The following is a 71,294-nucleotide window of genomic DNA, read 5'->3' as shown; positions in this document are numbered from 1 at the left end:
GTGACAGAGAAGTCTGCACTTCACTCTGGTAAGATAACTATCAGAACAGGAAGATTATAGTGCCCTGTGAGCACATGGGCTAGGTACCCACCAATCTCCAACAAAAGGCTTTCTGACTGTGTAACCTGGAATCAGAGATGTGGAAAATGAATCTGGTAGGAGAGTCTGGGGAGCAGACAAGAGTGGGTGACAGCCTGGATAGAGTCCCAGAGACATCTGGTTTGGAGAGTAGAAAAGAAGTTGGGAGGCAGTGAGGCTGGAGAGATGAGCAGGAACCAGAATGCACCATGGAGGCCCTTGTGAGCCTGTTCTAAGATTGGATTTACACTGAAAATAATAGGGGGGCTGGAGTTGTGGTCCAGTGGTGGAGCACTTACCCAGCATGTGTGAGGCACTGGGTTCAATCCTCAGCACCACATAAAAATACATAAATAAAACAAAGGTATTGTGTTCATCAATAACTAAAAATATATTTAAAAAAAAGAAAATAATAGGAAGTCTTGGAAATATTTCAAGTAGGGAAGTGATGTGATCTAGTCCCCATTCCACATGACCAGTCAGTCTGCAGAGTGGCAACAGATTGGACTGGATGGAGGCAGAAGACCAGGCAGGAAGATCCTGTTAATATCTAAGACATAAAGGTAGGCCTTGGGCATACCGAGGCTCAGTGGTAGAGCATTTTCCTAGCAGTCATGAGGCCTGGGATTTGATTCTCATGGGGGTGGGGGAGGGGGATAATACAGAAACTATAAAGGTAGAAGCCTAAAATAATTGTATAATGAGGAACATAGACAAGGCCCATCTAGTGATGAGAAGTAGGAAATGAGGGATAATTTGACATCAAGGGGAAAAAAAAAACCATAGGCAGTTATTAAACAGTGAATTTAAGCATAAATCAAGGTATAGCAAAATATTGATAATACAAAGTGAGAATGTGGTATTAACATTTAGTCCTTCACCTACGATCTTTGTCTTGCTCTGTTCAGATTCCTTTTTCCTTCATCAGCCTGATTCTCTGCAGCCTGCTTAACCTCTTCCTTGACCTACATCAAAAGAGCTACCATTTCCAGAGTATAATCAATGTCCTTCAGTCCTCAATATAGTATGTTATGGACTGAATTGTAAACCCCAAGTTCATTTGTTGAAGCACCAACCTCAAATATGACTATTTGAAGATGGGGCCTATAGGGAAGTGAGAAAGGGTAAATGAGGTCGTATAGGTGCGGTCTTCATCTTACAGACCATGAGGGGAAGAGACAGCAGAGACCTCTTTCTCCATTGAGGGCACAGTAAGAAGGCAGCCATCTGCAAGCCAGGAATTAAGGCCTCACCAGAAACTAACCTTGATGGCACGTGGATGTTGGACTTTCAGATTCCAAACCTTGAAAAAATAAATTTCTATTGTTTCAGCTTCCCATCTGGGTATTTTGTTACTGTAGCTGGAGCAAATTAATATGCAGCCTTAAGAGATAGGCTTTGTCATCCCCATTCACAGATGAAGAAACTGAGGTGCAGAGAGCTTGACTTATGATCACACAGGTAAAAAGCAGCACGTGGGGAGACTTCTTTAGATCAAACCTTTTGTTTCAGCATTGAATTTTCTGGGCTTACCTGGAAGTACCATGTCTTTACCAACTCTTTCTTTGTGGGGGATAGGACTCAGGGCCTCGGGCACACTAGGCAGATGCTCTACCATTAAGCTACACCCACAGCCCGACTATCAAGTGTTTCTAAACCTCTGACTTTGATCTTCCTCCAGCCTATTGAGCAGACCCACAAAATGGTAGAACTTCAGGGCCTACTCTGAAAAATCACTCCAGAGGAGGCATGTAGACTCAGGGATAGAGAGACTCCTCTAGCTTCCAGCAATAGTGAGAGGGATCGTTAGGTCAACACTAAACCATTCAGCAAGAGAAGAGCTACTTGGTGGATATGTAGCATTTTACATGAGTCCCCTTCCCCTCACAAGGACAGTCTGCACCACAGTCTGTTACCGCAGCATTGCTAGCCTTTTCTGCTTTAGTAGTTTCTAGTCACTTTTGTATATGTAACCTGAGCTTCGAATAGACCTCTTTTAAGTATAGTTAGACATAGGACCTACAGAAGCAATTTCTGAAGTTTTAGTTTGAACCAGATGAAATTGCTGCGTTGTTTTGTTTTGCTGGGGAGGGCAGGTGTTTAGTTTCTTGGTTTTTTTGTTTGTTTGTTTTTGCAGTGGTAGGAATCGAACTTATAGACATTTTATCACTGAGCTACATCCCCAGCCCTTTTTTTTAATTTGTTTTTAATTTTAAGACAGGGTTTTGCTAAGCAACTCAGGCTGCCCTCAAACTTGCAATCCTTCTGCCTCAATCTCCCAAATCACTGAAACTACAAATTGTTGTTTTTATAGTAAAAAATGATCAACATCAGCAATTTCTTGTGGATCAACCTCATGGATGCCATTGACCTCAGTCCTCCCACCTCCCTTTCATTCAGAACTTCTGGACCTTCAGGACCATCAGGTTTCCTTCTGATCACCCAGGTCCCCAACTTCATACTCCCTCCCACTGGCAGTGTACCTTCTCTGGACAGAGACAGAAGCCTTGGCAAGAAGTCAACAAAGGAACGAGACAAAATGACCAGAGAGGTAGAATCAGAACTCAGAACACAATACCCCCAAAATATGGCATGTTGGGGGTATGTTTAAAGCTGAAGGACATTGAGAGAATCATAGAAGAAAGGTCATTCACCCTGCTTTCTTGCCTACAGCATGATCATAAAGAATTCTCTGACCTACCTTGCCTGAAAATAGGTCATGGGATCCTCATTCCAGAGAAATCCTGCCCTATACCCAGAGGCCAATAAGACTCTTAACAAATGGGCTTTCCAAGTTCCCCCCCACTTCATTACCTTTAGGTCACCCCCATTCTTTGTATGATCACACTTCTGTAAGACTGTCCATTCTTCATCTCACCTAAGCATTAAAAAAAAAAAAAAAAAGTTTTCTCTGAGCCTTTGGGTCTTCATTTCTGAATAACTTCTTTTTTTTTATTTTTATTTTTTTTTAAATATTTATTTAGTTAGTTAGTTATTGGCAGACACAACATCTTTGTTTGTATGTGGTGCTGAGGATCGAACCCGGGCCGCACGCATGACAGGCGAGCGCGCTACCACTTGAGCCACATCCCCAGCCCCCTGAATAACTTCTTGCACATAAAACTCAAATAAATGTGTTGTGCCTTTCTCTTGTTAATTTATCTTGTTACAGGGGTGTCAGCCATTACTGTGGACTGGGTGGGGGAAGATGTTACATTCTCCCCCACATGAGCCTCAGAAAGCAGGAAAGTGGAGAATCTCAAGAGGATCTGACTAGGCAGACCCCTTCCCCTAAGAATAACATGGCCTCAGAATTCCCAGGGTGCTTTCCAGTCTCGCCATGCTAGCCCTGACCTGGTAAAAGGCCCTTGCCTAGCCTGGGTGCTTATTCAGCAATAAAATGAAGTGAAAGCAGTCATATTACAACCAACTCCAACTATGTGGCTGGCAGATTCTATTTAGCAGTTGTGGGCAGGATTTTATAAGAAAGACCTTGCAGTTCAACACAGGAGCAAGGGAAGTTCAAGGTCAATAAAAGGCCTCCCATTCCCTGTTACAGAGATGACCCGAAACACACTCAGGCTGAGGATCATGTGGCTGATCCCAACAATGGCTGGACTGGACCCACAAATTTAAACAAACTGAGGTTTAAGGACAAAGAAGGGACAGGGCTCAGTGGTACACACCTGTAATCCCAGCAGTTTAGGAGGCTTAAACAAGAGGATTTCAAGTTCAAAGCCAGCCTCAGCAAAAGCAAAGTGCTAAGCAACTCAGTGAGACCCATTGTCTAAATAAAATACAAAATAGGGCTGGGATGTGGCTTAGTGGTTGAGTACCCCTGATTTCAATCTCTGGTGTCCCCTTCCCCCCCCCAAAAAAAAAAAGAAAGAAAAGGAGGGAGCTGTGACTCCAGTCAGGTTTTCCCAGGTAGCTGCTTATTGAATTGGAGCAGACAGCAGGTGCAGGGAGAGAGGGGAACACAGTAGGTGCAGAGCTTTCAACATCGATACTGTCAGCATTTGAGGTGGGACTTTTGCTGAATGGATTGATAAGTACCATTCTTGGCCTAGGAAAACTAAATGCCAGTAGCATCCCTAGATATTGGGACAGCCCACAAGCAGGGCTTAGGAAGTAAATGTAATTTATGGTGCTAATGACCCCCCAGTGTAAAAGGGGGTTCCCATAGAGTCCTCCCCTAAGTCATCTTTAGCCAGACTCTATCTTGGTAGCACTGGCAGATCTAAAGCTGACAACTAGGGAAGGAGTTGGCTAAACTTAAGGAAGTTTGAAAAGGGGAATGCAAGGAATTGCAGAGGGCAGGGGTCACCAGTCCAATTCCACTAAAGTGGGGCAGTCCAGGAGTGAAACTGGTGATGAGTAGACATAAGTGAGCACATGCTCAAACCCAGTCATTGAGGTAGAGGCATCAGCATGCTGTTCACAAAGAAGGGAAAAGAAGAAGATGTCCATCTGCACCCCCAGCAACCCCTAGCAAGGACCTGCAAAAACTTAAGCAAGTGCTTTGCCAGGGGAAAGGCTTAACCTCAGGACTATCAGGAAACAGGAGGTTCACATCAAAGCATCAGTCAAGCAGGCTGGGATTGGAGAAGACATGTTCCAGACCTCTGGGCATGAGAATTCAGGTGTTCCAAGGGCACTTCATCACTTCAGGTGCAAGTGTTTGGTTGGAATGAGTGTTTAGAATATGCCTCTTCACTCCTGTACTCCAGAAGTCAGCACGGACCAAATGAGAGGAGGCTGCCATAAAAGGAAACCAGCCAGAAAGCAGGGAGGCAGATATTAAGGGAAGTGACACTTGTTTACAGTGTTAGCATGGAGACACACCCCATGGGGTGGGGAAATCACCCTGGGAACCCACAATTTGTCCCACCCATGGGAGGTGGTTAACCCTCATTAATACAACCTGCAAAAGACATGAGGAAATGGGGTTTTGGTGGCAACAGTCCTTATCAGCACTTTATTTTCATCTTTATGGCATCCCCAGAGCCTAGGGGAGCTGAACAATTAAGTAAACAAATAAGTGCCTAACAACCCACTTTGGCCAAGAAAGGTGTTTAAAATGATCATAGTGCTCTCCCTTTAATAAAATAAAATCATGCCATACGTTGCCCCGGGAATGGACCAGATTGTCAAAATGATGACAGGAATATATCTCTGACAGATGGAGGGCCCAAATGATAAACCAAGTGGTCTCTGAAACAGTGACCAAGAGGAAATCATGAGCCAAATATCTACAAAGTCATCAGAACAGGGATGAATGAGTGCTCTGAAGCCTGGAAGTCCCAAGGTTAGATCACCAAGGAGAATTCCTGCAAGGCAGGAGCTGTGAAGAGCTAACCAGTATACCAAACTTAAGACCACATCACTGCTCCCCTAAGAAGAAGGCCCACCCAGACACAGAAATGCTTGGGCCCATCATCTCACATGGTGGAATTGAGGGTTATAAGGAATCAGGACACTGAAGGCATGTCCCCATGCTGCCCTGGGGATGCAATCAGGATCCAACCCCAAAGAATGAGGCAGCAGCAGCGCCAGGACACATTCTGGATGTCAGCCAGTGAGGCCCAGTGACTTTCATCTGAGCCCTGGTAACATGTGAGCCTCCCGGGTGTATATTAGGTGTGGGCAGCAGTATGCCAGAACCAGCTGGTGTGCATGCAAACAGCACACCATAACCCAGAGAGAAACTTTTTCATGTCACAGTGGGGGTCCTTGCCAACCACTGTCTTGGCATGTGGAAAACTGCAGCTACTGCTTCCATCAAGGAACTCAAGCCCCCCTCCTTGAAGTGCAGGTTGGCCCCTCTCAGGACACAATCTGGACTTCCTCCCCTATACCACCTGCAGGAGGCAGCAGGAGTGGACTACTTCCAGAGAAGCAAACCCGCAGCACCAGCCCACCTAAGCCAGGAGACACACATTCTACCTAAAGCAGGAGGAGCCGCTCGACAAGAGCCATGAGGAGGTAAAAGGGCAGCGTCAATTCAGCCTCACTTCAGTGCCCGTACAGGAGGGGCCAGATGTGGCCGTTGCTCCATGCTGTTCTTTTTCCATCATTCCGCAGCAGTGACTGTGGAATCTGGGAAGCCGGGGCTCTGTGTCCCGTCTGAGGCAACGGTGGACTCTGAACAGTCTTAGGCATCCCATAACCTCAAAGTCACCTTCCCTCTGGAAGGGTTTGGGGAAATCTTGTAATCCAGTCCCACCCAGGAAAGAACGGTGGGAGGTGTCAAAAGGAACAAAGCTGGGCCCTAAACTGATAAGGACAGATTTTAACCAGCGAGACACCATTGCAACAGGGAAGAGTCCAGCACGAACTGAACCCACCTTTGACCTGCACGGAGGTGTCTGGAGGCTGTGAAGAGAGAATGAGGGAGAGGGAGGGACTGAGCAGGGGTTCACTAGAGTCCTGCCTAGGGTCATCCTAGGGAGGTGGCCTTGAGCTCTTAGAGTCTATGTTAGTGCTCATTCAAGTCCTCATAGACCAAGGCTGAGGCCTAGTGGGGAAGGGGCTCAGGGGGCCTGGCTAGAGGTCAGTCAAGGAGAATCTTTGTGGGAAGAGAAGCATCCAGACTGTCAGGGGGAGGTCGTAGTGTTGTTTTGCAGTGAGGGGTGACTATGAACTCTGTGGAAAGGGAGCTTGACCCCACACCATGGAACAGGCCTATAGCAGGGAGAGGGAGGGACTGAGCAGGGGTTCACTAGAGTCCTGCCCAGGGTCAGGCACATGGTTGGGCACATGGTTGTTCTGAATAAGGCCACTTCCATAGCATCTACAGAAGCTGCAGCATTCTGGTCAATGGAATGTGAGCAGATGTGATATGTGTACCTTCTAGGTCACAGTCATAAAGTACTCCCTCCTTTATCTGAGAGTTTGTGTTCCAAGAACCCCGGTGAATGCCTGAAATCTCAGATGCCTGATTCTGTCTATATATGCCATATTATATATGTCTAGGCATGTATTTTCTAGACACACATAAAAGTTTATAAATGCAGACAGGGACACTAGCCCAGGGATGGTAGACTAAAAAGACAGGAGCCTGGCCTGCTGATGTCCTTGTGGAGCACAGCCTCATACGGACTTGAACTTGTACAAAGAAACCAAGTCTCCTGTTTTAAGCCCACATTAATTTGGTCTCTTTTGCCTCCCGCCAAATATATGTCCAGCTAATACGTGACCCAAGCCTGGGCAGCCAGGCAGAGTAGGTAATTCCAGAGAATCCAGAGAACGTAGAATGGGTGGCAGAGAAAGTCCAAGGACAAAGCACATTTCAATCCAATGGTGAAATTGCTGCAAGAGGAGCAGAATGCAACCCCTCAGCCACCGCCATCAAACATCGCCCTGAGGACCAGGTGTCAGGGAGAGAGAGAAGGCTCACCCTGGTGTCCCGGTGCCATGCTACTCCTGGTGATAGTCCTGCTGTGACAGTGTCCTGAGATGAGTAATGTCTTCCACAGGTAGCTCAGAAGCCCTAAGAGCATGAACTGGGAGCCCCACTCAGTGGGGGTTGGCTAGGAACACTCAATGAACTGCCCAGGACTGGAAGAAATGATGCCTACGGGCACTTGGAGGAAACCCTCAGACAACCACAAAGGTAGGCTAGGAAGCCATCACTTCGTTCACAGAGGCTTTTACTGTGAACACCCACACGTCCCCGGGGTCTGGAGAGTGGAAGGGTGGCTTACACAAGACTGGGAGTGGCTTGGCCACATCAGTGCTGACTGAGCAGCATATTCTCTACACAAAATGGAAGGTTCTCGGTTCCTAGCCTTTATCAGCCTAAACAAATTACAAAAGCAGCAGACATTTGCTGCTGGGTACCCTCGTGTGGAAGATTTCTCACTCTAGGCAGGCCAAGAATGATGAATTTCAGGTATGCTTCTAGAAGGACCAGATGTACCAGAGAGACAGGTCTAATCACAGTGATTACAAGCTTGATCTCAAGAGTGGATTCTCACAAGTGGATTCTCTCTTTTTTTTTAATTTATTTATTTTTATTTTTTTTAGTTACACATGACAGTACAATGATCTTGACATATTATACATTTGAATCAAATGGGGTATAATTTCTTATTTTTCTGAGTGTACAGGTTGCAGAATCACATTGGTTATACAGTCGTGTATATACATTCAGCAATACTAGTGTCTATTTTATTCTGCTGCCCTTCCTATCCCCCCTTCCTCTCTCCTCCCCTCCCATCACTTCTCTCTACCCAATCTAATGTGACACACTTGAGAAGAGACAAGAAGAAGGAAGAAAGGTAGGGAAGAAAGAAGGGAAGAAGGAAGTTCAACTCAACCTCACATGCAGGAGCTTGTCCTGGGTGCTGCACAACAGAAGGCACCATCCACACAGATGGGCCATATTGATGGCATTTCCTGGAATCATACATTGTAGAGGTCCAGACCTCAAGTGCATCCAGGAGGTCATTATCACAGCCCAGAACCCAGAGATGGTCAGCAGAGATGGTCTGGCTGATTCAACACTGGTGGGACTGGAAAAGAGACCAAAAGAGGCTGTAAGATTAGAAGAAGAAGAAGAAAAAAAGAAGGGTTCAAGGGACCAGAGACTTTTAGGAGGTCCAAGAACAAGGTCATGAAGGTGTGGGGGAGCAGGAAGAACTTGACTATCTTTCTCCAAACTTATATTTGGACTTAATTTTCATGCACACAAAATCCCTGCTGTGTGACCTTGGGTAAATTACCTTATCTCCTCAACCTTGTTTACTTTTCTATAAAATACCCACCTCACCAGGTGGTTGTAAGGATTAAACAAGATAACCTAGTAGCCTGTGCCAGGTCCTGCTTTGGTGGGTACTCAGCAAATACTACTGGCTTCCTCCCTCCCCTCTCACCTGGCCTCCAGATTTCCTGTGCTTATCTGCAAGGCTGTTCAAAACAAACACAGAGCTGCAGCCTCAGGAGCTGGGGGAGAAGAGCAGGTCAGGAAGAGAAAACAAGACATGGTATATGGAAGGCAGAGGAAAGGAGTCAAGTCTGCCCAGGGATTCCCTCAGGATTTCACTCTGCTCCCCCTGCAGGCCCTATCCCAGACCTTGCTTTCCTGTGACCTTTACGACTACACAAGCCAGTCTGCTGTGTGGCAGCTCCATGGCCCAACACCCACTTTCTCCTTGGAAACTGACTTCCATCACCACAACCCCACTGCTGCATTCTCAAAGATCCCACGGAACTCTCCACCCATCTAATGGCCTCTCTGAGTTTAGGGCTCCATGCCAGGCTTGGCTCACAGGATTCAATAAATCTTTGTGAAATTAGAAGGTCTCTCTTCTCCGGTGGTCACCACCTTTATGAGACTCAGCCTCAGTAACAGTTGGATAGACCATGCTGGTAGTTATACAACCCTGTGGATGAAGAAAAAACAAACAAACAAACATAGAACTGTATACTGTATGTATGGGTTAGTTGCACAACGCGTGAACTATTCTCAATAAAGCTGTTTAAAAACAAATTAAAGCCAAGCGCGGCGGCACACACCTGTAATCCCAAGGGCTCGGGAAGCTAAGACAGGAGGATTATGAGTTCAAAGCCAGCCTCAGCAAAAGCAAGGCACTAAAGCAACTCAGTGAGACCCTGTCTCTAAATAAAATACAAAATAGGGCTGGGGATATGGCTCAGTGGTCAAGTGCCCCTGAGTTAAATCCCCTCATGAGGGGCCTCCTCATGTGATATTATCTGAAATATATATCAACTACAAGGTGTTCTTGCCAAATATGTTTAACTTCAAATAGAGGCTTTAGACCTCTCTTCCCAGTTGGAGAAAGTATGGGGGATGAACAAACATAATGCTAAGAAGCACTGCAAGGAAACTGTCGGACAAATAAAATGTGGAATATCCAATGTCATTTTTAAAAGGATGAGGCAACTGTTCTAGATTAAGAGACATAACAAGAGGCATGCAGCTGTGGGGAGCCATTCTCACACGTGACTGGGCAGCTCCCGGTTTGGGTCTGAGGCGCTCTGGCTAAACTGTGTCGGAGCTTTCCCTACCCTCTCCTGGTACGAGAGCCTGTCCGTGTGGGGGTGTGACTGACCACTGACCCCGGGGGCCAATCACTGACTCTGACCTTGGAGTGAGGCCCCCCTCAACCTTCATTGGATGGAATTCTCCCCTGAATTTCTTGTTCCCTAATAAAAGGCTACTCCCTGGCATGCTCCCTCTCTCTCTCTCTCCTGCTAGCCCTGAGTAATCCTTGCTGCCCTACCAGGTGGTTCGAGGTGAGAGCCAGAGGGGGAGCCGTCTCGGACCTGGTCATAGAAAAAGGTAACTGAGTCTGTGTGTTTATTTCGATCTCACTAGTTAACTTTTATGCCAAGAACCTCTTTAATGAAACCAGTGCGCTGGTCGCATGGTGGAATGCCGCTCAGTGGCAGAGTGCTTGCCTAGCATTCCTGAGGCCCTGGGTTCATCCCTAGGACCAAAAAGAAAAGAAAGACACATACACACACACACACACACACACACACACACACTCACACCATATAAATTATGTGACCCTTGAACTAACCTTGGTTTAAGAAAAATAACTGTAAAAACACTTAGGGGCACAATTGAGTTCATCTGAATATTAGCTGACTACTAAAGGGTTATTGCAATTTTCTTAGGTATGATAAAGGCATTATACTTACATAGTAAGATGTCCTTTCTGTCAGGAGATACTCGCTTATCTGTTTGGGGTCAAAGGCCATGATGTCCATACTTTCAAGTATTTCAGAAATGCATGTATGGCCACATGCATAGACACAGATAAAGCAACTATGACAAAATGTTAAAATAATCACTGAATTTAGGCTATGGCTATATAGGGGTATTAATTATACTATCAACTTTTCTTCGTGTTTGAAATTTTATAATAGAGCAATGAGAAGAATGAGCTCCTTTGTTTCTCCCATTCCATGTTCATTACCACCTCCTAAAAAGTTTGTGGACCATATAACCAGGTTCCCCTGTATCTCTATTACACTGCCCTCTTCTCTGTATCAGATACCCACAGCACCCCATATGTAAGACAGGGACTACCCTGCTTGTGGTCTATTTAATGTCTGTTGTTTCTACAAATTGGTGAACTCCAAAAGGACAAGCACCATGTCCTTCATCTGAGGTCTCCAGAGTGTAGAGTCTGGCAAAGCTTAAGTAATCAGTAAGTCTCAAATAAATGAAAAATTGTATAAGTGAATGAATGGATGCATTTTTAAAAAAGCAGGTGAAGGACTAAACAGATCCTGCATTTGGGCATCCTCTGCTCCAGTCCACCTTACTCTGCACTACCAGATAAGCCTTCTGAGGCAGGTCTGAGAGTGTCCCCTCCCTGCCAGTCATACACCAATGGCTTCTCACAACCAGAATATTCCAACAGCCTGACTTCCTTGCTGTGACTCCATAGATCCATTTGACTACTCTCATTCCTTGGAAAATTCCATGCCTTTTCTTTGCCTAACATGTCTTTTTTTCCTTGAGCATAACAGTATTTTGCTGAGTTGGAGATGCAGCTCAGTGGTAAAGTTGCTTGCCTACCATGCACTAGGCTTGGATTTCAATCCCCAGCCCAGGGGCAAGTGGCAGGGAGCAATCTGGAAATCTTAGAGACAATATCTGATCTGTCACTTCAAAGGTCAGAAACAAGCTGGGCACAGTGGCACATGCCCGTAACTCCAGTGACTTGGGAAACTGAGGCAGGAGGATTACAAGTTAGAGGCCAGCCTGGGCAACTTAGTGAGACCCTGTCATGCACAAGGCCCTGGATGCACAACCAAAAAAAAAAAAAAAAAAAAAAAAAGACAGAAAGAAAGAAAATAAAAAGAAAAAAAGGGCCAAAAGGAGTAATTCAGCAGTAGAACACCTTTGGATTCAATCCCAGGTATCAGAAAAAAAAAAGTTGAGATCCAGTTGGAGTTGGTAACACTCCTTAGAATATTCGTTGAACATTATGCCATTACCTCACAGTACAGTTCTGATTCTTGTAGCTTTAGAATCAGTCTTGATGTCCAATAGATTAATTTCCCCAGCTTTATTCTTCTTTTCCAAGCCCACTTTGGATATTCAAGGTCCTTTGAGTTGCCATATAATTTTATAATCAACTTTTCTCATCCTGTGAAAAAGCTGGTGAAGGGTTGGGTGGGGCTCAGTAGGAGAGCACTGGCCTAGCTGCCCGAAGCCCTGAATTCCATCCCTCCTATTCCAGAAAAAAAATAAATTAAAAAAGCCTTGAGGAGGCTGCACGTGGTGGTGCACTAATTCCAGCACACAGGAGGCTGAGGCAGGAGGATCACAAGTTCAAAGCCAGCCTCAGCAATTTAGTGAGGCCCTAAGCAATTTAGTGAGACCCTGTCTAAAAAGAAAGAAAGAAAAGGGCTGGAGATGTGGCTCAGTGGTTAAGTGCCCCTGGGTTCAATCCCTGGTACCAAAAAAAAAAAAAAAAAGTCTCATGGGATTTTAATTGGGAGATATTTTGCAAATGTTTTTATACTTTTCTTTATTCTCATATGAATTCTCTAGCACGTCACAGTTGGATTCCCCTTACCACATTGTTCTTTCTCACATCTTGCTCCATTTCACCTAACGTTATTTCTTTTTCATCCTCTACATCCAACTTCTTCCTTTAAAAAACAAAAAAAATAGACACACACGTAATCAATAATCCTGGCTGCAGCAGAGATTCCCTGTTCCGGGGTCATGGAACAGGAATACCCCAGACTAAGAGTTAGGAGCTTCTTTTATTTTTTTTAATCTTTTTTTTTCAATATCTTTATTTTGTTTATTTTTATGTGGTGCTGAAGATTGAACCCAGGTCCTCGCATGTGCAAGGCAAGTGCTCTGCCACGGGGCCCCAGCCCCAGCCCCAGGAGCTTCTTTACCAAGCATACTACCTGGTACCTGCCCCGCCCCCTTTCTCTCTCTCCCTCCCCCCTGGGCTCCACCATTTACAAACTATGTGACTTCAAGCAAGTAATTTGCTTCATCAGAACTTCAGTTCATTTATCATTAAGTAAAAAGAGTAGATTAAGTCAGCATTGTGGTTGTGTAACATGGTGATATTGCTCAGCTTCATTAGTGCCAACACTCTTTCAAGAACCTAATGAAATTTATGACTTCTCCTTCCAGAGGAAACCACATCCACACTAGCCTTTTGCAAATTATTTTCAAGTGTTTACAAACCTCCTAGAACCTATCCAAGGGCTTTGGCTTAACAATACTCAAACTGGACGCCACTACCACCACTTTTTAAATAGTGCTTTTGCAAGGCCACTGTGGCACATGCCTGTAATCCCTATGACTCAGGAGGCTGAGGCAGGAGGATTGCAAGTTCAAGACCAGCCTGGGTGACTTAGTGAGATCCTGTAAAACAAACAAACAAACAAACAAACAAAAAACGCTGGGGATGTAGCTCAATGGTAGAGAACCCCTAGGTTTAATCTCCCGTACCAGGGGTGGGAAAAAGGTCCACAGCAGACTTACCCAATTCAGACTCAATTTGATATACATTGTGAGAACCCTGGGTGGGGTCTCTAACACACCACTGAAAGAACTGTAGCTTGATGAAAAGCAGCTTATCCCATATCAATAACGTAATGAGAGAGCCTACAGAATGGGAAAAAAATCTTTACCACACGTCCCTCAGATAGAGCACTAATCTCGAGGATATATAGAGAACTCAAAAAAACGTAATACTGAAAAAAACCAAATAACCCAATGAATAAATGGGCTAAGGAATTGAAGTGACACTTCACAGAAGAAGGAATACAATCAATCAACAAACATATGAAAAAATGTTCATCATCTCTAGCAATTAGAGAAATTCCCAGAAGGCAAGATGCTCTTAGACCATCCAGGGTAGATGACAAGAGCAAGCTTAAAGGATCTTCTACTGGAGATGTTACAATTTGTATAATAAAAAGGAAATAATCATTAAATTGTATTGGAACAAGTCTAAGAAAAATAACCATATAGTGGTGGTCCAGAAGAGATACAATATGAAATGTACTAGAAGAAAATTTCAACTTATAAAAAGGGTGATTGGTTAGTCTACATTAATGTGATCATGATATTCTCTTTATTTTTACCTTAGTATGAATTATATTGCATTGATGTTGTTTTTATATCAAGAAATCACAGGCTGGGGATGTAGCTCAGTGGTAAAGTGCTTACCTAGCATATGGGTTCCATCCCCAGAATCATACACATACACACAAACACATACACAGAAAGAAAGAAAATTTTTTTAAACATTTATTTGGGCTGCAGTTGTGGCTCAGTGCACATGTGAGACACTGGGTTTGATCCTCAGCACCACATAAAAATAAACAAATAAAATAAAGGTATTGTGTCCATTTACAACTAAAAAATTATTTTTAAAAATTAATTTGCTTTAAAATATCAAAATGTATAGTTATAAATAGTTATAAGGGTGATTGTCCCATTGGCCATGGGGGAGATATCCACATATGGTCTTAGATATCTCATATGAATGAGAATTGAAAAAAGAGAGGAAGTAAAATATTAGAAGGGTGTAGAATCCAATCAAGCAGCAAAATAGTTAATTAAAATATAGATGGGGGGGGGCTGGGGTTGTGGCTCAGTAGTAGAGTGCTCACCTAGCATGCATAAGGCACTGGGCTCAATCCTCAGCACCACATAAAAACATAATAATGTGTTCCCCTGAAACTAAAGATACATAAATAAATAAATATTTTTAAAATAGATAGATAGATACAGGGCTCCTTACCTTATTGATTCAAATTTGAAGCACAAACATAAAAGCAAGCTCTGTTATAAGATGAATAAATGTTGCAGGTTTCAGGGGAAAAGGTCTTGGCCTGTGAAGATCCATTATATTAGAAGAATTACAGGTTGTATATCATTTTGTTTCAGCTGCATAATAAAATCCACTCAAAACTTAGTGGCTTAAGTTTTCTCTTATTATTTCTCCCCATTCCATGTGTCACTGGAGCAGCTTTTCTGCTCTGGTCTGATTCAGCTGGAGCTGAATGGCCAATGTCTGGTTGTTGGAAGGTTGGTGGTCTAGGGAACCTAACCTGGGATGGCCTGTCTCTGCTCTACATGATCTCTCATCCTCCTTTGGTTAGCCCAGCCTTCCTTGCATGGAAGCCTAAGAATTCCAAAACTTGGCAAGACGGAACAGCCCCAGTTTGCTATTGTTCCACTGGTCAAAATGATACCAACAATCAAGCCCAGAGTCAGTGTGAAAAAGAATGATCAAATTGGTGACCATTATTTCAATAACCAATTACAGTGTGTAAACAGTTTGATTGATTATATTTTCAAGTGTTATTTATAGGCTTAGAATTATCTTGCCTGTTAAATTTTTAAGACTATCAGTTGGCATTTGAAATGCAGAGAAGCAGACACATAAAATTTGTGCTGTGGTTTGAAATGTCTAAGGAAATTTAATCAATCGAGCTTTAAGTGGTGTTAAATGTTTAAAGAGGATCTAATCTGTTACATCTGTGAGTTCAGAGCACACGAGTCAAAGAACTAGTAAAAGTGATTGTTCTTATTTTATTATTTATTAGATTAATAAATGAACTGGAGAACTTTGTAAGTTAAATTTAAAGGTAAAGAAAAACTAGGATTTAAATTTTGCAACTCAACACCAGTTATTGTAAGAAAAATTTCCAAACAGAAATAAATCCTCTCGGGCTTTAGTAAATCTCAGGTGACACATTTATTCAATAGTTTACTCAAAGCATATTTACTGATCATTTGCTGAGATAGGTGCTATTCTAGATACTGAGAATAGGTGGAAAGTGACTCCCAGTCCTTCCTTCATTGAGATTATACACACAGAGTACACCCAGAAGAAGTCAAATAAATGACATGATTTCAAATAATGAAAAGATGAACATCAATCACAGACTATTTCCTAATCCCATCTTCCTCACTGCCTAGAATCAGTGACCATTTCCTTCTTTCCATAGCCAAAGACACCACAAAGTTCTCCAATTTCTACCTGATTCTCACTCCTGGTATCACTCTATAGCTTCTTTCATAGTCAATAAATACAGTTTTTTTTAAATTTTAGTCTCTACATCTCCTCAGGATGAGGCTCTGTTAGGGAAAAGAAAAAAGTCCAGAGAACATGCAATAAACAAAGCAGCCTGCTATTGTTATACACTTGACAAGTGTTCATGGAGCAGCTTGCACATCCTCAGCTACGCATGTACTGAAGATTGAGAGGAGCACAGAGCTGAGGAAGCCAGAACCATCACTATCAGAGAGGATCCATCTTGTAGGCAAGGCAAGACCTAATTTATCCAACTAGAAACCCATTTTAGAGGTTTTAATGGACTTCATCTTACACTAATGATGCCTTCTACTGGATAAAAGACAGTAACCACATCACAAAGCAGCACAGTAATAACCTAGAAACAGTGCAGAGCCTACAGTGATCAGAACAGTGGTTCAAAATCAGGTTGTGCATTAGAGTCACATGGTAAATTCTTAAAAATACTTAGACTGGGGTTGGGGTTGTGGTTCAGTGGTTGAGCACTTGCCTTGCATGTGTGAGGCACTGAGTTCCATCCTCAGCACCACATACATACATAAATAAATAAATAAATAAATAAATAAATAAATAAATAAAATACTTAGATCATCTGAGTCAAGGGTGGGGATGGACAGTTGTATTTTGTAAATCACTCCAGGTGACTCTAACATGCAGCCAGGCTCAAGAGCCCCAATGGCAATTTCACACTAGAGTACACCTTCCCCAGAGCCCCAGGAGGCTCTTCTGGGGGCATGCCTATATGGATGATTTAGGGCAGGGGTCAGCAAGCTAGGGCCTCTGGTCTACTCCCTCACCACCTAGCAAGCTAAGATGGTTTTTACACTTTTAAATACTTAGGGGAAGCAATGAAAAGGGGACAGGTGAAAATTGTAGATAAATTCAAATTTAAGTGTCCAGATAAATTTATTAGAACATGGCCACTCTCCTTTGTTTATGGATGCTATAAGAGCAGAGTTAAGAAGTAATTGGGACATTTTAGTCTAGCAAAGCCTAGAATATTTACTATCTGATCCCTTCCAGAAAAAGTGTGCTGATCCTGTCTTGGAGGGAATGGGGTTCCAGAGTTTCAGCATCCCTGAGTCCTCTCAGGAATTTACCTGCATGGGAAGTTATCAGCCATCAAGTTGGCAGATGTATATGAAGACTCCTTCCTTTCCCACCCTTGTTTTCATTCTCATCCTTCTCCCAGTTTCAGAAGAAAAGTAGGCCCCTCACCAGCCTGGGGTGTGGAAAGTACCCTAGACATGACACAAAGGAACAATCCCAAATAGTAGGTATGTAGTTGGATAAATGGAATTTTTTTTTTTTTGGCAAGTCAGGTGTGTTTCAAATATTGCCTTTCCAAAACAGCCTCAATCAAATTGTCGCTGCCAAATTATTGTAAGTATTTAGTGAGGGCTATAGATATATATAGTTCAGAGGCACAGCACTCACCTAATATGCAGGAGGCCCTGGGTTCAATTCCAAGCACCACAAAACAACAACAACAAAAAAATTGGTGACTGATGGGTTCCTACTTTTTAGCATGCAACTCAGGAGGGGTTAAAATAATTGAGTAACATGGTTGTGACAAAACTAACGTCATGTTATTGATGTAAGCAAGTTTTTTAAGGTTCACATCTAAATTTACTTATTTATTTATTTTTGGTTGTAGATGAACACAATACCTTTATTTTATTTATTTTTTTATGTGGTGCTGAGGATTAAACCCAGTGCCATAAGTATTAGGCAAGCCTCTACCACTAAGCTACAACCCTAGGCCTTCTAAAATATTTAAATATAAATTTAACTGAATTTTGTCTCATTTGATGAATAAGCAATATTCGTCCAGACACACATGAAAAAATTAGGAAGAAAAAAATCCATTCACTTCATTAAGAGATGAATTTCAGGGCTGGGGTTGTGCTCAGTGGTAGAAAGCTCACCTAGCCTATGTGAGGCACTGGGTTTGATTCTCAGCACCACATAGAAATGAAATAAATTAAATAAATAAAGGTCCATCTATAACTAAAAAGAAATTCTTAAAAAGAGGCAAATTTTAAATAACAGTTTATTTTTATGTTTAATAATTACTTATCAAGTCAGGCATAGTGAAACATAGGTGCCTATAGTTCTATTTACTTGGAAGGCTGAGACAGGACTATCACTTGAGCCAGGAGTTCAAATCCAGCCTGAGCAACATAGAGACCCCCATCTCAAAATAATAATAATATATCAATGTATATATTGTATCTATATTATTTGGCTTAATTATGTACTAATAATTATAATTATGAAATGAGGGTCTCAACACCTCACGGGCTACTGGCCAGAGACCCTCTTGATTCCTACCACTTGGGCCCCTCCCAGGTAGTTCATAGCCTGGCTTCCCTGGGAGAAAGAGGCTGAGCAATACAGAAGTCATGGTCTTTCTGTAACCTTATTTTGTAAGTGATAGTTCATGTTTTTGCCTTATTCTATTATATTCTATTATTCAAACCAAAGCATTAGGTCCTGCCTATCCTCAAAGGGACTGGTATGTAAAAAGGGGTGAATAAGGGGAAGTGGGACCAACAGGAGCCATCTTAGAAGTTACCTACCACAAATGTCAACTTTTACATAACACTTCTCTATATCTGTTTAAATTTAGGGTGAATAAAAACTTAGGGCCTGCCAGAAGTGAGGAAAGGGTGAGGAGTGCTTTGGATAGGGAGAAAAGCCACCATCCCAGATCTGGAAGCTTTATCCAAACAAATGGAAAATACAGAGAAAAATTAAGTGACCAGGCAGAAAGTAAGGATCCAGGCCAGGAGGGAGTGGCAGGAATCCAGCGAAGGAACCCCTGACTCATCTGAGATATCCTAGAGGGACCGAGAGAAGATGCAAAGGGCACACTTTGTATAGAGTGGATATTGAAAAACGGACACTATTCCAGATGGGCCGTGATTTAGGATGGTTCGACTTATGGTTTATGATTTTTCGACTTTATGGTGGTGCAAAAAAATTATCTGCATTCACTAGAAACCGTACTTTGAATTTGGAATTTTGATCATTCCCAGGTAGCCACAGGCAGTCAGAAACTGGGATATGCTGGGCAGCCAGCAGAGCACCTCTTAATCAATCACCCGTCCTCGAAGGCGAGCAACTACAATAATAAGCTAGGGGTACTAAATGCATTTTGCTTAGGATATTTTCAACTTACAGTGGATTTACTGGGATCAATTTCATCGTCGCTCGAGGAACATCTGCACATGTAATTTTAGCTGCGGACAGTCCTTCAGTAGAGATGGAATAAACCTCTTAGGCAATACGCACAATTGGGCGCTATGGAAACACTGATTGGAGACAGGATGCCTACCTCAAGGAGAGCAATCTCCCAGAGTTCCCACCAGCAGGCTGGGAAATGACTGCTCTAAACTCCTTCCCCAGCCTGGAGCTGTCTCTCACTACCCTGAAAAAGGGCTTGGGGAAGGAAATCTGAGAGACTGCAGAACGAGTGAGAAAAAACTGAGAGGTGGAGGGGAAAATGAAAAGGAATAGGGGCTACGAAAAACAACTTCCCCCTGTCTCAAAAGATAAAAAGGGATGAGGATGTGGCTCAGTGGTTAAACGTCCCTGGGTTCAATCTCCAGTACAAAAAAAAAAAAAAGGAAAAATTAAAAGAAAAGAAAATCGAGTTCCTTGAATCCTGAGTTGGGGCTGGACGCAAGTAACTAAGTAGAGAAAGAAGTGTGGAGGAGGAGGATTAAAATCTAATTTGACGGCTTGATGATGAGGACAGAGACTGAGTTTGGGAGTGAATGAAGGCAGGAGAACAAGTGACCGCTCGCCCTGCGGAATCGAGGCTGCAGGTGAGGCAGCGGAGCAGAGCCGGGGCAGGAGAGTTCGGAGGCCAAGCGACTGGGACTGTGTGGAAAGTTGGGCCAAGAGAGGGACCGCCCCCGCCCAAGCCCCGCCCCTTCAGCGAGGCCCGCCCCTCCCAAGCGCGGGTTGAAAGCCGGAAGCTGGCTAAGTACCGCGTACTGCTTCACCGTAACTAAAAGATTCAGGGCGTTTCCGTGTGCGCCCCCAGTCCTGGGCCGCGAGACCTCGCCACCGTGACGCGGCCATGGGGGCTCTGCCCCGCTGGCCGCCCGTGGTTCTTGGACTCCCCATGGGGCTGCTTCTCCTGTATGTGAGCGCTCTGGCCCCGGTTCGCGCCTCCTTGCGGCTGTTGGACCACCCGGCACCGGTCTGTTCTCAGCAGGTGAGACCCCGAAGCGCGCTAGAGACGCGGACACGGCGAGAATACTGCGGGGGCGAGGGCAAGCAGAGGCTGGCGGCCCGGAACTACCGCCAGGGGTAGGACGTGAAATCTGCGTTGGGGGGTCTCATTAGGATACAGGGCGTGGACAAAAAGATCGCGGCGCTCTCGGAGTGGTGGGAGTTGCGGTATGGACGCGGGGGAAGTGGGAGTTGGATGGAAAAAGGTTGCCCGGCGCGTGTTGCACAACCCAACTCGCCGTCGTGAGCTGGAGGAGGGAGCGAAGACTCCGCCCGGGCCAAAGTTTGGGGAAGGAGACCCAGGCGCGCGGCCGGGTCTGGGAGGCTGGCAGGACTGGCTGGAAACCGGCTGCGGTAAAGGGAACGTGTCAGGGGCCAAGATGAGTCTGGACTGGACTCTATGCGGTGCGCTCTACACATATCCTCTACCCGGTAGCACAGCGTGACCCCGGGAGGCTGGAGGTGGCGCTTGAAATTTTCCCCTTTAGCTGGTGCACTAAAGCCTCCAAGGAGCCGGGAGTAGAGGACGAGGACTGACCTCAACTCCGCTTCTAGGGGACTTGGCAAGTAGAGCATCCCTGGTGAGCAGGGATGGCTTACAGGACTACAGGAGCACCAAGCAGAGAAACGCGGCATGACCATCTGCGGAGGAGCAGAGCCTTGAGTTTGTTTTTTGTTTTTGTTTTTTTTTTTTTGAGATGAGGCCTCGCTGTGTTGCCCAGGCTGGCTTTGAACTCCTGGACTCAAGCAGTCCTCTTGCCTCAGTCTCCCACGTGACTGGAACCTCAGGGGCGCGCCATGCAGATGATTCTTAAGACACTGTTCTTCCCACTACTACCTCTGCCACCAACACTCAGATCTGGGAACAGGGTGGGCACGCTGTGGGATGTAGGCAGATTTGTGATTGTCAAGGAGGATTCCCACACACATATCCCCATCTACCTGTCAGGTAGTTGCCTTGCAATGCAACTTTGACCTTTAAGAAAAAAATGGAACAGCAAAACAGATGCCCCCGCCTCCTCAAAATACACTTCCTTTCTCCCTTCCATGCTCTTTCCTCCCTGTTCTGGTTTCTCAGCTACTGCCCCCCCCCCAAACCATCCCCCACGTGCCCCTTACTGCACCACCATTGACCCCAGGGAATAATATTCAGTGTCTGAGTCAGAGGATGTGAAACAAAGGGATATTTCTCTTTAATATTGTAGAAGATTTACCAAAAGAGGGTGGAGAATGCCTGTTTTACAGAAAAAAAAAAAAGTTTTAAATGTAACCAATGTTGGGAAATGTCCTTTTGATTTCTACTGTTGGCCAAAACAGTAGACTCAAAAGTTCATCGGGTCCTTCCTGCAGATTGTGTCCCAACATGGAGGATTTGGTGTTCCTTTGTAGACGGCCATTTGTCAGGTACCTGCCAAATACAAAGTACTATGCTAGGAACTGAACCTGTAAAGAAACAATCCTGGGCCTGATGCAGTGGCACACGCCTGTAATCCCAGCTGTGTGGAAGTCTGAGGCAGGAGTTCAAATCCAGCCTCAGCAATGGCAAGGCACTGAGCAACTCAGAGAGATGCTGTTCTAAATAAAATACAAAAATAGGGTTGGGGATGTGGCTCAGTGTGGAGTGCCCCTGAGTCCGATCCCCAGCACCCACTCCCAAAAGAAAGAAACACTCCTGTGTCCAGGGCTTAAAATCATCTAGGAGGAATGTTGCTGTCTTAGAAGGCAACCTATAGCAAGCACATTTTGCACAACTGTAAGCATACCAAAGACCAGAGAAAGGAAAAATTACTTCCAGCTGGGCTAGTCCTTTTGAAAAGACATTTTGGCATCCCTGAGAGCTGGTGGGAACCTCCAAGAGGTTGGTTGGAGTATTCCAGGTGATAAAAGGGCCAGAGCCAAGGTCCTTAGGTAAATAGTGTGGCTGGAGTGGAGGGTCTGTGGAGCAGGAAAGTGTGAAAGGAAGTTCGAAGGGAGATAGGGATGTGATATGGGCTGGGCTAAAAGGGTTTTTTATTTATTTATTTTATGTGGTGCTGAGGATTGGACTCAGGGCCTCCCACATGCAAAGCGAGCGCTCTACTGCTGAGACACAACCCCAGCCCCCAGCCCCCACCAGCCTTTTTAAAGATAAGCTCTCACTGAGTTGCTTAGGGCCTCACTAAATTGCTGAGACTATCTTTGAACTCACAATCCTCCTTCCTCACCCTCCCAAGCCCCTGGGATTACAGACATGCCCACCGGCCTGGCACTAAAAGGGTTTTAGTCGTTGTTTTGTTTTGCATTAGTGATCAAACCCAAGGCCTTGCCTGATTCCAGAGAAGACTGGAGAGAAATGCTCATGGCCAGATTTGTCCATTTTCTTCCTTCCTCTTCCTCTCTACCTGCTCCTGGCTCACAGACAACTCATCTCCCTAGACAGCTTCCCTGTCTGTTGACTAGTCATTTTAGAAGAAGCTTCAGGTTGGCACAGTGGTACACATCCAGCTACTCTAGAGGCAGAGGCAGGAGGGTTGAGACCAACCTGGCAAAGTTCTGAAAAAGTCTTAGAATTTTAAAAAAGGGCTGGGAGAGTAACTCAGCTGTAGAATGCTTAAAGCCTTGGGTTTCATTCCCTGTACTAAGCAAAAGGAAAAACAAAAAACCACACCCTTCAAATTCTGACCCTCCCCCGAAGTTTTAGTGTATATAGCATGATATAGTGATGGGAAAGAAAGCCACAAACCTGAATTTACATCCCAACATCACTTAGAGTTTCTGTAACCTTGGGCAATTTAGGCTGGATCTGGGTTCCCTCATTTCCACAATGTAAGGAGTGGGTGACCACCTCAAAGTGAGCCACATCATTTTCCAGAATATGAATGCCCAACAAAACCCCGGTTGGACTTAGTCCTAGATGACTCCATCCTAAAATGGGAAGGAGGCTTCTGCATGCCTTTTCTTCTCCTAGCTCAAATGCAAGCACAGGATGTGGAGACTTGACAAATATGCATTGAGTGAAAGAACAAAAGAATGAGCCCAAGGAAGGAGTTATTAGCTTTGCTTGAAAAGCAGCCATAAACTGAGACCAGCCCCAGCACTGGTTCTGTCTGCCTGGATTTAGCACCTCAAAACCCTGATGACTGATTTCCCCACAGAAACCAGTCCTAGAGACACCATAAGTAATTGCATTTCCCTCTTTGGCTGGCCATCCCCCTGCCTGGGCTTTCTTGCAGGTTTCCCAAGACTGTCAGACTGAGGAAAGCCCATAAGCAAAGACAGTGACAACTTGGAGTTGGTCAGTAAGAACGTTAAACTCAGTTTCATAGACAGGATATACATTTCGTTAACAAGTTATTTTTTCCTGAACACTTGTGGTTTTCACTTGTGGTGATAGAATGACTGTTTGGTTTAACCCTTTTATCCTCTGGTTGCCAAAAGCCACTTTCAGTTCTACTGCTCTTCCAGACAGTAAAAAGTTGTGTTCTGTGGACACGCTTGCATAGTGTGGACACGCTTGCATAGTGTAGACACTGGAGCAGGCAGGACTGGGGACACTGTATGTGGTAAAACCAGCAATTAGCAAGTCCTGATTACCATGCCTGACTTCTCACCCTGGCTGCTTGCTGCTTTTGCCAGACTAATCTCCCATCAGGAGACAGTGACATCAGTTAGCATCCAGCAAACAGAAGCCTGCATCTTAGAGTAAAAAGACCTGGGCCGGATCCAGTCAAGCTTTCCCTATCACCGGTGCCAGTCACCCCAGTGTTAGGAGCCAGTGTCCTCATAAAAGGAGTGATCCTTGCCTCATAGGTTATAGGAGAGCTTTCACATGCCATATCACTCACAGATGAAAGCACCAGGCTGGGCACACTGTGGCACTGCACCAATGTTCACCTGGAGCTTGGTACCAGGAACTGTGTTGGCACATATGCTTTCTTCCAGTACTCATGACAACCTTTGAGATTGGCAGTGCTAACCTGCTTTAGAGGAGCCAGTTACTCTTTTCCAGGCCAACCATCAAGTGCTTGTGGAGCTGAGCAGGACCCTGTGTACAACTTCAAAGCCCACTTTTCTGAATCAGGCACCCAGTAATGTTCATTGAATGCCCAGAGTTAGTGCAATCTTTCATTTCTTCTTTTTAGTCTTCCCACTGTGGCTAGGTCTTCTCGTTTTTCTTCTTCCTTTTTTTTTTTTAATATGCTATGGATTGAACTCAGGGCCTATAGAGCACACTAGGCAAGTGCTCTACCACTGAGCTATAACCCTAACCCCAAGATAAGTTTGAAGTAAAGAAATTTGGCCAGGCACAGTGGCACATGCCTGTAATCCCAACAACTCAGGAGGCTGAGGCAGGAGGATCTCAAGTTCAAATCCAGTCTCAGCAATTTAGCAAGGCCATGTCTCAAAATAAAAAATAAAATGGGCTGGGGATATAGCTCAGTGGTTAAGTGCCCCTAGGTTCAAGCTCTGATACAAAAAGAAAAATTAAGGGTAAAGAATTTGTTAGAACAAGATCTTAGTATCCAAAAATAATCCTTAGTATTAATTTTATGTTATTAAAAATGTTATATTAATATAAATTCTGTGTTGAAATTCTAAGGGAAAATATTCACTATTTCTTTCCCTAAATTAATGTTTTTATCTTTTTTTCCCCCCTGGGCATTGAAACCAGGGCACTTTACCACTGAGCTGCATCCCCAACCCTTTTTGTTATCTTATTCTTTTTGTTTTATTTTGAGACAGGGTCTCACTAAGTTGCTCACACTGGCCTCTAACTTCAATCCTGTCTCATCCTCCCAAGTCACAGGTGTGTACTACTGGGCCCAGCTGTTTACCTCATTTTTCAATCTTTTTTCTTTTTTAACAACATTTTTTAAAATTTATTTTTAGTTGTAGTTGGACATAATACCTTTATTCTGTTTATTTTTATTTTTTTATGTGATGCTGAGGATCGAACCCAGGGCCTCGCACATATGCTAGGCAAGTGCTCTACTGCTGAGCCACAACCCCAGCCCCAACAACTTTTCTTTCAATGAATTAATTTCAGACGAGGTGTTGCTAAGTTGTCCAGGCTGACCTTGAACTTGTGATCTTCCTGCTCACCCTTCCCAGTGCCTGTGATTACAGTCATGTGCCACCATGTTGGATTCATTTTTCAACCTTTTTATCTGTTTAAAGCAACATCATAGAAAAACTTCTTTTAAAACTGGTACTAAGATGTTTAAAACAAAAACTGCAAATCCCTGCCTCACATCTAACCAGCTCCCCAAGGGCAATTGCTTAAAATTCCTTACTTATTTCCTCTAACGTTTGTCTCCATATTCCTAAATGTACTATGTTATTCATTCTTAATTTGTCAATTGTAGATATTATCTATTTTCGTAGATGAGAATTACATTACCCTCTTCCCTCCACTTCTCTTTGCCATTTTATATTATATCACAATTTAGTTAAATTGGTGTTTATTAAACAAGTAAGCAGTTTTCTCTGCAGAGCAGATTTGTGTCCTTTTGATTATATTTCTTTTTTTGATAAGTTTATTTCCACCTATTCCTCTGAGATGATCATTGCTTTAATTTTTCACTTGTATAATTTTCCATGTAACTAGTCTTGGTTTTTTCTATCAGATTTTTCTCATTGTATTTTCCTTCCAATCATCAAATATTCCATCAATTCCATTTTCCCTTCCCCCAGAGAACTCTCCCAGAGCCCTCTGTCCACCAGCCCCGACCTGAACTGATTCCTCTGTGAACCTATAACATAGCTCTGATACCAGACATCCATCATGGTCAAATCTGCCAACTCCTGGATCCTGTGTCTTCCTGCTTGAGGTCATTCATACATCTCCTGGAGCATATGCTCCTGCAATTTTCTAAGTTTATGAGGGACAGATATAAATATATAATAAACTATGTACATATGTATGTATATGTGTGTGTGTATATATATATATATATATATATATATATATATATATATATATATATTTTTTTTTTTTTTAGTCTTTCCTGAAAATATCTTTATTCTACTCTCACCTCTTTTTGATAGTTTGGCTGGATATAAGTAGTCTAAGAATTATTTTCCTTCAGCATATTGAAGACATAGCTTTATTGCCTTCAAGCAAACAGTACAGATGCTAACAAAGCCAATGCCATTGCGTTTCCTGCTCTTTCTAAGATATTTCACCTGTTTTTTTCTTTCTGGAAACTTTTAAAATCTCCTTTTTATTATGGTATTATAGTGTTTTGTGGTATTTGGGCCTTGGTCTGTATCTTTTTTCTTCATTTGCTATATAGGTCATTGGAGCTTTTTAATTTGGCAACATGAGTTCTTCAGCTCTAGAATGTCTTCTTCTTTCTTTTTTCTTAATGATTTCTTCCCATTTATTTATTTTTTAGTTGTTGACGGACCTTTATTTGATTAATGTATTTATATGCAGTGCTGAGAATCGAACATAGTGCCTCACACATACTAGGCAAGCACCCTACCACTGAGCCACAACCCAGCACCCCCACACACTTTTATTTATTCACTTTTTCATAATCCAGACTAATTGTATCTTATGTTCCCTGAGTTAATTCTCTAATGTTCGTGTTTCTTCTAGTTTTGTTTGTATTTGTTCTAGTTTCAGAGAAATTTCCTTGATTTTTATAGCCCAACCCTTTGGTCTTTATTCTTTCTATTTTTTAGTTGTTGATGGACTTTTACTTCATTTATTTATTTTCATTTGGGGTGCTGAGAATCGAACCCAGTGCCTCACACATGCTAGGCAAGCGCTCAACCACTGAGCCACAATCCAAGCCCTGGTTTTTATTGTTGAAGTTCGTTTTTTTAGTCTCTGCTTACTTTCTCACAATATCCTGTCCTTGTCTTATGAATGAAATGTCGCCTCTTCTCTCTTTGGAGCTATAATGGTTTTATTTGTTTTAATTTTATTCTGTTTGAAGCATTGTCTTATTTCCTCCAGGAGCATTATTTAAAATTTTGTTTTGATCTATTTTTATACAGGAAACCCATCTCAATTATTGGATACTCCTTGGCTGTCTGAGAATATTTTAAGGAAGATATTAGCTCAGTGGTAGAAGAAAGCTCCTGGATTCAAATCCCAGTACCACCAAAAAAAAAAAAAAAATCCCATTATAGTTTTCATATGGTTTGAGAAGAAGTTAGAATATGTACATAGTTCATGCACTGTGACCTTTAAAGGAATTTTGTAGCTGCATTTTGCTTATATGCAGGTTTTTCTGTTTTGATTAAATCTTTTCCACCTCAAATTTCTTCTCTTTCTCTTTATCCCTTTTACCCTCAATAACCAGTGTGTTAACAGCTGATATAGATTTTTCCATGTTTTTCTATGTTCATATAATCATGCTCAACCATATGTAAATATATTAGGAGGCTTTTTCATCATTTATTTCTATAGAAAATGGGATTAAAGTACAAAAAGTTCTTTGCGACATATTTTCCTCACTCAACAACACAGCTATCTCTCTCGGTTATAGATATCTGTGTAACTAATTCTCCTTAATATTTACACAGTATTCCCTAGGAGATAGCAATCTATTCAAACAGTTCCATTTCAATGGATATTTAGATTTAAACTAGATCTTTCTTTATTCAGCCATTCTTCATTAATGAACATTCTGTACCACAGGAAAAAAAAGGAAAAGTTACCCTTTTTTAAAAAACTAGTGTAAGCTTAATTCTCAAACTTGATAAATCTTATACAGAAGAAGAAAGCTATGGGCCAGTTTCACTTATGAATATAGTTAGAGGCAATTCTAAATAATGTATTAGCAAATTTAATATAGCAGAATAACAGAATAATATACCATAATCTGGTATAATTTATTCTAGGAGTAGAAAGTTTGATCCATTATAGCAAATCATCAGTATAATCCATTATATCAGTAATTTGAAGGAGAAAATGTATGAAGCTATGTTCATAAATGCTGGAGAGTATTTGGTAAGCTTTTGGGATGCTAGCTGAGGATGAAGCTCAGTTGGTAGCATGCTTGCCTCGCATGCACAAGGCCCTGGGTTCAATCCCCACACCAAAGGGGGGAAAAGATTCAGGGATGCTCTTAAGAAAAGCTACAGGCATAATAGTAATAGAAGGGAAATACTGGGGCTGAGATTGTGGCTCAGTGGTAGAGTGCTCATCTAGCACGTATGAGGCCTTGGGTTCGATCCTCAGCACCACATAAAAATAAATAAACAAAATTTTAAAAAAGAAGGGAAATACTTATACATAGCAATAACTATCGAAAAGCAAGACCAAACAGTAGCTCAGTATGGTGACATACCAAGCTATTTTCATCATTCTCAGGACTAGAGGAGGATACCCACCAGCACCATTGTCAGTCAGCTGTTTTCAGACCTTCCCACTTCCTCTTGGTCATCATGGGCATCATTTTGCCATGGTTTTTAAGAAGCTGCCAGTGGATAAAATGGAATTAATTCCAAATGGAGTATCCATCTGCCTTTTCTAGAGGAGCTCCCCATATGAAGATGATTGAACCAGTTTCTTATCCTCCAAGCCTCCATCCTAGGAGTTTCAAGTGGGAGGACAAAGGACAGGGTCCTGGGAGTTAATCTTACCATTCAGAAAAAAGCAGGCATTTGTCAGAGGGAGAGCAGAGGACGCATGCTGGCCTCTGCTGAATTTGAGGAGCACCTCAAAGGCTGTGATGCAAGTCCAGGACCAGCAGCTGGGAATTAATACTAGAAGCTGCACCGAGTGCAGGGTCTAGACCCCAAGAGCATGTGCACTGGTGTCCTAAAGAAGAGCACATCAGAGTCAATCTGGAATGTGTCCAGACTGATCCCTATGTCCACTTCATGTATGAGCCCCAGGGGCTCATCTGCTCCCTCCCAGGCCTCAGCCCTGCTCTCTGCTCCTTCTTAAGAGAAGCAAGTGCCAACCCAAATAACAAGGAATAATACACCATAATCTGGTATAATTTATTCTAGGAGTGCAAAGTTTGATCCATTATAGCAAATCTTGCACACATACCAAACTACTTTGTTGGTTTTAAATGTGTGCTTTTGATCTGCTTCAGCCCAGAATGAGTTTGGTCCATGTGAGCAGCTAGAAGAACTCAAAGTACCTGAGCCTGAGTTCCAGGGTCTTCCCTTCTGCACTGCCAAAACTGAACACGTAGAAGTCACCCCTCAGAAGAATGGTTTTATATTCCGAGCTCTCCTTCAGGCCCTAAGTTGGATCCCAAGCCCCCGACATTTCTAGAAAGTGTATAAGGACTTAGGTGGATTTCCCATAACTGGTCTGCTTCAGGACTCATGATTTGGCTCTCATCCCTCCCACCTTTTAACCTTTGGTTATCCAGACCAAAGGTTGGAAGCCTCAAGAGATTTGGAGACCTTTTCACGATGGTGCCCCAAGACAAACCTCTCAGTGTCTTTTTTTTTTTTTTAATATTTACTCTTAAGCTTTAGGTGGATACAATATCTTTATTTTACATTTGTGTGGTGCTGAGGATTGAACCTGGTGCCTTGTGCATGCTAGGTGAGCGCTCTACCACTGAACCACAACCCCAGCCCCTCTCAGTGTCTTTTAAAGTTGTAAAGTTCCCAGCTTCTAACAGTTACTTATAAAATCTCCACTTCCATTTTGCCATCTATCATGCCCCTTCCCCTTGGTTGGTCAGGATGAAAGAAGGGTGGGGAAAGACCTCCCAGAGAGATCCCCAAATGTGGAAAGGGAGAGCTGTGTAAGTTTTATCCCCACAAATGAGCTTGGGAAGGTGTCTGGAGTCCAGCAGTGCATGGGTTAAGTTCTTTCTCAGCTATAATTACTACCTTCTTTCTTTCCACAGGAGCTAGACTGCAGAGTCAAGAACAGTAAGTCCTCTTTTTTTTTTATTCTTCTTGTTGCTTTGTTAATACTGTGATTGGCTTGTGCTGATTTCTGGCAGCATATCTGCAGCCCCTCTACAAGTTCAGGCTGTAGTAATCCCAAACGTGTCCCAGGTGTGGGCACCTGTGCTTCGTATGGAGAACATTTACATGTAGAAGTCGGGTAGTGTCATTTAGATTTTGAAAGTATTCTCTCAAGTGCTGCCCTAGTGTACCTTTAAGACAATTTGATCTGCCACGGCTCTTACTGTAAAGTGAGACATCTGTGGTGTTGGTTGTTTTGTTTTTTGGTGCTGGGCATGGAACCCAGGGCCTCACATAAGCTGGTCAAGCCCTCTACCACTGAGCCACATCCCCAGCTGCTTGGCTTGGTTTCATTCAAGGGTGAGGCACATACTTCTTGTGTCTGTGCTGATTAGGGACCCCAACATGTAAAAATCAGCTCTTACCACTGCCCATGATCCATTTCCAACCCCTGCTTCTACTCAAAACTCATCTCCCTAAATTGCCCTTTAGACTCAGAGCTTTGTGGTTACCCCAGACCAGCCTTAGAAAAGAGCAATCGGACAGTGGGGCTGAGGACCCCAGGAGGGTCACAACTGGAGGGTTGCAAGCTGGAAGGTTGCAGGCCCTAAACCTTTCAGGAACTAGCTCTCTGGGCCTCTTGGGGATAGGAAAGGTGCCATCTCTGATTGTTGCTTCTCCCTGGCTACCAGGTACTTGCCTGGATGACAGCTGGATCCACCCTCGGAACCTGACTCCCTCCTCCCCAAAACACATTGAGATCCAGCTGCGTCTTGCCAGAACCCAGCACGGAGACCTGGTCCCTGTGGTGCACATTGAATGGACACTACAGACAGATGGTGAGTGGGCATGTCAGCCAGGCCCTGGGGTTCCACCACGTCCAAGTGAATCCACAGCTAGACATCGCCTCCCATTCAGACTCAGAATTAGGCTCTGGTCCTGTGCTCAGACTTGAAGGCTGCAATTCAGTGCTGGAAGGATCCATCAATCGTTCTGCCAATACCTTTTCAGTGTTTTAGAGGCGAGCCCACAGCAAAATCCTGTCATCACACTATCCTTCATGGAAGACCTAAAATTTTTATTACCCTGGGCAAGTTGTTAATTTTATGAAAAATTCCAGATGTTTACTGGAAAAATAGTAGCACATTTGCCAGCACTTTTTCCCTTAACTTAGGGGCCAACACTTATTAAAACATCCCCTAAACCTATTCAGAGTTAGAGTCTGATTACAGATTTGGGAAGACTGGGGGCTAAATAGAGCCAACCCTGGTGAACAGGTCTGGGGTTGGTTCCCTCTGAGTCCCCAGCCCACAGGCTCGCTGCTCCTTCTCTGAAAGAATGGCGGAAATTGCTGCTGTGAGACGCAAGTTTGCACAGCCTCTGCTGCTGGTCTGGTGTAAAGTGCCACTTATCCTCACCTAGCTGGGTGGCAGCTGTCTGAAAGGCGGTAGGCTGAGGCAGAGAGTGAGCTGAAAGGAACAGGAAGTGGGGGGTTAGGCGAGATGGGCAGGTTTTCCTTTAGGAGTGAGCAAGCCTAGCAGATAGGGAAGTGGCACACCCAGTGGTTTATGCAGCTGCATCTGTTTGTCTCCTCTCCTCCCTCTGACCTTTAGCCAGCATCCTGTTCCTTGAGGGTGTAGAGCTGTCTGTCCTGCAGCTGAACACCAATGAACGTTTGTGTGTTGAGCTTGAGTTTCTGTCCCAACTGAACCATCACCGCAAGCGGGTAAGAAGACAGCTCCTGATCGGATTGTGTTCTTCTGATGACACCAGTGTGACTTGTCCCCATATTGGACCCTAACTTAGAGTAATAAGAAGGTGCTGGAGGGTCTGAGGAATTCAAGATGGCTGCTCCCAGAGAACGTAGTGTCTGCTGTGAGCCATGGGGGGGGGGGGGGCACAGCCTAATATTCCCACCCTTGCTTTTTCCTCACATTTTACCTACCTATTCATTCTCCTCCTCTGTTCCCTATCCCCCACCCCAGTATTCCGGGAATTAAACTCAGGCCTCCTGCAAAATGCTCTGCCACTGAACTACCCCAGGCCCTTTGCTATTCATTCTTAAGGAAATTGAATTGGAAGACCACTTCCACAGCTCTACCTCCTGGGTCTGTAACTTGAATTGATCCAGGGCCTGCCTCCAAGAGGAATAACTCCCCAGGCCAAAGACCTGCTATGGGTGGGGTGTGGGTGTGAGTGTTAACAGTTGGGTCTGGTTTTGCTTTTCACAGCTGGAAGATAAAATGTTGGTCTTGTGTAGTTAGTTGAAAGCAGCCGCTCCCAAAGCTGTTCCCTGGACCACCAGCAACCCTTGGGAACTTGTTAGAAATGCGTGTTCTCTGGCCCCATCCCAGACCTCCTGGAAAAAAATCTCTGAGGGTGGGGCCCAGCAGTTGGTGTTTAAGGACCCTCTGTCTAACCTGATATAGGTGCTAGTTTGAAAAACTACTGGTTTAAATTTGCAGATGATTGCTTTAAAACAAATTAGATCTGCCAAAGACATAAGCACCGAAGGCAGAGCCCCCCTCAATGTTAAGTGAGGACCCCAAACTTGGCTGCTATGTGGAGGGCGAGGACCTGGTGCCTTGATCTACTTAGAAGCAAAGGACCCCCCCAGCCCCCTCCACCAGGTCATTAGAATGGGGTTTACTCTGGAGGCTGAGGTGGAGCATCACCTAGGCCGGGAGTGTGAGGGCAGCCTGGGCAATGCAGCAAGGCCCTATCTCTCAAAATTTTTTTAAAAAAGGAGTTGGATTCTATATCTGTACTATCTGGAAGGTAGCTCAGTACAAACGTATCTCACTGCAGACCCAGGGTGAGAGGGATCTCTAGCTCTCCCTCTGCTCTTATGTGCTTCAGAACATTCTCCACAGAGACCCCCCACTATGCCTTGTAAGAGGAAGAGTCAGTGAACAGTATATAGCTGCCTCTTGTGTTCCAGGTCCAATAGCCTCAAGCCCTCCAGCTCAGGTCACTTACGCCCATTGTTCGGGAATTCCAGAGAGCTGATGGGAGGGGGAGGGCTGCTTCCACTGTCCACCAGATGTTCTGCAGGGGCTTCTGTTCTGTTCTGTTTGGGTGCCAGGGGTGGAACCCAGGGCCTTGTGCTTGCTGAGCTCTGAGCTCCTGCTCTACCACTGAGCCACACCCCAGCCTCTGCCCTCCTCCTCTGCATTTGACAAGGCTCTCTACTGATGAGGCCAGCCGAGGTTTCTTAAAGCAGGCAGGAAAGACCAGAGAAAAACAGAGGAAGACACTGTGCCTCCAATTTCAGATTCTGCTGTGGTAGTTGTTTTATTCCTACTTCTGACTGGTTTGGGGGGAAGGTAGGGATGGGATCCTGTGGGCCCAGATGGACGACAGGTGTGTGTGACCCACCCAACCTCCCCTCCTCCCTTCTCTTCAGTGGCGTTTTGCCTTCAGCCACTTTGTGGTAGAACCCGGCCAGGAGTATGAGGTGACTGTTCACCACCTGCCCAAGCCCATCCCTGACGGGGACCCAAACCACCTGTCCAAGAAGCTCCTTGTGCCAGGTAAGAGCCTCCTCTTAAGCCATTTCCTCCATCATTCAACTCTGGGATGAGAAGCTGGCAGCAGGGGCAGACAGCAGCCTCCCTGCTGCGTTCAACCACGGCTTATCGCCAGCATGTGGTACCCACAGAAAGAATAGGCGCCCGGGTCTGGGAGCTCCTCAGCGTGAGGCTCAGCCTCCACCCCTTGAAGGCAGCCCCTTCTTAATTAGCCAACACTGGATATGGGCCCAGGATCCCAGGAGTGTGATGGGAATAAGAGCCCTTCCCTCTATCCAGAGAACTAGCTCGAGCCCAGAAAATGTCAGGAAGATAAGTCACGCTGGGAAGAGCGGTGGCTCCTGCTCTCAGCCTAGTTCCAGTCACATTCTTCATTCCCGCCCCCCGCAACACACACCCTGTCTGCATTTGTCCCACCCATCTCCATTATCCCACTTTCTTCTCTCCCCTCACTGACCCATGCTGCCTGGGATCACTGCCAAGTCTATCTTCTAAAGCATACTGGACACCTTCTATCTATGTCACCTTCTATACCTCTGTCCTCCCCTGAATCTCAGCCATTTCCTACATTTCTTGTTCAAAGCCAGGTACATCTAGAACCTCAGCCCACTGAGGACAAGGTCTGAGTCTTCCACACTTCTGTACTGTTCAGAACCTAATAAATCTCCTTGTTTATGTAGCTGGTTAGGAAATGCTTGTTGGTTTTTGATGCTGAGGATCTCAGCCAGGGCCTTGCATGCTAGGCAAGCACACCCCACAGCACTCTACCCCAAGCCCAGGAAATACTTAAGGATGGTGATGACCTTCTTCTTATACACACACACACACCAATGAATCAGTAAGATTCATTGTTCTCTGACGTGTTATTGCATTTTCTAGGTTTGCTTTTAGTGGGCTCTTCTACTGCAGTGTCATCTCCAGAGGGCAGGACTTTGTTTTACTCACTATGGTGTGTTTAGTGCCCAATGCCCAGGACAGTGCAAGTCTCAATAGGTCTTTGTTGAATGAGTAAATCTCCCCACCCCCTCTCCTGTTCCTAAAGTAGACTGACTCATCCTGTCCCTCTAAGGTAGTTCAAACTTGCCACCTGTCTTTTTAAACCAAAGGAAAAGATTATAATCAAGGAGATTAGGGAAGACGGATGCTTTAGTCAGCTTTTTTGCCACTCTGACTAAAAGACCTGACAAAAACAATTTAGAGGAGGAAAAGTTTATTTGGGGGCTCACAGTTTAAGAGATTCCATCCATAGATGGCTGACTGCATTCCTCAGGGCCCAAGGTAAGGCAGGACATCATGGCAAAGAGTACGACAAAGGAAAGTAGCTAGACACATGGTACCCAGGAAGCAGAGAGAGGTCTCCTCATGACAAAATATAAACCACAAAGGTATACCCCCAGTGCCCCACTCCTCTAGCCACACCCTGATTTTGGTTCCCATCCAGTTAATCCTTATGGGGGAGGAGGGGATTGATTCACTGATTGGGTTAAGGCTCTCATAGCACAATAATTTCACCTCTTAATCTTCTTGTATTGTCTCACACATGACTTTTAGGGGACACCTCATATCTAAACCATAATAAGGGACCAAGAATATCACTATTGGGGACTGGGGTTGTGGCTCAGAGGTAGAGCACTCGCCTAGCATGCGTGAGGCACTGGGTTCAGCACCACATAAAAATAAAACAAAGGTATTGTGTCTACCTACAACTAAAAAATAAATATTTAAAAAAAAGAATATCACTGTTGGGCAGTGATCCTCAGTGTGGTCTGTGGACCCAGCAGCATCAACAGATTGTCTGGGAACTTGTTAGAAATGCAGATTCTCAGCACCCACACAGATCTGCTGAATGAGGAACTAGTGATGATGATGTCCACAAAAGTTTGAGAAACTGCTGTGGGGACCAAAGTACTTCTCAGCCTATAAAAAGGCAGAGGCATCTGTGGGCCAGGAAGCTCCGGGTGGGGAGAGAAAGAACTAGAAGGAGCAAGACTGTGGCTACCCAAAGTGCGCTCAGGAGGCATATACTAGAATCAGGAAGGTTCTCTGAGAGAGAAGGGCTGAGATGGACAGGTCACTGCCAATACACTGGATCTTTGGCCAGTGGCAGCAGTCCAGTCCTGGAGCTTGCTATAAAGGGACCGTCTTTGAACAGTCTTCCCAAGGAACATGATTTTGGCTGCTGTTGCCCAGAGTCTGGAAGAGCAGACTTCCTGAGGCAGAGGCTTAATTGTTTCTCTTTCTGGGTTGGCAGATTGTGAGGACTTCAGGATGAAGATAACCACGCCATGTGTGAGCTCAGGTAACTGGCTGGCCTGGGAGAACTGTACCCAGTGCAGACACATGCACGTGCACACACATGGGCGTGCACACCCCTTCTCACTCCCAGCCCACATCTGTGCCCCTGACAGGCAGCCTGTGGGACCCCAACATCACCGTGGAAACCCTAGAGGCCCACCAGCTGCGGGTGAGCTTCACGCTGTGGAACGAATCCTCCCATTACCAGATCCTGCTCAACAGTTTTCCACATATGGAGGACCACAGCTGCTTCGAGCACATACAGCAGATACCTGCGGTAATGGTCACCCCTCTGACATAGCTCCAGAGCCCAACACTGCCAAGTCAGGAGTGGCCTGGGCGCCCAGCGAGCTGTAGAGTTGGTCTTTCTTTCCATCTTTTAGCTGATGAAATAGAGTCAATTCTGCCCTGCCCACCACCCCCTGTCCTTTTTGTTCTTCCTTCCCCCATTCTTCCCTTATTCTCTATTTTGCTGTTTTTATTCTACTTGATTACAAAAAGGATTTATATGTGTGTGTGTGTGTACACACACACACACACACGGGCACGCGCGCACTGGGGATTAAACCCAGAGGCATTTCACCACTGAACCACATCCCCAGCCCTTTTTAATTTTGAGACAGGGTCTTGCTAAGTTGCTTAGGTCCTTGCTAAGTTGTTGAGGCTGGCCCTGAACTTGAAGTCCTTCTGCTTCCTGTGTTGCTGGGACTACCTCAGTGGCTGGGTGTGAGCCACTGAGCTTGACTCCAAAAAGGATTGAAGATTAAAAAAGAAGAAGAAATGTGGGAATTAAGACAAAGGGGGCCTACAGATAAGAAATAAGATGAAGCCAGGTTAGTGCAGAAAAGATGTGCTGTGTGGTCTGTCCCCCTCTGGGTGTGAACACAGATCTGTCCTACAGTCCCCAGCAACCACGCAGAGGGGGAAATACCAGTTACTACTGTGTTTATCAGTTGACAGCAAACCACTCGCCCTGCAGAATGGTCGATTTTTCTGGAATAGAAATCTGAAAAGCGTTTCCCCCTCTGGCCTTCCTGAGAAGTGCATTTGGTCCATGAGGGTGATGTCCCCAAGCTTCTTGGGGATGTGATGCAGCAAGTTCGTATCCAACTGGCCTTTTCCGTCCTCCTCTCTGCAGCCCAAACAAGAGGAATTCCACCAGCGAGCCAACCTCACTCTCCCGCTACACAACTCTAACTGGTGCTGTCGCCACCGAGTACAGGTGGGTGGGCGTGATGCACACAGGTGTGGGAGAGTGTGCACAGGTGGGCCTTCCTGCCAGGGGGCGAGGTAAGCAAGGGCAGCTGTGGGCCTGCGCTGTATCCGGCCCCAGCACCGCTCTGTCTGTAATGCCCTGGCAGGGAAGGCACCAGCCTGCCTTTCAGCTGCCCTGTTCTCCCAACCCCACCTGGGCAGGGGACCTTTGACCCATTGCACAGATAGAAGATCTGGTTCAGCAGCCCCTGGAAAGATCTTTGGGTTTCTTGATAGAGTGTTTTAACGTTGCCTAGGCTGGACTCAAAGTCCTGGGCTCAGATGATCCTCCTGCCTCAGACTCCTGAGTAGCTGGGGCTACACACAAGCGCCAACATGCCCAGCTCAACAGCCACATGGAGATCTGGCCTAGCCACCCAGGGTCCATTACTTGCAAATGGCCCGTGCTGTTGAGAAAGCATGGGGATGGGTGTATGTTGCCACCTCTCAGAGGCCCTCTTCCAGTTCTTCCTCTTCTCTCCCAGGTCCAGCCCTTCTTCAACAGCTGCCTTAATGACTGCCTTAGACACACCATGACCATCCCCTGCCCAGACGTTCCAGAGACTTCAGGTAAGAGGGACACCTCTGCCCTGGGTTGTGTCTGTCTGGGGTGAGGTTGGGTGAAGGTCATCCCCTGGAGCTGAGTCCTGACCTGGTCCTAGGTGTGGCGGAGAGGTGGGGAGGGTGACTTAATTTGAGGACACTCTCCTGAGCTTCACTCCCCACAGCCCTTCATAAGCTGTGTGGCCTTGGGCAGAGTTTGTGGCTTCCTTGTCCTTAACTTCCTTGACTGGAAGATGGGGTTGTTACTAGCACACAGTTACAGTTAGGCACCAATAAAATGGAAGTGCTTTACTTCTTACAAATTGCAAGTCACAGTATGGTGAAGTTGAGACTCCCCACCCCAGGCTCACAAATGAGGAAACTGAGGCAGAGATGTTAAATAGCTTGTTCCAGATCACATGCTAAGGTGGTGGAGAGCCCCAGCTTCCTACCTGAGCCAGTTGCCTACTTCTCCTTCAGAAGCCATGGGTCCCCAACTCCCACAAAGCCATCGCCACATGCCAACAACAGACATGGCACAGGCTGGAAGAGACCTGGCCTTCCGAGTGGGAGGTGAGGCACCTCTTCTTAGACCAACAACTGAGGGTGCTTCGTGTAGGTGGCTGCATTATTTTTGACCCATATCCAAAGTATTGGGTATAAGGTTAGGGTTAGACCCTCCGTGGACATGAGTGATGGGTTTTTTAATTACTGCTAATAATTAAGAACACTCTTTTCTCTTTTTTCTTTTGTTCTAATTGCAGTCAAAATTGCAGGTAAGCTCAGATCCCTTCCCACATTCCCCAGGGGTCAGAGGGGTTCCTGACTGAGCCTTGTACCCAGCCAGGCAGTCAAGGCTGAACCTGAGGCTCAGTGTGTCCTGGTGCAGGCCAGAGAGGACAGAGCCAGGGACTGGGGAATGGCGCTGGGACCCTTGCTGTCACTCACGCTGTTCTGCTCACCACAGAGTATATACCCCTGTGGGTGTATGGCTTCATCACGGGCATCTCTATCCTGCTGGTGGGCTCCATCATCCTGTTGATTGTCTGCATGACGTGGAGGATAACAGGTAAGGAGCTCTGGGACAGGCAGAGGGCTTCCCACTGTTCCTCATTTTTCTCTCTTTCCTTCTCCTCCTTTCTTAACCAGTCTCACTGCTAGACCTTCCCTATAAGGCTGTGCTCAGAGGGCGCCCTTCAATTCAGCCCTGTAATCTCAACTAAGTATAGACATTGCCTCTCTTACATTAAACAGTGATCCCAGTTTCCAGAAATCTAGAACATGGCATCAGGCTGATGTGGGCTCATAGACCACTGACTGCCTGGGAAGATGTCTTAATTCTCTGAGCCTTAGATTTGTCTGTTGTAAAATGACAAAGATAATACTGACACCATAAGACTGTTATAAAGATTAAGTGAATAATACAAACGGTATCTCAAAAAAGTCTGGGGATGGAGCAAACCAGATGCCCTTTAGTAGATGAATGGGTAGGGAAATTTTGTATATGCACACAATGGAATATTACTTAGCTTTAAAAGAGAATAAAATCATGGCATTTGCAGATAAATGGATGGATATAGAGAATATAATGCTAAGTGAAGTAAGCCATTCCCAAAAAACCAAAGGCCTAATGTTTTCTTTGATATGAAGATGCTGACTCATAATGGTGATGTGGGGGGAGCATGGAAGGAATGGAGGAACTTTAGATAGGGCAAAGGGGAGGGAGAGAAAGAGAGGGGAGCATGGGGGTAGGAAAGATAGTGGAATGACTTAGATAGCATTACCCTAAGTACATGTGTGAAGACACGAATGGTGTGAAAATACTTTTTGTACAACCAGTGACTTGAAAAATTGCGCTCTATATGTGTAATATGAAATGAATTGCATTCTGCCATCATGTATAACAAATTAGAATGAATAAATAATTTAAAAAAAAAAAAAAAGGTCTGGGGATAGACCTGAGTGGTTGAGTGCCCCTGGGTTCAATCAAGTGCTCCTGGGTTCAGTCAAGTGCTGGGGGTATTGCTCAGTGTCAGGGCACTTGCCGATCTCATGTGAGGCCCTGGATTTAATTCCTAGCACTGTAGGGAAAAAAAAGAAAAGGTAAAATAATGATGTTAGCAGATATTTTTGTTTTGTTTCATTTCTGCCATTGTAGAGTGTGTGTGTGTGTGTGTGTGTGTGTGTGTGTGTGTGTTTTGCTAGGGACGGAACCCAGGGCCTTGTGCATGTTAGTCAAGTGCTGTATCACTGAGCAGCATCCCCAGCTGCCATAATACTTCTGACCATTTCCTGAAGTGCTGCATGCTGCCAGGTAAAGGAAAGGAAAACCCCACTAGTTACACACTGTCAATAGATTGCCCTTTTAAATTAGAAAAGGACCAAAGAGTAAGGATTGAAATTAAGGTTCCAAATCTTTGGTGGTGGTACAACACTGCTTGTATAGTGTATGTGAAACCCTAAGTTCGCACAAAAAGGAAAGAAAGAATTAATTAATTAAAATAACTCTTACATGGTCATCCATGAACTCTCTTCACCCCAAATGTCACAGAAGAGTCTGTTCCATGCAGTTTTTTCATCACATGTCCAAGGGTTACAATTGCCTAAGTATGTTGGTTCCCCTTCCTCACCTCAAAAATACCAGGAGGAAATGTTGTAAGTGGCTGGGTGCAAGCTCTGGAAAGAAATGTCATAGGCTATCTGCCTCTTGCAAGGACACTTCTGGGGAAGAACTTTCCTGCCAGTAGAGTTTGTTCATGAAAGTTCCTCCCTGGTCCCTCACCATGGCTCAGATCCCCAATTTCCCTGCAGCTTAGCCTCTGTGACAGGCCTCGCTGGGTCAATACCACAAATATCCCAGGGACCCCAGCTGACTAAGTGTGTACAATGCACAGGGCCCCTCACACACATGATCGCATCTACCACCACTTCAGACTCATTTTACACAGGAAGAAACTGAGTTTCAGAGGTGTTAGTAACACTAGCAACCAACCAGGCCTTGTGGCTGGGCAGCTCCCCAACATGGTGTCTCTGCGAAAGCCCAGAAGCCTCTGATAACCATTATCTGGAGGATTGCTATCTTATCAGTTGTCCTTTGTCAGGGGTGGTGCAGTGCTCCTGTGAGACACCCTGTGAGCTGGTCCTGGTCCCTGTTTCCCTTCAGTAGAGTCACTCCAATGTACTTCTTTTTATTTCAGGGTCTCATCATGAAAAATATGGAGATGACACCAAATACACTGGTCAGTATTCTGGTCTCTGAGGGGCTGGTTTGTGTGTGTTATTGTTTTTAAAGGTTGATGGTGGGTTCTCAGGATGAATGAATGGGTCACCTCTTGTGGTCTGGCCCCTGAGCCCCTCCCTTCAGAAGACCTCACATTTAGTACCCACCCTCTGGCACCTCACACAGAGGACTCTCAGGGTGCCCCAAACACCAAGGCTTAGGACACCATGTTTTTGGTATTGGGGATTGAACCAGGAGTACTTTACCATTGAGCTACATCCCCGGCCATTTCTTTTATATTTTATTTTGACACACAGTCTCACTAAGTTGCTTAAGGCCTGAGGCTAGCCTCAAACTTGTGATCCTCCTGCTCAGCATCCCAAGTCAATGGGGTTACAAGCTTGCGCCATTGTGCCTGGCTGGGACACCATATTTTTAATCACCCAGACAAAGAAAGAAAAGTAAGTATACCATATCTTGTGAAGAAAGGTCTTTCCTTGAGCATGCACATAGCCAGTCTTTGCACCATTTTTTTTTTCCAATTAAAATGATTAAAGTATAGGCTAAAGGCCAGAAAGGAATGTGAGAGAAAGAAAGGCACCAAACTGATTTTTTTCAGGCAGCCCAAACAAGGCAAGACAACATTTTGCTTCTTCTAAAAGACCTGGGTTGTGTTTCTTAAGCTAGAAAGACAAACTCTGTGCTTGATCCAGGGCCTTTACAGGCTGACCAAGAGGGACACTACCCTGGGCCTGGGGCATGGGGATTAAGCATGTGGTCTTGCTTTCCTTGGTTTCCCTTAGGTGTCCTGCCCACTACTGACCTGACCCCCCCACCGCTAAAGCCCAAGAAGGTCTGGATTGTCTACTCAGCTGACCACCCTCTTTACGTGGATGTGGTTCTAAAGTTTGCCCAGTTCCTGATCACCACCTGTGGCACTGAAGTGGCTCTTGACCTCCTGGAAGAACAAGTCATCTCAGAGGTGGGGGTCATGACCTGGGTCGGCCGGCAGAAACAGGAAATGGTAGAGAACAATTTCAAAATCATTATCCTGTGCTCCCGAGGTACCCGGGCCAAGTGGCAGGCCATGCTGGGCTGGGAGGAAGCCACTGTCCAGCTGCGGTGTGACCGTTGGAAGCCCACTGGGGACCTTTTCACAGCGGCCATGAACATGATCCTGCCAGACTTCAAGAAGCCAGCCTGCTTTGGCACCTACATCATCTGCTACTTCACTGGCATCAGCAGTGAGAGCGATGTCCCTGACCTCTTCAACATCACCTCCAGGTACCCTCTTATGGACAAGCTAGAGGAGGTTTACTTCCGGATCCAGGATCTGGAGATGTTTGAACCTGGCCGGATGCACCGCCTCCAGGAGCTCACAGGGGAAAATTACCTGCAGAGCCCCAGTGGCTGGCAGCTCAAAGAGGCCGTGGATAAGTTCCGGGAGTGGCAGACCCAGTGCCCTGACTGGTTTGAACGTGAGAACCTTTGCTCCACTGATGACCAGAACCTCCCATCCCTGGACGAAGAAGTGTTTGAGGAGCCACTGCTGCCACCAGGGAGCGGGATTGTCAGGCAGAAGCCCCTGGTGCGGGAACCTGCCTCGGAGGGCTGCCTGATGGTAGATTTATGCATGGGTGAGGAAGGAAGGGGAATGTCGAGGGTGGTACCCCAATTGCAGCCCCCGGGGGAGGCCATCCAAACTGTGGTGCTCCCCAGAGAGCAGGTCCCTGCTGCTTGTGCAGTGGAGCTGGTTCCTCTTGCTGACAGCAGCGACGCCAGCCGGCTGACCTTGGTGGAGGAGGGCGAGGCCTGCCCCCTGCTGGAGGATCGTGGCCTCCAGAGAAAGAACATCCTCTTCCTCCCCGTGGACCCTGAGGACTCGCCTCTCTGCAGCACTCCAGTGGCATCACCTGGCCACCTCCCCGATGGTGTGAGGGAGCAGCTGGAGGGCTTGATGCTCTCACTTCTGCAGCAGAGTCTGAATAGCCAGGCCCAGGGTGCATGGGAAGATGCTGCCCTGGTCCTCAAGGACCCCTCCATACCCTGTGAGGAGGAGCAGCGGCAGTCCGTGCAGTCGGACCAAGGCTACATCTCCAGGAGCTCCCCACAGCCCCCTGATGGGCTTGGGGAAATGGAGGAGGAGGAGGAGGAAGAAAAGGACCTAGGGAAGTCAGCTGAGCAGCTGTCTCCTGAGCTTCTGCAGGACCTGAGGAGCCTCCAGCAGCAGCTTTTCTTCCAAGATCTCCAAAAGAACTCTGGCTGGGACAGTGTGGAGTCAGAGAGGTCTGCTACAGAATAGCAGGCCGCTTCCTAGGGCCTCCCTGGTCCAGACCCTCCATAGGGTATTCATGTGCATGTGGGTGTATGTGTGTGTGTGTGTGTGTGAAGCATCTGCCTTTAAAATGTAGGTGTCTTATCAAGCATGGTGGCATGTCCCTGTGGTCCTAACTACTTGGGAGGCTGAGATGGGAGGATCAGTTGAGCCTAGAAATTCAGGATCAACCTGTGTGACAACAAGATCCTGTCTCAAAAATAAATTAAGGAAAATAAAACGTACACATCCTGATTCTGATCCCAGTACCCCTCCTTAACTTTTCTTTATGTGACCATCTGTTCATCTTGTGTCCCCACAAGAAGTCACAACCCATTCCCAGGAACTCGTGGATGAGTCATTCATTGATTCATTCAGCATTTATTTGGCACCTACTGTGTGCCAGGCATTTGGGATACAAAAGTATATTACACATGCCGCGGCCTTGGCCACCAAGGAGTTTAACATCTAGTGAGAACCAAAAATTAGCAAGCGTGGAATGGGGATGAAGGAACAAGGTATAAAGACTGAAGAGAGGCCTGGCAGGGCCCTGGCCCAGGGAGAAGCTGGTTTGGGGGAATGTCACAGTCCCAGGGAAGGGAGCAGCCTGGGGGGTGAGTGCTGGTGGGGGGGGGGGGGGGCAGGAGAGATGTGGATGGGGAGGAAGCCAGAGCTCGGGGTGGAGAGAACCTTATAGGCCAGGCTGGGAGCTGGGACAGCAGCCCAGAGGCCTGCTGAGGACGCCTTTCATGAAAGGTGAGCTGGTGCCCTGCAGGGGAGGGGACTGTGTGCCAGACATGCCTGGAAGTCACCTCAGATGAGTTTTAAAAGCAGACAGGATAGAGCGTGTGATGTGAAACCTAACAGCATTCAGCAGGGAGAAGAGTCTGGAATCCTGAGCTCACTGACTGGCCACCTGTCAGTGGGAGGGCTGTGGCCCAGCATTCCTCAGGGCTGCCTGCCTGGACCCTGGGCTGAAGCCCTGAGCTCAGGAAGCACTGGGCAGGGGGGTGCAGAGTGAGGTGCGGTGTGGGGCGGGGAGGGAAGGCAGTGGAGATCTAGGCAGGCCCTTTGGGGACAGGGAACGTGTGCTGCTGTGTACCTGAAGGTCTGAGGTTCAAGACAGCATTTGAGGAGAGATTCAGGCCCCAGTTTGAAGGCAGTTTTCCTCAAGCGCCTTCTTGGGGTAGACGGGAGCTGAAGAACACACAGGGATGCCTCCGATCCTGGCCTCGAGTGCTGTCCACTCTGGGCATCAGACCTTCATGTCTTCCCAGCTTCAGCGTGGAGAGGACTCTGATAGGACAAGAAGCCAACATCACAAGGCATATGTGCCTGGGCCTGTGCGTGCATGAAAGAGATTCAATAAAAAGTTGTTAACTCTGCCAAGAATTCCCACTAGTTATTTTGAGTCACATGTTACCGTAGATCTATTCTTTCTTGCAGACAGATTTTGCCTAGCAGCAGCAGCAGCAGGGCCACCAAGGCAGTAAGTACCAGCGTGTGCCCCATACTCGGTCCAGCAGCAGCAGCAAAGGACCAGAAGAGGGAGAAAAGGAATCAACCCCTCCCAACCACCAGCCTCTGAGGCTCCCTCTTTCTTCTCTAGTAATCCTGACAGTGAGCATCTTGGATCAAGATGCCAACCAAGCTTCCTGTGACATTTCCTCAGCTCCCAGTAGATATGTATTAGAGGTCCAGAGTGCAGAATACCATGGCGATTCTGCTTTTGCTAAAGCAGGGCCTTGCCTGACAGCAAAGTGACCCCAAGCCACTGCATGGTTCCCTGAAGCAAACTCTACATCTTGATCACAAACCTTGAATTCTAGCTGCTTTTTGAGGCCTTATCAATAAATGTCCTCAGAGCTGGGCATGGTGGCACACTCTGAAATCCCAGCAGTTTGGGAGGCTGAGGCAGGAGGATCAAGAGTTCAAACCCAGCCTCAGCAACTTAGTGACACCCTGTCCCTAAAATATAAAAAAAAAAAAAAAAAGGCTAGATATGTGGCTTAGTGGTTAAGGACCCCTGGGTTCAATCCCAGGTACCAAAATAAATAAAAATAACAAGAATGTCATTTTAAAAAAAATAAAATCAATTTTTTTAAAAAGGGAAAAAAAAAGAATGTCCTCAGTTGCCATTGTCTCTTAAGTCCCCTTTATTTCCATGGTTACTGATTTTTTCACCTAATATCTTTGTCAAGATATACTTGATTTTTTTAATTTATTATTTACTTGTAATTGGACACAATACCTTTATTTTATTTATTTATTTTTATGTAGTGCTGAGGATCGAACCCAGGGCCTCACACATGTTAGGCAAGCACTCTACCGCTGAGCCACAACCCCAGCCCAAAATATACTTTATATACCATACAATTCATAGGTGACTGTACAACTTAGTGATGTTTAGTGTATTCAGGATTCAGCAACCATCATCACAATCAAGTTTAGAACATTTTCTTACCCCAAAAAGAAACCCAGCATCCCTAGTCATCACCACCTAACTTCTTCATCCCTAGGTGACCCCTAATGTACACTTTGTAGATTTGCTTTCTCTGGACATGTCATACAAATGGAATAAAAAAATCTTCCTTCCTTCCCCCTCTCCTTTTCTCACTGTTTCCCAGGCTGGCCTTGAATTCCAAGGCTCAGGCAGCCCTTGCTTCAGCCTACAGGGCACCTGAGTTCACAGGCATGCACCGTGTGCTGGCTTCATTTCTTTCTTTAATGTCATTCCCTTGTTTCTCCTCACATTCCCTCCCCCTTCCTCAGAGCCCTCAATCTCCTTTGAGTCTTTGCTAACCATAAGTGCTGGAAATTATGTAACCTGAGTGTGGCATGTGTTATTGGCTGGATGCCAGGTCATCAAGAGCATGTATAATTAAAGCTGTGCCTAATTTTTTGCCTAACAAAAACCCTCTCACCCAAAAGCCTCTCCAACAACAGACGCCTTTAAGCTCTGCTTTTCCCACCCTCCTCTAGATAGAAGGCAGCAGAAGACTTTGGGGGTGGGCAGAAAGCACCAGCCAACGTGACCAAAATTCAGTGGATCATCTACCCATGACTGGTGTCTAGTGGACACAGTCACGCTTCCATCATGTACACTTCTGACTCATACAGAGAAATGTTATGCTTTTTCCTGCCTACTATCTTGACCCTAGTCAAAAAACAAAACAAAAAAAAAAAAAAAAAACCATAAGGGCTGGAGGTGTGGCTCAGTGTTAGAGTGCTTAGTATGCATGAGGCCCTGGGTTCCACCCCAAGCACCACAAAAAGAAAAGGAGGCACAATTAGATGATCATCTGAACATCAATTGATACAGTAGTGCTTCAGTTCAAAAAGCAGTTTTTCTTTCCTTCTTAGGTAGATCCTCAAAGGTGTTTAGGTCGCAAAGAGTTTGTTCAAGCAGGGAATCCCTGAATGTGCATTTTTTTCCCCTTTGAAAATTTAACAGGGCACAAGGGTAAATATGTATTTACAATGCCATGAACATTCTTTAAAATATTTATTTTGTGGTACTATGGATTGGGGTGCTCTGTCACTGAGTTACATCCCCAACTCTAAATTTCGAGACAAGATCTTGCTGGATTGCTCAGGACCTATCTAAGTTGCTGAGGCTGACCTTGAATTTGGATCCTCCTGCCTCAGCATCCTGAGCCACTGGGATTACAAGCATGTGCCACAACACCTGGTTGAAGGCAGTTTTAATTCTATAATGTTTGGACTCTGCAGTTGAGGCCCTTCTTTCCTAAATAAAGCAGAAGAGTATCAAGCTGTGTCCTGCCCTAGCACTTCCGGAGCTGGCCTGCCAGCTGAGGGCCACCAGACACATGGGCTCCAAGTTATGCAGGAGATCAAGGGTCCAAGAGAACTGCAGCACAGGCCCTGAGTCTAATAAGCCAGGTATAGTGGACAAAAAGATTCCTTACATAGAGGAGACAGTTACCACAGGTCTGCTGCTCTTTGGCTGAGTGACCAATTAGGCCATCTTCCTCAGGCCTCAGGTCACTCTAAATTGGGGATGGCAGGAGTATGTATCTCACCTGGTCTTGTGAAGAGTCCATGAAATTCATGAGAGGCACTGAGGTGTCCCACACCCAGGAAGCACCCGATCCATGTTAGCCACACCTGGGTCCAGTATACCCCTACCTTTGCAGGAAGCCAAGTGGCTCCTTAGTTCTCTTGAACACTGACCTGATCCTGGGGCAGAGCAGCTTGTGACCTGGGGTGCTGATTGGCTGCTTCTCCTGCTGTTATTTATTGCTTCTTCCCTCTAGTTTGCTTTTCCATATTATAAAAGTAATCTATGCTCCAATTCTTGGTATATGTTAGGTGCTCAATAAATGTGTGAACTGAGTGAATATGTGCATGTGGGAAAACGGCAACAACACAGAGCCTATAGATTATATTACAGAAGAATATAAAGAACCTACCTCCAACCCCACATGTACGCCCCCACTTCCTCCATCATGTCACTCCCAATGGCTCCCAGGGTCATCTTGCTTTAGGCCACTCCCCAGCTCTCCATGCCTGGTGGCCTCCCCTGGTCCTGGCACTGGACCTCACTCTTGTCTATTTAGGGCGGTAAACACAGGTGGTCACCCAGTAGAGCCAGCCTTGTCCATTCATGGAACAGGGAGACCCCCTGTCATGATGTGAAGGGTGACAAGAAGTCGTGTCCAACATGCCCCTACTCCCTGGTACCTAGATTCCTTTCGGAGGAGGAGCAGCCCCTCGGGTTGTGAACACTGCTGTAGGAACTAGCTTACTGGATCCTTCCAGATGTAATTGTGACCCAAGAGGAGGAGGGGAGGCAAGCTGCCACTGGCCAGCCCCCCACCTGAGCCCTCGCCCTAATAGGGTGTCCCACTGGTTGGTTTTGCTCTCCTCTTCCATGGGACTCACATAGAAACTGAAAAACAGCCCTGCTTTTTAGCCAGTACTGAGCTTCAGTGGAGGGAAAGGTGAACTGGAGGCTCCCAAGGTGCTGCAGATTCTGGAGGTGACAGACCTGGCTTCCCTTGCTGACTGCAGTGTGGCATTCACAAGCTACCTCATCTTCCCAGGCCTCAGGAAAACAGATGACAAGGAGAAAATGAGCTAATCCCACAGTCAAGGGTGGGATCTGTTTCTGTGTTCCTTCTTGGAGCCAGCCCTGAAGGGTCAGATTGTCCCCTGCGTTGTCATGCTGGTCACCAGAAGCTCTTCTCCACCTTTCCCAGGGGCGTTCTGACATGTTCCAGCTGACCAATTGGTGAGCACCAGCTGACCTAACTCTAGTACACAAATGCAAAACATGCTTAGCCAAATTAATCTTATTTTACACCAGATTTAAGAACGTGTTCTTATATTGTTCTATAATTGTTCTGCATGTCAATTTGGTCCCCAGTTGGGATTATCAGTGTCTTGAGGAAAAGTGCCATTTTAGCAAATGTCACCTCATCCACTCTTACCACAGCTCTGTGAGGTAGACTCTTTGCCCCTGTTTATAAATGATGAACCAGTTCCAGGTCTGGGGATTGCCCAAGCCACACAAACAGATTCCCTGGTTCTTCCACGCTCTGATTTGGCCTCCTGTACCCTGCTGGACCAGACTGCTACAAAGCCTTTGGAATAGCAGAAAGCAGTAGACTATAGAGTAACAACACAGAGTGGGGTGAATAGTACTGGCTGCCTTTGTGCTAAGAAAAAATTACTGTGGTTTTTTTTTTTTTTTTTTTTTTTGGTGCAGACCCAAGATTCTGCCTTAGACTTAATAGTTTCCTTCCTGTTCATAAATAAATAAATAAGACATGGCTGTTTCTTCTCATTCATACATAAGAATGCATGCTTCTGGCTGGGGCAAGAGTGATAAGGAAGGAAAGAGTATTTAAAATTGTTTCTTACCAGGCACAGTGGCACATGACTTCAGTCCCAGCCAATCAGGAGGCTGAGGTGGTAGGATTGCTTGAGCCCTAGAGTTCAAGACCAGCCTGGGTAATATAGCAATACCCCATCTCAAATGTGGCTCGGTGGTAGAGTGCTTGCCTAGTATGCATGAGGCACTGGGTTCAATTTCCAACACAAAAAAATAAATAAAGATATTGTGCCCATCTACAACTAAAAAAAATGTTAAATGTTTTTTTAAAAATAATTAAATATGGGGCTGGGGATGTGGCTCAAGTGGTAGCGCGCTCGCCTGGCATGCGTGCGGCCCGGGTTCAATCCTCAGCACCACATAAAAAAAAAAGATGTTGTGTGCGCCGAAAACTAATAAAATAAAATAAAATTCTTTCAAAAAATAAAATAAAATAATTAAATAAAAATCTGTTTTCTCTAGCCTTTCCCCCTTTGGAAAGCTATTCTGGGAGAAACTCAGGCAACTGGGGGAGTCCCTCTCCACAGTTAGCCACACCTACAGAAGACCTGGCTAGAACCCCCAGCCCCAGGCCATAGCCTTCTGCCTCCCCAAATCACTCCAACTACCTAGCCAAGGTGTACCCACAATGTTTATACCAACATATGAAATGACAACGAATGTCACAGTGACATTTAAGAATTCAGTAAGGAAATCAGGACAGGAAGATCTTAAAACAAACCACACAGGAAGCTTGTCACAAGTCTCAAGTTTTTTATTTTCAGAACAGAGTCTGGTTTTATTTTTAAAAAGAGAAAGAAAAAAAAGTGATAAATGCTAGTGAGGTGCCACTTCCCTCCTCCTTCTGGGCTCTAGCTCCCAGCTAGTTCTCTTCTACAAAAATCCACCAGCTCATTATCAGGGCATACTAAAAGGGAATGGTCTTAGCAAGATTGTGCTGCATGATTATAATCTCAGCTGCTCAGGAGGCTGAGGCAGGATGATTGCTTGAGCCCAGGAGTTTGAAGCAGCCTGGTTTCAAAGGGAGACCCCTTTTCAATCAATTGATAGTCTTTAGAGAGAGTCTAAATGGGTAAGGTTTGAGGGGTTCAGGTAGAGGACCCACACACATGTTCAAACGTCAGGAGCAGGCAGGTCTAGATTCTGAGCCCAGAGTTCTTTTCTGTAAACCATACTGCTGGCACAGGCTTCAGGGACAGCACATTATCCTGGTCATCAGACCCCTGGGGAACATCTCAGGTTTAATCCCTGCAATTTAGATGGCCTGGAATGCAAGGAAAGGGGGCTGGGAATGTGGCTCAGTAGTAGAGCATTTTCCCCAGGAAAACAAATAAAAATAAATATTTTTTTAAGAGAAGCTTTAAGTAACATTTCTTATTGACACTGGAAAAGGGGGAATGAGTGAAAGACTCAAATAAAACATACCAAACTGGGCATGGTGGTGCATGTCTGTAATCCCAGTGGCTCAGGAAGCTCAGTCAGGAAGATCATGAGTTCAAAGCCAGCCTCAGCAACAGCGAGGCGCTAAGCAACTCAGTGAGACCCTGTCTCTAAATAAAATACAAAAATGGGCTAGGGAGTGGCTCAGTGGTCAAGTGCCCCCGAGTTCAATCCCCAGTACCCTCCACCCCACCCCACCCCCCAAAAAAAACACCAAAAGGAAGGGACCTGCCTCCTAAGCACAAATTAATTGTGCTCAATGTATAAAAGAGGATGCTGGGAGTGGGAGGGGGAGAAGGGACCTTAGGCAGGACTTGAGCAGGCCGGGCCTCTGCCAGAATTGGCCCCATTGCCATCATCTCCACAGACCCAGGGAAGTGGCAGCTCACTGGAACCTATCACACCCCCAACCAAAACCCAACAGCACTCAGAGTTCATACCCAGTCACTCAGCAGGGAGATGGCCATCAAAAGAGTAGAACAAAGGTGGGTCAGGGGCCAGCCAGGGCCAGCCATGGCTCAGACATAATGTCCTTTCACAGTCACTGAGATTAGGTAGCAGAAAAACAGCAAAGCTGGAGAGAAGATATGGGAATAGCAGGAGCAGCTGTCAATTCCCACCTGGGCCTGGGCCCCAGAACCTTGAGTCCAATCAAAAGAAAAGAAGGGGAGTCAGTCTTGGGGTGGGGAGAAGGCAGAACAGATTTGTTGTCAAATCCAGCCAGCCAGTGCAGTGCAAGAAGGGTGAGAGCCCAGAGGGTGCTGACTGTAAACCTTTCCCCACCCTTGCCGGCGCAGAGCAGGGCAGGCTCCAGAGCACTCTGGTCAAGCTTTAGCCCCTCACGGATCTGTCCACATGGATGGCTTCTGCCCACAAGCCCCCAGGCAGTTGGGAGGAAGAAACCCCAAGCATCCCCTTGGTTTCCAAAGGATCCCAGCTGAACCAAAACAAGAGGTTATTTTGGCTGGGTGTCCTGGCTGTGGGATTAGTGCACTGTCATGACTTGGCACTCTGGGCCCCTCCCTGTGCTGAGGACTCTAGAGAAGGCTAGAGACAATGCAGTAGGAAAAGACCCTGCAAGCCCACCCCAGCCCTGGTGCCAACAGCACCTGCTCTTCCAGCCTGAGGCTGCAAATACATCCAGAGAAGAAGCAGGGAATGTTCCACAAGTATATCCTGGCTGGCTCCTCTCCTACCTACCCTTACAGAGAGCACTAAAATCAGGGCTTTCAAGAGACCTAAATACAAAGAATGCTACACTAGGAAGGTAACTGAGGCCAAGAAAGTAAAAATAATATATTACTCAAAGATAGTGAGTGAACGAGAATCTATGTCTTCCGGATCCTGGCCCAGGGTTTGTTACACTACATAGAACTCCCAAAGCAGAAGAAAGAAGGGGAACCCAAAATTCCTAAAATTTTGCCCCCATCCCATTCTATTGTGGGTGGGGGAAAGTGAGTATTTCCTGGCCTTGGTCCCTACCGTCTTCCTGCACACTTACCACCCCTAAAAATACTTATCCTGCCTCAAGGATTCCAAGAGTGATGTCCCACCCCAAGTTTGTAAGTGGGCAACCCTGCTCGTCTCTTGTCATCACCTCGGTAAGAGGAACAGCAGGAGGGAAAGCTGGCCAGGCAGGGAGGGTTCTGCAGCCTGCCTTGTTCCTAGTGAGTTCTATAAGCAGAGCAGAGACAGAAAGGTCACTGCCGCTTTCCTGATCTATACTAGTTCCCTGGAGGAGAAACAGATGGGGACTGGGAGTCCTACTCCCCTGGGTCCATGGGAAGTCCAACTTCACATCAATCCAGACACTAAAGCTGCTTCTCTGAGCCAGTTCTAACCCAGCCAGCACCAGTACAGGAAGGATAAGCATTCTGGATGTAGATGAGGAAAAAAGATGGGCAAGCCAATGGCTGATACTCCACAGACCCTGTAATCACTGGCACCAAACCCCAATGGGACCTGGGGCCACACTGAACACAACTTTTATATTTTCTTTATTTTTTGCAAGCAGCATCAGTGCATGATGCAACAAAGTGGAAAGCACAGAGGTAGAAATGCTCACTCACCCAAGAATGGGTGCTGTTTGGTCCTTAGAATATGGATCCCTCCTCCCAAGCTAAGAAGGGAGGAGTGGGATTGAGGAAGACCTGGGAGAGCTTCTCCCTTGAGGAAAGCAACTGTGTAACTCCAAGGCCCACTCTCCTGGGGATTCGTGGTCAAAAATTCAGGCAGGAAAGAGGAGATTGGTGGTAGTGGAGGGTGGGCAGCAAAATTTTCCCCAACCCCCCTTGTGGTTGCAAGGATCACAGGGTAGACACAAGGAAACAATGCCTCCTCCCCACCCCGCCCCCCACCTCTCTCTTCATCTACTTTCTGGAATAGATACACAAGGAGAAGAGTGGATTTGGGGTCAATGACCTCAAACCACAGCCTAAAAGATGCTGGTGAAGGCCCAAGGTGCAGCCCCCCTGCCTGGATAACCCCCTTTCCTCCATTCTCTCCCACAATGGATGGGAATTTGGGTGAGGCAGGGAAAGCAGGAAGCATAGTCATCCAGTCCGTGGAGGTCAGTACTGGGGTAGGATATGGAAAAAGGAGCAAAGGGTAAGTGGACCCACCTCCCCCACGGTTACTGCTCCCTCTGAGTTGTCTTTACCTAAAGTGTGCAAAAGGATGTGCTGGCCCTCAACCCTAGTAAAAGTCACCTCTTCCCAACAAAGCCTAACCAAATCCCGGGAAAAGATCTGAGGCCATAGGGCCTGGGGCCTCAACCTCAAAGCAAGGCTCCCTCTCATTCACTCCCTCAATTCTGGGAAGCAACAGCCAGTGTGTTGACATAACCATGGGGACCCCCCTCGTTCTCAGAGATGCAGTGGCCCAGCTGGGAACCTCCCTGAGGTGGTGGCGGCGGGGGCGGTGGGGCAGAAGGTGGAGCACCATAACTGCCTCTGGCCCGACTAGGGGAGGTCCGACTCCCCCGGTCCCAACAGCCCTCTAGGGCCTCCAGGCCTCGGCAGCCAAGGAAGAAGAGGTTCTTGAGCATAAAGATGGAGAGGGGCTGCTGGTAGCTCACCACTAGGAGGCACCGCAGCGCTAGCAAGGGCACGTCCACCAGGCAGCCACCTAGTAGGCGCAGAAGGCGGCTGCAGCTGCCAGGGCCTGAGGCCTGGCCCCAGGACGACGCTGCCACCGCTGTGGAGTTGAGCTCGTAGAGCCAGAGCACCGGCGAGGCAAGGGTGAGGAAGTAGACAGAAATAAGCAGGTATCGCAGGTGCGCGGGCAGCGGCACCCGCCCTTCCAACATCAGCTCCACCAGGGTAAAGCTGTCGAGCAGATCTAGACACGTGCCCAAGAAGCAGCCAGCAGCGCGGTGTTGCTGGGGCTGCAGCAGCAGGGGTCCCGCAGAACCTGGGGGCGCGCCCGCCTCGCTGATGGCCCGCACCAGGCTGTAGAGCAGGGGCACCGACAGCGCCATGGTGAGGCGGAAGCCGGTGGTGCCAAAGGGCGCGCGCAGCTCAATGAGGTCCAGGATGGACGTGCCGAGGATAAGCACCACCTTGGGCGTGAAAGCGATGGAGTAGATGAGCCAGGCCAGGTAGGCGAAGGCGAACTCCCCCGCCGTCCCGGTCGCCCCCGGGCAGCTCCCTGGGCCTCCGGCGCTCGCGCGTCCGCCGCGCGCCTTGGCCCCGGCCGGGGCCCCAACAGAGGCTGTTGAGGCAGCGGGCAGGTGCAGAGGAGGCGCAGCGTGGTGGTGGTGCTGATGGTGGTTGTGCGCGACAGTCACCGCGCCGCCCCGACGGCCCCGGCTGTTCTTGACGAAGAAGATGGCCCAACCCACCACTACCACCAAGTCGGTGGCGATCCAGGAGCACCAGTACAGGTCAGTGACGGCGATGAGGTACAGGTCTAGCAGACCGCCTTGCGCCAGCAGTAGCACCACGGACAGCGCCTGGTAGCCCCAGCGGCACCCCGGGCTTGGGGTGCAGCCGCGACGCCGACCCCTGCGGCCAGACCGGGCCGGGCGGCCGCAGCAGCAGCAACACGAGCAACAGGAAGCGCCGCTGCCAGTCCCGGTACCGCCCGCGCCCCCGGCGGAGCGGCCCCCTGAGCCCCCGACGGCCCCAGCCGCTGCGCCCCCGCCGAAGTCCGCAGCCGTCATGCTGCAAGAGGAGGTGGGCGTGGAAGTGGAGGATGTGGTGGCAGTGGAGGAGGAGAAGGCGCCCGGCGCGGAGTCGGCGGCCGCTGCGCCCCCCTGAGCCAGGGGTCCCGGGAGCGCTGCGGCGGTGGCCGGCACCAGTGGCTTGCTGATGCTGATGCTCTCGTCGTCGTCCTCTCTCTCTGCGCCGGTGCTGCTGCTTGGGGAGCAGCCGCCCCCGCCGCGTCTGCCGCCTCCTCCCCCCCGGCTGGTACTGGTGCTGGTGCTGCTGTCGCCCGAGCCTCTCCGGCCGCGGGAGGAACCCCCCCGGAGGAAGAGGGGCTGTAGCCGGGCGGCGGCAGGGGGCGGCGGAAAGGAGCCAGACGAGGATGAGACCGCGCGAGGGTTGCTGAGCGCCGGGTGCATTGTCCTCCCAGGGGCTCCGAGGTCTGCCCAGCTGCTCCCTCCCCGCCAACCTCGGGCTGGCGAGGCGGCCGAGGGGAGCCGGGGCCAGCAGCCGCCGCCTCCTCCCCAGCTGCCGGGACTCGTACCCGGGTTGGGCAGCACCGAGATCCGGACTGGAGCCACAGGACTGGGCGAGCCGAGCCCTGGGTGGCTGGGAGCGGGGGGTAGGAGAGGAGCTGAGCGGACCGCGGGGATGGTGACGGCGGGCGAGGCGGGGGCGGAGGCGGGGAGCGAGCCCAGCCGACAAAAAAGGGAGCTGGCGGCGGGGAAACCAGGACTGGATTCAAGGGGGAGAGGAGAGACCAGAGGAGGAGAAAGCCTGGCTTGCTGGATCAGAGGGAAGAAAAGGAGGAGGAGAATGCTGAGGCATTAGAGTCGGGGTGGGGAGTAGTGTGGGCCTGGAGGATGCAAAGAAAGGCGCAAGTATCCGCCAGAATGAGGAGGAACGAGGCCGACTGGTGGGGGCGACGGTAGGAGGACATTAGCAAGCACAGGATTCCTAAGGAAGTCCTTTGGGAGTTCCACTAGCTGAATCCTTGGAGCATCCATCAATGGTTGGATGACTTTGGTCTTGTTATAGACGCCAAGCACAAGACTCAGGCCACACGTTCAGGCTTCTGCACCTGGTCAGCGTAGCTCCTATTGCAGTCAGCAGCAGGACAGCTTCCCCCACCCCACCCCACCCGGTGCCCTTTCCACTGGGCAATCCTGCCTCTCCTTAAGGCATTAAAAACTGATGGAGGAGTCAGGCAATACGGATTTTTAAAAGGCAGCCCTAAAAATATAGTTCTGCATATTCATGCACCCAGCACTGAATTCTGGGTCATCCTCAAGGAAGCTCCATTTTCCAGTGGATCAGGAAGTTCCCTGAATGTAAGTATTTAGGGAGAGAGAATGAATGAAGGGATTGATGGAGAGGCCCCCAGTCAAGCAAGGCTTTGGTATTTATTCTCAAAGGTTTTTAAACAGGTGTTGGAAGTAACAAAATGTATCTAGCACAGAGGAAAACAAAGGGCCATTAAGACACATGGTCACCTGATAAAAACCAAGGCTCAAAGGGGAAGCCAGGGAATGATACAACCTGCCAAAGCAGAGAAGGAACAGTGAATGGACTATGTCAGCCACCCTGCACCAACAAGCTCAGAGTTCATACTGACTCACCCACATGGGCCTTAGACCATAGCATGGGCTGTATATCCAGGCAGACACTCGGCAAGAAAGAAGGTAGGGCCACCTTTAGGGGAATAGGAGCTTTCTATGACTAGAAATTTCTATGACTAGAACATTTGGGGCTCAAGAAAGATTTGGGACTCCTATATAATCCCATTCCCAGCCCTCATTGAAGCTAGGCAGGAGGCTTGCCTGTATCTTCCTCCTCCTCCACATCCTTCAGGCTGCAAGCTCCCCACCCTGATTTCATTATTTTAAAGCTGTGGTGGCAGGCTCATCTTGGTAACACCACATAGCACCAGGGAAGTGATGCAGTGGGACTACAGTGGTTACTTGCCCAGCCTGCATCCCTAAATCTGCCTCTTGGATAAGGGTCAGTTTCAACCAACCCTGCTGTCTCCAGCCTGCACAACTAATCCATAGCAGAGTTGGGATTTAGACCTCATGACCTGCACTGTTTCTCTTTCTCCTTGGCACAGGCAACCTTTGAAAAATTCCATGTTCAATTACACAAGGCAGAGCAGGTGTAAGGATGAGAGGAAGTGGATTGGAGCTGGTGCTCCAACTCTGCCACTTAACAGTCTGAATGAAGTTAGCCTGATTATTTCACCTAAGCCTCAGTTTATTGGTAAAACTTACCTTAAATGGGTTGTTGTAAGTATTGAGAGATCATGTGTGTAAGTGGCTTGGCCCTGGGTATGGTTCAGAGCATACACTCAGTTAAAGGCAGCTAGTGATACCATAATTCTGGTCAGTTCACATCTTAGCCACCTAAGGAGCATTTACCCATAGCAGGGCCACCAGTGGCTACTGTCTGGATTGGATTCCTTCCCGAAGCCACATTCAGAGTTCTGCTCCCACACAGCTCTACACTTCCATCAGTGCCAAAAGCAAAGCTGCTAGGGTGTGAGATTCAGCCATTCTAGCCAGTGCTAATATGTGGGAGGGTGAGACATGGGGCAAAATGGGGAACAAGAGCTTAGCAGATGCAGGCTCCACTGGTGTGTGCATCACTACAGGTCCGGCAGACGTCGGGGTTAAGCCAGTCCAGGTAAAGAAGTGGATTGAAAAAAAAAAAATAAAGAAGTGGATTGGGGAGCTGCCAACTGCTAATGGGAGTGATTATAGCCAGTCTTTGAGTCTCCCCTAGGGAAAATACAGGCCAGCAGCTAACATGGAAGCTGGCCCAAGTCAATGAAGCAACTGAAGAAGCAAAAGCAGCTGATGAAGCAAAGAACTTGGACTCCTGAGAGAACACAGGAGACCCTGCCCACTCACACACACTCCTGGCCCTCCCCTCACAGGTACCTTTGTGAGGACAGATTTCCTCCCTGGTTACTTGAATTTCAACTGTCCTGTGAAGTTATTCTATGGATTTCTAGGAAGTGATCTGTCAATCAGGAAGATTAACTTTCTGTAAGAGATTCTTTAGCCCAATTTCATTTAGCCTATAGACCCTAAAAACAAGAACAATAATCACCATGAGAAGCAGGGTGCAGTCTATCACTCTATGGAATTAGTTGGTGGCTGGAATACTGGCGGGAGCACCTCTTTATACTTGGCTGTTTCCAGCCTCTTCTGTATCCCTCCCCCACCCCCCAACCCCCTCCACACACAGCCTTTGCTTCAGCCTGGAAAGGGATTAGCAAAGGTATAATAAGGATATGACAGAGATAGCTTGGCGTGGTGGCACACACCTATAATTCCAACTACTTGGAAAGCTGAAGTGGGAGGATTTGAAGTTCAAGACCAACCTGGGCACCTTAGCAATACCATTCCAAAATAAAAACAGCTGAGGATGTAGTTCAGTAGTAGAAATCCCCTGTGTTCAATCCTCAATACTGGCAGGGAAATAAAAAAGTAGCTGGGTGCAGTGACAGGTCCCTGCAATCCCAGCAACTTGGAAGGCTAAGGCAGGAGGATTATAAATTGAAGGCAACTTTGCAAGATCCTGTCTCAAAAAATAAAATAAAATGGATATGTATCTCAGTGATAGAATAACCCTGGGTTCAATGTCCAGTGCTACACACACACACACACACACACAAAAAAAAAGGATGTGACAGAGATAAGAGGCCAGAAGACAAAAAGTCATTTTCATACCTAAAGTAAATGTAAACATCCCATAACGATCTAGAAAAGGAAAGACACAGTTCCTGAGCACCTTGTAAACACCTAGGGCTGATGCTAGATGGCTTACATTCAATACCTGGAAGCCTAGAGTCAGAGAGGTAAAGCAACTCACTCCAAGTCACACAGCTAGTTAAGGGCAGAGTTAGGCTTAGATGCAGACTTGTGACTCAACTCAGTGCTTTCACCAGCTATAACTCTCCTTCTCACAAACCCAAATGACAGCAGCTCATAGGCATCCAGGGGACAGGAACAAACGAAGCAGGTTATCAATCCAAAACCATTTCCCTAAGTATCTGTTAAGTGTTGGGCACTAGACAGGGCTCCTTTAGTGACACAATATTCTTGTCCTCCTAGAAGTACAAGGTCAGTGGCTCACCACTTTCCTGAAGCAGAAACAGACCAGGAGGGAGGAGAGGTGTCCTGGCCAGCTCAACAGTACAGAAGCCTCAGGGAACAGAGCCTTTCCTAGGACCAAGCCATGGTCCCTTCCTTTCTAATCCATTCTCTGGTCATCGTCAATGCCTCTCACCCTCAGAACAAGAGGAAAGGACAGGACCAAAGGGGACCATCCAAGGGTGTGTGGAGCCCACAGATGCTCCCTGAGTGAACATAAGAGGAGAAAAGACACAAGCTGAGTTCTCTGGCTTAGAGTCACACAATCACCATACACTGTGGCTCAGGAAGAGGGAACCCAGCGGGGGACGAGATGAAGAAGAAGGAGTCTGCGAAGCTTCAGCGTCTGAGGAACTTGAAGCCTCAAAAATACTGTGTGAGGGCTGGGGATATGGCTCAAGCGGTAGCACGCTCGACTTGGCATGCGTGCGGCCCAGGTTCGATTCTCAGCACCACATAAGAACGGAGATGTTGTGTCCGCCGAAAACTAAAAAATAAATATTAAAAAAAAAAAATACTGTGTGAGTTCTGAAAATAGGCACCACGTCTCTCCAATTCAGAGCTCTCTGGTATGCCCTGAGCTACTCCCTGGATGACTCACAGTGATGCCACCACCCACAGGGACAAAGAAGAAGCCTCTGCATCAGTGGCTCCACGTGTCAGCCCCTGAGCTAGGTGCTAGGGTTCCAGAGTCTTAAAAAGAAAAGTTAAAGGCAAGTTTTTCCTAAGAGGGAAACATAAGCAATAACACACAATAAAGTATTCTGACATTATGACCAAGTTGTACACGGGGTCCAGAACAGGTACAGATATGAGAGGGACAGTAAAGCCTTTGCTGGTGAGAGGTGTGCTGAAGGACAAGAAGACACTGAAGGACAGAAAGCAGGTAGGGATTGGGGGAGCATTCTAGAAGCCAGATGAAGAAGGTCGGGTGTGGGGTAGCAGGCCTTCGTGCTGGGATTTGAAGGACAAGGAGAACACACAATGAAAGGCTGAAGAATGGGGAGGGCCACGTCACAGTGGGCCATGTCTGCCTGGCTGAGTTTGGGCTGCATTCAGAGGGAATAAGGAACTCTCAGGAAAAGAAATGTAATGTGATCAGACCTGCATTTTAGTAAAAGTGCTTTGCAGTCGAGCACGGTAGCCCGCGCCTATAATCCCCAGCAGCTCAGGAGGCTGAGACAATAGGATCATGAATTCAAAGCCAGCCTCAGCAACTCAGCAAAGTGAGACCCTGTCTCTAAAAAAATAATTCCAAGAAAGGGTTGAGGATATGGCTCAGTGGTTAAGCGCTCCTGGGTTCAAACCCAGGTACCACACACACACACACACACACACACACACACAAATGCTTTATAGAAATGGAGAGGAAATGGAAAGGAAATGGAGACACAGTCAAGTACAGTGATACACACCTTTAATCCCAGCTACTCAGAGGCTAGGGCAGGAGGATTACAAACTCAAGGCCAGTCTCAGATATTTAGCAAGACCCTGTCTCAAAATAAAAACAAAGAAGAAAAGCAGACTAGGGAAGCAGCTCAATGGTAGAGCACCCCAGATTCAACCCTCAGTACTGCAAAAATAAATAAATAGACAGATAGATAGATAGATAGATGAACAATGACAACAACAGACAAAGGCACGAAGACACTGAATTCTAGTTCTGGTGATATGGTGAACTATATAATATAAGAGTTTGCAGTTTGCCAACAAAACAAAAACACTAGACAAATATAACATTTGTTTTGTTTTGTTACTGGGAATCAAATCCAGGAGCACTGGATTGACAAGTGTCACAGCCCTCAGTGGGCTGTGTGTGAACTCTGTTGCACATAGTAGCCTAATGAGGGGATAAGTCTGGCACTGGGAACTTCCCGAGGCACCCCCCACAGGGATTGATCGCCTGATACAGGTGAACTTCCCCCTCAAGCTCTGCCAGAAATCCCACACAGCACCTGAGATGGGTGTGACCTGCCAGGATGTCAATCAACCTGCTGACTGTAAGAACCACAAAGCAAGGCTGGAGATGTGGCTCAAGCCATAGCGCGCTCACCCGGCATGCCTCAGCACCACATACAAACAAAGATATTGTGTCTGCTGAAAACTAAAAAATAAATATTATTTTTTTTAAAAAAAGAACGACCAAGCAAGACTTAGCCCTTGAAACCTTATCCCTGCCTTTGATGTCCCCCAACCCCATATAAATAAAGCAAGATCGGCCTCCTTTTGCCAGAGTATAGAAGCTTGACCCTCTACTTGCCCATCCTGCCCCTACTTTCTGAAAAAATTTTCTGTGTCCTGCGGTTTTTTTGTCATTCTATTTTCTATTTCTCAGCCAGCCCAGACCACCTAGGGGACCCCATTTCCATCATCTGCACAGGACGTAGACGAGAGGCAAGGCTGGTTTTGAACTTGCAATCTTCCTGCCTCAGCCTCCAGAGCCACTGCGATTACAGGTGTACACCACCACACCTAGCTATAACATCTTTAAATGCATAGTTAATCTCACAAGAAGATAAATTCTTTTTTGCCATGCTGGGGATCAGCCCAAGGCCTCATGCATGCTAGGCAAGCACTTTACCACTGAGTTATACGCTACCAGCACCACAGGAAATCTTGCAGTCATTAATATTGAGGGATCTAAAAACCAGAATAAATGAAGGAAAGATGCTGTATGCCTTCAGATATGCAGTTGGTCTCAGGAAGCTACACTGTCTAACAAAGTGGGGACCAGATACACATGGCCATCTAGACTTAAACTGATTTAATGTTAGTTAAAATTTAAAATGCAATTCCTACTATTCACTAGCCATATTTCAAGTGTTCAATAGTTACTAATGAATACCATGTAGGGCAGTGCAGATATAGAATATACCCATCACTGTGGCAAGATCTACTGGACAAGGATGCTGCAAAGTTAGATAATAGCCAAGCAGAGATAGGAGACATGGCATTAGATCCAGCTGAGACAGGAAGAATGAGCTGAGTTCCCTGCATAAAACCATCAAAGTCAATGAAAGGGTGGACAGAAAAACAAATCTACCACAAAAACAGGAGACCACGTGGAAATGAGTGAGTCTGGCCTAGGCTTAAAGTGAAATGAAAATTTCTCCTGGGAATTTTCCACATACAGATTTGGGACTTTTTAACAACATCATGGTGAAAAATCAATATAAACACTGGTCATAGGCTGGAAATAAACATGAGTACCTTAGTTACCACAAATATAAATGAGTACTGAAGGGACATACCTGCAACACAGGCCTTACAGGGTTCCAATAGAAAAAAATACCAGTAAAAGCGAATTCACAATCCCAAATTACAAACCACACAAAAAAACAACCCATCATGAATGAAAGACAATAGAGGAAACAGACAGGAGGATTCAATGTCCAAGAACTTCAGAAGATGAAGTTATAATATCAATAGGTTTACCATGATCACATGATTAAGTATAGAACACACCTGTAATCTCAACTACTGGGTAGGCTGAGTCAGGAGGATTGCAAATTCAAAGCCAGTCTGGGTACTTAGTGAGACCCTGTCTCAAAATAAAAAATAAAATTAAAAATGGCTGGGGGGTTGGGGTGGTGGCTCAGTGATAGAGCACTTGCCTAGCATATGTGAGGCACTGGGCTCAATCCTCAGCATAAAATAAATAAATAAAATAAAGGCATTTTGTCCATCTACAACCAAAAAACAAATTAAAAAATAACATGAAAAAAGGCCTGGGGATGTATCTCAATGGTAATCTCTAGTAATGCCACAAAAAAGGGGGGGCGGGGGTTTGGGGGAATACTGTGAAAAAGAATAAGAATAGTAAAAATTGAATAGGCACTTCACAGAAGAAGAAATACAAATGGTCAACAAATATATGAAAAATATTCAACATCACTAGCAATTACAGAAATGCAAATTAAAACTAGATTGAGATTCCCTCTCTAGTGAGAATAGCAATTATCAAGAATACAAATAATAATAAATGTTGATGAGGATGTAAGGAAAACGGTACACTCATACATTGCTGGTAGGACTGAAAATTGGTACAACCCCTCTGGAAAGCAGTATGCAGATGCTCAGAAAACTTGGAATGAAAACACCATATGACCCAGTTATTCCACTCCCACGTATATACCCAAAGGACTTAAAAGTAGCACACTACAGTGACACAGCCACATCAGTTTTAAAGAAGCTCAATTCACAATAGCTAAACTGAGGTGCCCTTCAACAGATGAATGGATAAAGAAAATGTGATATATATACATATACATATACATATACATACATACGCACACACCATGGAATATTACTCAGCAATAAAGAATGAAATGATGGCATTTTCCAGTAAATGGATGGAACTGGAGACTATCATGCTAAGTGAAGTAAACCAGTCCCCAAAAACTGAATACTGAATGTTTTCTCTGACATGCAGATGCTAACACACAATGGGGAGGAGGGCAGAGAATAGAAGTTAAGTGGATTAGACAAAGGGGAATGAAGCAGGGAAGGGAGAAGGGATGGACATAAGAAAGACAGTAGAATGAACTGAACACAGCTTTCCTCTGTTCATCTATGAATACATCACCAGTGAAACACCACATACGTACAAACACAAGAAAGGGAAGTTATACTCCATGTATATATTTATAATATGTCAAAATACACTCTACTATCATGTATATCTAAAAAGAACAAATTAAAAAAAAGAAAAAAGGATAATATAGTAAAAAAAAAAAAAAAAGGCTAAGGCAAGGACACGTCCTTCAGAATGGCAGTGCATGGATCTCTGTGAATTTTTGTCCAAGTGAAACAACCATAACTGGTCAAAACAATAAAGAGCGACCATTTAAAGTTTCTGAATATTAGAGAACCGGGCACGGTGACACACACCTGTAGTTCCAGCTACTCAAGAGGCTGAAGCAGGAGGATCAGTTGAGCCCAGGGATTCAAGACCAGCCTGGGCAACCTAGCAGAACCACATTTCAAAATAAGAAATAAATACAGTTCCTGAAAATTGTTCTAGGGCATATGGCAAATGGACAAACTTATTTATTTATTTATTTAAAATATTTTTAAGTTGTAGATGGACACAATATCTTTATTTTATTTATTTATTTTTATGTGGTGCTGAGGATCGAACCCAGTGCCTCATGAGTGGGAGGCAAGTGCTCTACTGCTGAGCTATACCGCAGCCCCAGGAAAACACTTATTTTAAAAAATAATTTTAGTAAAAAATTCCGTAAATTTCAGTAAATAAGAGCATGTCTGGCCACATGAGGTACAACTTGCTCCCCCACTTCCTTCAGCTCACTGTGACAGAAGCTCTATTCTGAAAGGTGTGGTCAAGAAGCGCTCCCTCTCCATGGGTTCCTAGTCTAAAACACCAGTTTCCTCCACTGAGGTGCTGACTACCAGCATTTCTCATTCTCCACCCTCTGCTGCCTGTTGCAGAAACTATTCTAGAAAGAACAGCCAAAAAGGTTCCCTCTCTTTTGGGGGAGTCTGAGGTGGGACCAGGGATTGACCAGGCACTTGACCACCGTGCTACACCCCAGCCCTATTTTGTATCTTATTTAGAGACAGGGTCTCACTGAGTTGCTTAGCACCTCACTTTTGTTGAGGCTGGCTTTGAACTTGGGATCCTCCTGCCTCAGGCTCTTGAGCCGCTGGGATTACAGGAGTGCGACACTGCACCAAGCTAGGTTTCCTCCCTACCCAATCCCTATTTATAGAGTCCGGCACAGTAGTTCCACAGTACTAGGCCAAATCATTCAAACCAGCTTACTGATGGGCATAGATTGCACGCAGCCAGAGGCTAATGGGAAAGGGGCTACCATCCCTTTTTCCCAACAACTTCCACTCACAGAGAAGATGTATCACCCCAAGAAAAGTAGCCACTATTCCTGACTTCAGAGCAATGGTGCCAAGTTCCTATCCAGGAGTAGAGGCAAGTACAAAAAAAGAGAGTTCTAGCCAGACACGGTGGCACACACCTGTAATCCCAGCAGCACAGGAGGCAGAGACAGGAAGATCACAAGTTCAAAGCCTGCCTCAGCAACTTACCAAGGCTCTAAGCAACTCTGGAGACCCTGTCTCTAAATAAAATACAAAAAAACAGCTGGGTATGTGCCTCGGTGGTTAAGTGCCCCTGAGTTCAATCCTCAACGCCAAAAAAAAAAAAAGTTCTGCAGCCCTGGAAAAGAGTATGGGGGTCGGGGGATACAAGCCTATGGGCACTGTTAAAAACAATTGAGATCTTATCTTTGAGTACTTTAGAGGATTGGTACTCCCTGATGGCAACGCAAGGGGAAAAGGAAAAGGAAGACCAGCTAGAAGTTTAACTGAATCAGTGAAACAGCTAAAAGAACCTTCCTGGGGTGAAAGTCAGCCTCATCAAAGTGGCCCATTATGAGTGGATCGGACTATGCAGCAATTTATGTCCTATGAAATTGTTGAAAATAACACAGCAAGCTGGGTACAGCAGCACACACCTGTAATCCCAGCTACTCAGGAGACTGAAGCAGGAGGAGCCCAAGTTAAAGGCCAGTGAGACCCTGTCTCAAAATAAAAATAAAAAGGGGCTGGGGGTATAGCTCAGTAGTAGAGTGCTTGCTTAGGATGTGCCAGGCCCTGGGTTTAACCCCACTACTGATATATTAAGAAAAGAAGATCAAAAAAAATTTACACACACACACACACACACACCTTCAAATTTCAAGTATATGTCAAGTATACGGTAACTGAAAAAAGTTTAATGTGTAGGTTAAACAGTATATTAGACACAACTGAATAGTTAACAACTGTAATAAAATATCTGAAGATATCCTCTGGAATAAAGTACAGAGAGCTAGAAATTAAAAATATCACAAAAGAGAGGCAAAAAACATGGGAGATTCTTGTCCAAAAATGACTCAAAATATGTGTAATAGAAGTTCCAGAGGAAGAAAATAAAAATGAGGAGAAGAAAATTTGGCTGAGAATTTTCCAAAATTGGTAAAGAACTTCTTCAATCCACAATTTTAGGAAATCACAATAAATCCTAAATAGCATAAATCAAAATAAATATGCTCCTAGATACTTTGATGTAAAACCACAGAACACTTAGACAAGAAAAAGATCATAAGAGAAACTACAAAGTAAAAAAACAATTAGGTGGACAGCAGATTTCTCAGCAGAAATAACAGAAGTCAGAACACAATGTGTGGTAGAAAGCTAAAACTGAGTTGAGAATATAGCTTAGTGATAGTGTATCTTAGCAATGCAAGACCCTGAGTTCATTCCCCAACACACACACACACACACACACACAATACATATGTATGCATGCACTCACACGTGCACACACACACACACACACACAAAAGTTAAATAATCAGCAATCACAATATATGTCCTATTAAATGACAGATATAATACTGATTTTTTTGTACTAGTTATTGAACCTAGGGGCACTCAACCAGTGAACCACATCCCCATCCCTTTTTATATTTTATATTTTATTTTGAGATAGTTGCTTAGGGCCTCACTAAGTTGTTGGGGTTTGTCTTGAACTTGCGATCTTCTGCCTCAACCTCCAGAGTCACTGGGATTACAGGACCACTGCCCCAGTGAGGGTTTTTTTTCAAATTACAAAATAAAAAATGTTATAGTGATGTATTTGAAAACTTACAGAAAATGAAAAATTTCCTCAGAAAATATGACTTTCCTAAACTGTCCGAAGAAAAGTAGAAAAATCTTAATACATTAAATTATTTAAGAAACTGAATTGGTAATTTAAAGTCTTTGCTAAAAATTTTCTAGGTCTAGATGCTTTTGTTTATTCTACCAATAATGAAAGAACTGATGATCCCACCCTAAATTGTTCAGAAATAGACAAGGCTGTGAGTTATCTCTATTTCTGCAATGCTGGATTGGAACCCAAGACCCTTATCACACTACAACTAAGCTACCCTCCCAACCCTTGTCATTTAGTCTATGAGGATAATATACTCAATAAAATCAGACAATTAAAAAAAAAAAAACTAAACTACATAGGCTGCTACTCGTATATGCTTACATCTCCCTAAAATTCATGTTGACACTGAATTCCCAGTGAGATGGTACTTGAAGGTGGGGCATTTGGGAAGTGATATTGGGTCTTGAGGTAAGAGATCTCACGAATGAGATTTGGGGCCTTATGAAAGACTCCAGGAAGAGTGCTTGCCCCTTTAACTATATGAAACCATCTCTGAGTGAGGAAACAGGCCCTTACCAGACTCTAAATCTGCAAGTACCTTGATAAGGGACTTCCCAGCCTCCAGACTGTGAGAAGTAAGATTCTGTTGTTTTAAGACAGCCAGCCTAGGGTGTCCTGTACAGCAGCCTCAACAGACCAAGACAGACGCTGGTACCAGAAGGGGTTGGCAGTATAGCTTGGTGTACTTTCCTAACATGCAAGAGACCCTAGGTTCAATTCCTAGCAACACACACACACACACACACACACACAGAAAAAGAAAAATCAATACCAAGAAGTTGAGGTAACAAATACTAAAGGGAAAAACATGTAGAAGCAGCTCTAGAATTGGATCTTGAGTAGAAGTAGAAGAGTTTTGAGGTGGATGTAAAACGTATGGTGCTAAGGATTCTGTTTAGGGCTCAGAAAGAAAGGAAGTGTTAGAGAAAATGCACTTCTCTTAGGGAATATCTGCTGGGAGCCATTAGCCAAGTAGGTATGACAATTTCCTTGCCAGCGTACCCCATGTTGCTGACATGTTGCAGCGACATTGAATGTAGGTGACCTTGCTCAAGGACCAGGGCGGATTAGGGTGTTCCGGGTTTAAGATAATCGTGTTTAGGGCGTTCCCAGTTTAGGTTCCAGGTTTAAGGTTTAAGATTATTCCTCCTGGGAATAGGGCGTATCCTGCTGCCTGAGTTCCCCTTGAGTTCTCACGGGATTCAGACAGTATATTTTGGAGATAGAAGCCCAGTGGATTTGGATTTGGGCAGAGAACGTGGATTTCCCCAGAACGTGATTGTAGACGGCTGGTGTGAGTTCGGGAATAAAGAGTTGCTGTTTGAATCTACAAGCTGTGTGGTGGCTTGTGATTGTGTGCCCAGCCAGACTGCGGCATTTGTGCCCAGCCAGACTGCGGCAAATATCCAAGTAATCCTAAAAAGAATGTTTAAGTAAAGGCCATTCCGAAGAGGTTGCACATGGAAATAAGGAACATGTACTGAAAATGAGGGAAGGGCCAGGAATGGTGGCACATACCTGTAATCCCAGCAGCTCCAGAGGCTGAGGCAGGAGGATCTCAAGTTCAAAGCCAGCCTCAGAGGCCCTAAGAAACTTAGCGAGATCCTGTGTCTAAATAAAACATAAAAAGGTCTGGGGGGCTGGGGATATAGCTCAGTTGGTAGAGTGCTTGCCTTACATGCACAAGGCCCTGGGTTCAATCCCCAGCACCACACACACACACACACACACAAAAAAAAAAAAAAAGATCTGGGGATGTGACTCAGTGGTTGAGGGCCTCTGGGTTCAATCCTCAGTACAAAAAAAAAAAAAAAAAAGAAAGAAAGAAAGAAAAAGAAATGAGGGAAGGGAAGGTCATCCTTGTTATAAAGTGACAAAGAACACAACTGTATTGTGTTCATATCCTAGTCTTTTGCAGAAGGGAGAGAGAGAAAGAGAGAATTAGTTTATATGTATGTTGCTAGGGATTGAACCTGGGGTCTTACAAATGCTAGACAAGTGTTCTACCACTGAGCAACATCCTCAGCCCTTCTTATTTTGAGACAGGGTCTCATTAAGTTGTCCAGACTAGGGGCTGTGGTTGTGGCTCAGTGGTAAAGCGCTCACCTAGCATGTGCGAGGCCCTGGGTTTGATCCTCAGCCCCACATAAAAATAAAGGTATTGTGTCCAACTACAACTAAAAAAATAATAATTTTTTTAAAGAAGTTGCCCAGGCTAGCCTCACCCTTCTAAGTAGCTAGGATTACAGGTATGCACCACTATACCCAGCTTGACAGTGAAATTTTAAACAATTAAAATAGATTATTTAGGTGAGGAAATCTTTAAGCAAAGTGTTGAAAGAGTAGCCTAACTCCCCTTGACTATTTAACTTAAAGATGGAATTGTTGGGCTGGAGATACAGCTGAATGGTAAAGCACTTGCCTATCATGTGTGAGGCCCTGGGTTCAATCCTCAGTACAGTATAACAAAAATATCTTTTTAAAAAGATGGAACTGGGGGCTGGGGATATAACTCACTTGGTAGAGTGCCTGCCTTGCATGCACAGCCTACATAGCTTCAATTCCCCAGCACCACAAAAAAAAAAAAAAAAAAAAAAAAAGATGGAACTGTTAAACAAAAAGGAACTCAAAGAAAGATTTGGAAAATTATTAGCCAATCTATATTTAAAAGAATGCGAAAGACTGTTTGGGAGAGAACACTAAGGGTGTAGCCAAGTTTCCTTGATATAGAGATCAAGGATGTCACTTGGATCTGATGTATCCCCATGTGCTGAAGGCGTGTTCACCAGCCTGTGGCACTATTGGGAGGTGGTAGAACCTTTAGGAAGGTAGGCCTAGTGGAAGAAGTGTGCCCCTGAAGGGGAATTGGGGCTCTGACCCCTTCTTGTTTCCCTCTTTGCTTCCTGGCTACCATGAAATGAATAGTTTTCCTCTGCCATGCACTTCCACCATGTATTGGCCCATCACAGGCCCAAAGCAACAGTGGTACATGTCTATAATCCCAGCTGTTCAGGAGGTTGAGGCAGGAGGATCAAAAGTTCAAAGCTGGCCTCAGCAATTTGGTGAGGCCCTAAGCAACTTAGCAAGAACCTATCTCAAAATAAAAAATAAAAGGGCTGGGGATGTGGCTCAGTGGTTAAGCACCCCTGGTTTCAATCTCTGATACCAAAAAACAAAAACACATAAAACAAAAACAAAGCAAAAGGGCCAAGTGACCACAGATTGAAACCTCCGAAAGCTTTTCCGTTGTAAATTGGTTTTCTCAGGTATTCTGTTACAGTGATTGCTATGGTTTAGATGTGGTGTCCCCCACAAGCTCACATGTGAGAACACAAGGTTTGAAGGAGAAATGTTTGGGTTATAGCCTTAACCTAATCAGTGATAATCCCCTATGGGATTAACTGAGTAACTAGAGGCAGGTGGGGTGTGGCTAGAGGAAGTAGTTCATTGGGGGGGCGGTGGCTATGGGGTATATATTTTGTATCCAAAGAGGGAGGAGGGAGACAGAGTGTCTCTCCTCTCTCTCTCTCTCTCTCTCTCTCTCTCTCTCTCTCTCTCTCTCTCTCTCCTCTCTGATCATCATGTGAGCTGCTTCTCTCTGCCATACTCTTCAAACCACCATGCCTCACCTGGAACCCCAATGGATGGAGCTAGCCTTCCTTCCATGGACTAAGACCTCTGAAACAGTGAGCCCCTGGCTTTAATCCCCAGTGCACAGTCACAGCTGCACATCTCCACAGAATCCAGGAGCTAATCTCCAAAGCAATGGACAAATGATCCTGAAGCTATTCTGAGATCCTCAGAGCTCCCACTCCCATTACAAGTCCAGAGTGCAAGGATCCAGAGAACAGAGCAGACCTCTCCATATCAAGCAGGCCAGGAACCAGGAAACAGCTCCTCTCCAGACACCAAGTTTGCCAGTGCCTTGGTCTTGGACTTCCCAATATCCAGAAACATGGTTTAAAAAAAAAAAGTACAGGGGCTGGGGTTGTGGCTCAGTGGCAGAACGTTTGCCTAGCATGTGTGAGGTACTGGGTTCGATCTTCAGCACCACATATAAATAAAAATACAATACAATAAAATAAAAGTACATCAACAACTAAAAAAAAATTTAAGAAGGTCTGTTTCTTTATAAACGCTACCTAAGGTAGTATTGTTATAATTGCCTTAATGGACTAAGACATAGATCTCCCTTATGAACACAAAGAGATCCTAAATAAAATACTAACTAGTAGCAGCCAAAAACATGTAACAACCAATTGGGGGGGTGGCACTGGGGATTAAAGCCAGAGGCGTTCTACCATACTGAGCCATTTTTAATTTTGAATTTTGAGATAAAGGTCTCACTAAATTGTTCAGGCTAGCCTTAAACTTGTAATCCCTCTGCCTCAGCCTCCCAAATTTCTGGGATTACAGGAATTCGACACCCATACCCAATAGCAATTTGCATTTATTCCAAGGATTAGAATAAGAGTTAAAGGGGGGGGCAGGATCTGTTAATGTAATTTACTATATTAACAGATTGAAAAATAAAAACAGCT

The 71,294-nt window shown here is 45.9% G+C and overlaps 2 protein-coding genes across 4 annotated transcripts; one reads left to right on the top strand and one right to left on the bottom strand.

The window, feature by feature from the left end:
- The first annotated feature begins 20,146 nt into the window (after nt 1-20,146).
- Nucleotides 20,147-43,683, top strand: Il17ra (interleukin 17 receptor A). 3 transcript variants are annotated; one of them, XM_027951212.2, is made up of 13 exons: nt 20,147-20,370; nt 30,203-30,227; nt 30,959-31,105; nt 31,880-31,992; nt 33,673-33,799; nt 36,048-36,095; nt 36,205-36,368; nt 37,230-37,313; nt 37,831-37,915; nt 38,653-38,664; nt 38,856-38,957; nt 41,086-41,127; nt 41,912-43,683. In XM_027951212.2, exons 1-13 carry the CDS (start codon nt 20,233-20,235, stop codon nt 43,408-43,410), a joined length of 2,586 nt encoding a protein of 861 aa, XP_027807013.2. In that variant the 5' UTR covers nt 20,147-20,232; the 3' UTR covers nt 43,411-43,683. The 3 variants fall into 3 exon arrangements, with proteins under 3 accessions (XP_027807013.2, XP_071466387.1, XP_071466388.1); XM_071610286.1 differs by lacking the exon at nt 38,653-38,664 and adding an exon at nt 38,369-38,461; XM_071610287.1 differs by lacking the exon at nt 38,653-38,664.
- Nucleotides 43,684-53,525: 9,842 nt separating this feature from the next.
- On the bottom strand, nt 53,526-55,283 carry Tmem121b (transmembrane protein 121B). Its single transcript, XM_027951049.2, has one exon. It carries the CDS (start codon nt 55,281-55,283, stop codon nt 53,526-53,528), a length of 1,758 nt encoding a protein of 585 aa, XP_027806850.2.
- Between the last annotated feature and the right edge of the window lie 16,011 nt (nt 55,284-71,294).

The sequence above is a fragment of the Marmota flaviventris genome, chromosome 3 (assembly GCF_047511675.1).
Source record: "Marmota flaviventris isolate mMarFla1 chromosome 3, mMarFla1.hap1, whole genome shotgun sequence".
NCBI lineage: Eukaryota > Metazoa > Chordata > Mammalia > Rodentia > Sciuridae > Marmota > Marmota flaviventris.
This window is presented reverse-complemented; position numbering and strand designations above follow the sequence as displayed.

What these genes read in the sequence shown, in the direction of transcription:
- Il17ra (XM_071610286.1), top strand. Translation starts at nt 20,233, where the DNA reads ATGGGGGCTCTGCCCCGCTGGCCGCCCGTGGTTCTTGGACTCCCCATG. An exon ending in GCTGTCGCCACCGAGTACAG is followed by an intron (nt 37,314 to 37,830) that starts GTGGGTGGGCGT and finishes CTTCTCTCCCAG; the next exon opens with GTCCAGCCCTTCTTCAACAG. An exon ending in AGATGACACCAAATACACTG is followed by an intron (nt 41,128 to 41,911) that starts GTCAGTATTCTG and finishes GGTTTCCCTTAG; the next exon opens with GTGTCCTGCCCACTACTGAC.
- Tmem121b (XM_027951049.2), bottom strand. Translation starts at nt 55,283, where the DNA reads ATGCACCCGGCGCTCAGCAACCCTCGCGCGGTCTCATCCTCGTCTGGC.